This window comes from Callorhinus ursinus, unplaced genomic scaffold (genome assembly GCF_003265705.2).
Source record: "Callorhinus ursinus isolate GAN/ISIS: 27379988/994484 unplaced genomic scaffold, GSC_fseal_2.0 scaffold14, whole genome shotgun sequence".
Lineage (NCBI taxonomy): Eukaryota > Metazoa > Chordata > Mammalia > Carnivora > Otariidae > Callorhinus > Callorhinus ursinus.
In genome coordinates, this window is record NW_027397076.1 from 8,400,357 (window position 1) to 8,472,445 (window position 72,089).

General features: G+C 39.3%; 1 protein-coding gene, 1 non-coding gene and 1 pseudogene across 5 annotated transcripts; 2 read left to right on the forward strand and 1 right to left on the reverse strand.

The window, feature by feature from the left end:
* The first annotated feature begins 23,449 nt into the window (after positions 1-23,449).
* Positions 23,450-23,522, forward strand: TRNAN-AUU (transfer RNA asparagine (anticodon AUU)). The gene has a single exon. It is a non-coding gene; the product is annotated as a tRNA-Asn (tRNA).
* A 17,945-nt stretch (positions 23,523-41,467) lies between these two features.
* SPIC (Spi-C transcription factor) lies at positions 41,468-51,161 on the reverse strand. Of its 4 annotated transcripts, none has more exons than XM_025882468.2 (6): positions 51,066-51,161; positions 49,446-49,481; positions 48,585-48,681; positions 47,752-47,864; positions 46,026-46,134; positions 41,468-42,170 (listed from the first exon to the last, which is right to left on the reverse strand). In XM_025882468.2, the coding sequence occupies exons 2-6, from the start codon at positions 49,446-49,448 to the stop codon at positions 41,743-41,745; spliced, it is 750 nt and encodes a 249-aa protein (XP_025738253.1). In that variant the 5' UTR covers positions 49,449-49,481; positions 51,066-51,161; the 3' UTR covers positions 41,468-41,742. The 4 variants fall into 4 exon arrangements, with proteins under 4 accessions (XP_025738253.1, XP_073756512.1, XP_073756513.1 ...); XM_073900411.1 differs by lacking the exon at positions 49,446-49,481 and adding an exon at positions 49,950-50,060 and having other exon boundaries at positions 51,066-51,126; XM_073900412.1 differs by lacking the exon at positions 49,446-49,481 and adding an exon at positions 49,950-50,046 and having other exon boundaries at positions 51,066-51,081.
* Positions 51,162-66,884: 15,723 nt separating this feature from the next.
* LOC112831879 (cytochrome c oxidase assembly protein COX20, mitochondrial pseudogene) lies at positions 66,885-67,203 on the forward strand (annotated as a pseudogene).
* The last annotated feature ends 4,886 nt before the right edge of the window (positions 67,204-72,089 follow it).

The window sequence follows — 72,089 nt, forward strand, 5'->3', positions numbered from 1 at the left end:
TTATCCCATCATAACACTGTTCAAAATCTATCAGTAAGTATGTACTCACCTTCTACTATGTGTTGAAAACTTGGAGATACAAAACAAGCAAGTGTTGTACCCTGCCTTATCCCAAAGGGGAGATTTGAGGTAACAAGAAATATATACGTGGAATAATTTGTGAACAAGATATCATTGCAATTTCAAGACCGCACAGAAAAGTGTTAAACAAATGAGATGCTGGAGCCAGACAGAATTGGGTCTAGATATTGGCCCTGTACTTAGAATCTTCCAATACTGAGCAAAGTATTTACCCTTGAGCCTCAATTTCCTCCATCTTTTGCTGGCTCCCTTTCAAGAGATCTAGATGGGGACAATAATAACATCTGCCCTATAGAAATGTGAGAGGATTAAATGAGCTAACACATGTGAAGTCCATGGCATCATGTCTGGACCTGCTAAGGGTTTTACAGGTGGAAGGGGTTAGTCCTGGCAGAGAAATGATTCAGAATCACCTATGGCAGATACAAGAACATCTCATCACTTGACAAAATTTGCCAAGTCCTCTTTCTCATCTGGTCCATATTATCAGGTGCTATATTCTACTAAAAATGGCTGCTTAATATTCAGACTTTACTCTTATGAGGGATTGCTGATGCTGTGTGTGTGGGTGTGATGAAAAAGATGGGCTTGTCACCATGAGTCCTTTCACACGATGGACATGTAACGGCCAGCCTTGGGTCTGCAGCTGCAGCTGCTATTTGCAGCCCTGGGGCCTCTGAGATGGGATTCTGGGGCTCAGATTTATTTTCTGCCCCGTGCCTTTGTTTGAAAAGACTCTGGTCCCGCTCAGCTGCCCTGACGGTTGCTGCTGTCCTGCAGTGCCCTCAGTTTGCCTCCCTGGGTGAAGGTGGGTTTCCTCCCTCGGCTGTCTCCCAGAAAATTCAGGGAAGTCAACGTCATTATTTATTACTAAACATTTATAGTGTCCTGGACATCTTGCTAAGCATTTTACATGTATTATCTCATTTAATTCTTAAAAAACTCTGTGAGATGGGAAGCCCTTTTATTGTCATTTTAAGATGAAGAAACTGAGGTACAAGGAGATTAAAAATTTTCCAAAGCTCGCAGTAAGAAGTGGAGCAAGTATCTGAAAGCAGGTATGTTTCCCAGAATCCATGGTCCTTTTTTATTTTTAAGATTTATTTATTTATTTGAGGGGGGGGCTTCCAGGGGGGAGGGGCAGAGGGAGAGAGAGACAAGCAGACTCCCCACTGAGCAGGGAGCTGATGGGGGGATCAATCCCAGGACCTTGAGATCATGACCTGAGCCGAAATCAAGAGTCAGACACTTAACCAACTGAGCCACCCAGGGGCCCCAGAATCCTTAAATTATACCTCCTCAAATAAATTTAGGTGAACATCTTTCCTTTGAAAACACATTTCTTCCAATCCTCAGTTGTTTAATGTTCCTTTAGCATGACAAAGAGGGTGACAAAGAGATTCCCTCTGTAGGCTCACTTCATAGATCTCCATAGTGTCACCTGCAACAGTATTTTAAGGACCCTGAATAGCATTTGGGCTAAGTGAGGAAAAAGGAGTGATCCATTAGCAAAATCTGCAATGGACTTTCAGAATGTCTATCTATTGATTATGAAGTGAAAAGATCCACAAGTAAGGATCTTTGTATCTTAATTTTGAGGGAATGTGTCAATAGAATGATTTCATGAGTTAGGACCACAAATCAGACAAAGTCATAGCATCATCTTAATATTCCTAAAGGGTATATTGTCCTTAATTTCCATAAAACAAAATAGAGAAACATTTTCATATCTTAGGACTTTGTCAAGTTCTAAGTCTTTTTTTTTAAGAGAGAGCACTTGCATGAGCCTGGGGGGTGGTAGGAGGGGCAGAGGGACAGAGGGAGAGAGATAATCCCAAGCAGCCTCCACTGCCAGCTCAGAGCCTGGTGTGGGGCTCATCTCACATCCCTGAGATCAGGACCTGAGCGGAAATCAAGAGTTGGACGCTTAACTAACTAAGCCACCCAGGAGCCCCAACTGCTAAGTCTTTGAAGTTAAGAAGAAAAACGTTTACGTATCTTCAAATTACATCAAGTCCAAAAGTCTTTAGGAATAAATGAGAAACCTATGCACATATCTTAAGAGCTGAAGAAACAAAATGCAAACATCTGATTAGCATGGTTCAGAGTTGGTTGGGAGCTGCAGACTCTTGACAACAGAGAACTGGGTACTGCAAGGTAGAGAACAGCCAGCCTCCCGTCAATTTTCAAAGCCCAAACCATAGTGACTACGAGAAGGAGCTCAGGTTGACAGCGGAGTGCAGAATATCTCTGGAGTTCTAGGTCTCATGTCTGGACAAAATCTCTGGTCCCAAATTATCATTACTACCTAGAATAATTTCTTCATTGTGCAAAGGGCAAGCTCAGTTAGCTAGCATAGTAATCATCTTCATTAAGTGATGATGTGTTTTTTTAAACTCTGGAAATATTTAAAACTAAGTGTAGGAAAGTTTCAGAGAAGCAAAACCATGGTATGAATATTTTTGTATTGATCTTTGACATTTGTACTGTACTATTTAGGAGACAGCCTCATAATTCCAATATAAAACGTGTAATTGAGGGCGCCTGGGTGGCTCAGTTGGTTAAGCGACTGCCTTCGGCTCAGGTCATGATCCTGGAGTCCCGGGATCGAGTCCCACATCGGGCTCCCTGCTCAGCGGGGAGTCTGCTCCCTCTGACCCTCTTCCCTCTCGTGCTCTCTATCTCTCATTCTCTCTCTCTCAAATAAATAAATAAAATCTTTAAAAAAAAAAAAACGTGTAATTGATTTAAACTTGTGGTTTTAAGTTGAAACCTCATTGAGTTTTTGGGCAATATCAGCATATCTTTGAAAATTTTATTTTATACACACACACAAGTTATTTAAATATTTAAGGCATTACTTAATTAATAAAAGTAAAATCTTTTAAAAGAAAACCAAATATATAAATTTATAAAACTTAGCCTATTAGAGTGATGTGCTGTTTTAGAAAGATGATTTAGCTAACTAGATTTGTAAATGGAACAATCTAATGCTATCTCTTTAAAAGTGATGGCTAAATTTTACCACAGGTAAAAATATAATTATTACATTTGTAAGCTCATTTTAAAAGCTTAAAAAACCTAGATTTATAGTGTGCAATTACAATAAATTTTTTATTCCAAAATAAATTTCTGAATAATCTTTTCTGCATACAAATGCCTCCAGCAAACCCTAAGCTTTCCATGTGCAGGAAGCATCTCTAACCTGTCATTTGATTCAATTACAGTCTCTTGAGATATCCAAGATTCCTATGACTAATCCTTGTAAGGGACCTCAATCCAATTCAGTTCAATGTCTATTTATTGAACATCTCCTTTGGGCCTAACGTAGTGTTAGCCCTGGGTATTCAACAATGAAAAGACCCAGCACCTGCCCTCACAGAGCTTATGGTTAGCTGGGGAGACAGACACTAACAATTCACCTCACGGCAGTTCACCACATTATCAGACTCATGGTGGAGGGATGGATTGACACCTCTTCAATACCACCTAGTGGACTAGACCTCACTGTTGCTGATGCCACTGTTGGTTTAGTATGATTGTTGGTGACACCAATAGACTTGAAACTATTCAAGAAGCCAGATATGATTTCTTTCATTGGTTGAAGAAGAGTCTGTCCCCACCTGCATGAAGGACTTCTTACAGTCAAAGTTGCATTAGCCACACAGCATGGCTGTGGTTTCTCCCATATTCCTTACCCGGGTTAATAGCTCTACCACCAACCTAGTCGTCCAAGCCAGAATATTTGATTTCACATTGTCCCCACTACCCTGCAAACTCTGCTGAGTCTATTTCCACCATAACCCCATGGTCATTTACCATCTTACAGACAAAGGGAGTAATATTATCACACTGCACATCTAGACCAAGTCTCCTATTACATCCATGTGTCTCTATTTGTGTGTGATTTGCCTCCTGGGACATATTCCCAAGTAGAAGATCTATAGAGTCATATCCCAAACTTATATTACATAAATGACTTAAACATCTAATAACATTTTTTAAATCCTGTGGTTTGCATGTATGTGATCCTGGGCCTTCCACACAGGACCTTAGTTAGCAATCCCCCATGAAGTTTGGTCTGTTCTATAATCCCAATTAGGTAATTAAACATTTTCTCCAAAGAAAGTTACTAAAGAGGGAGGAGGTTCAGATATGGTATCTAAGAGCCCCTTAGACCTTCCCTTCTAGGCATTAAGAACTTTCCTACACAGGCCCTTCTGCTCCTCAGGACCATGTGGATGGGTTCTGAACCTTCCAGGCTAACACCACAATACAAATATTTAAAAACTGAAACTAGAACAACCAACTTGGAAAAATGCCAGGCAATATTTACAAAAGCTGAACATGACCCTGCAATTCCACTCCTAGTTACATACCCAACAGAAATGCATTTTTTATGCACATGACAAGATAAATAACAGCATTTGTCATAATATAAAGAAAACTGGAAATAATCCAATTGTTCACCACCACTGTAATGGATAAGTTATGACACATTAGCTAGCAATGAGAATAAATGATATGGATGAATGTCACAGACCTAATGCTAAACAAAAGCTGTAGAGAAGCAAAAGACACAGAGAGAACATGCTATATACCCTTCTATCTATGAAGAACAAAACAGGCAAAGCTGACCTATGCTGTTAGAAGTTGTAATGTTCTGTTTCTCAGTCTAGATGCTGGTTACACCAATGCATTGTGTCTGTGAAAATTGAGCTATATACTTATGATATATGCACTTTTCCATATGCATATTATACTGCAATAACATTTTCTAAATGGAAACAATAAAATAAAGTATTTTAGCTATGTAAAAAATCAGCTTTGAGAATATAGGATTTGCTCCAAAATAATACAGAAAGCAAGGGACTTGGTAGAATATAAATCAAAAAGATTGGCTATGAGTTGATAGTTGTTGAAACTGGGTGATGGGTCATTATACCTACAGAACGAAGGTTCATTATCATTCTTCTGTTTGAAGTTTTTGATAATAATACAAAAACCAGAGAAAAAAGCTGACTACCTATCTCAGGCTAATGGTGACTGGAAAGAGACTGCCTGGAGGAAATGAAATCACCTTTCCCCACTTTCTCCTAGTGTGAAATCTTTGGGAAATAACAATTTAGTTAAAACTTCTTTATTCGACACGATAAGATGGTGGGTTAATAAAAAAAATCTGATAATTTTTTAAATGATATGTACCAATATTTTTATGTAAACTTTACAAGTGCACATTCAGTCATCTTTCTTTTGGTATAAGACTACATCTTTTTCTTTTTTAGATATGCTGACTGGAGATCTTTGTTATATTTATCACATAAATGACATTCATAGGATTTCCAACATTTGTTTCTCAAAAACAGAGCCAAAACTTAGTCCTAGAAGTCTTCTAGATTATTACCACTTTCTAAGTCTTACAGTTCATGGTTTGACCACTTACGTTGACATTGATTTTTACAATTTGAATTAATTTATGCATTCCACCTAGTTATTATAGAAACAACTCTCCACATTCATATTTCATCTGCTTAGTTAACATTTAATTAAATTCCAATTACAAGTATAACTGGCATACACAAGTTGGGGAACAAACAATACTCTTGATAAGGTTATCACTCCACTGGTAGGAGAAATAAGCCTGTGTAGTTAAGAGTATTCCAGGGTGGGTTAGCCTGGTGATGGGTATTGAGGAGGGCACGTTTTGCATGGTGCACTGGGTGTTATGAACAAACAATGAATCATGGAACACTGCATCAAAAACTAATGATGTAATATATGGTGATTAACATAACAATAAAAAATTAAAAAAAAAAAGAGTATTCCAGGGTGCTAGGGGCATCAGTTGGCACGTGTTTCTAGAGAAAGTAAAGAGAGGTGGTTAATTTGCCAGTCAGTTAAGTAGAGTTGGATAAAGACAGTTAAGATAGTAATATATAGGGGCACCTGGGTGGCTCAGTTGGTTAAATGTCTGCCTTCAGCTCAGGTCATGATCTTAGGGTCCTGGGGTGGAGCCCTGGGTCAGGCTCACTGCTCAGCAGGGAGTCTGCTTCTCCGTCTCCCTCTGCCCCTCTCCCCATCTTCCTGTCCTCGCGCGCGCACTTTCTCTCTCTCAAATAAATAAATAAAATCTTTTTTGAAAAGGATAGTAATATCTATTATTTCTTGACTACTTAGATATGGTACCTAACTCAAGCACTATGCTGAGCATTTTGCATAGATTATTCCATTTAATCCTTTATTAAGGATTCTGCATTTACTATTTAATTCTTCCAATGTCCCCAAAATTATCATCACCATTTCACAGATGAAAAAAACAAGTTTCAGAGAAACTGAGTCATTTGTCCAAATATATAAATGTTTAGGAAGTACAAGAGTCAGAATTTCAACTTGTGTGGTCTGTCTCCAACACCCACCCTTTAACTGCTGTGGTCTCTGTTTCTCGTGTTCGGTCAGCCATGAAAAGCTGGGAAGAAATGTTAACACATGTCCCCATTACCTAATGTAGGAGAACACCATTTGACCAAAAATGTCCTCCACTTGAAGGTGTCACAGGCTCACATTTTGAGGGCTTACTAAATAGGGGAGAGGGTAAGACACCAGAGGAAGCCAACTGTCTGGTTTCATCCTTTCTTAGGAAACTGGTTCTGAAGGGAGCAAAAGAACTTGGTAACCATAATTAGTAGCCATGAGGCACCCTCAGTAAGACCACTTTCTTTAAATAATTTCCTTGGGTATCTTTACACAAGTCAGATTCTCTTCTCTCCCCCAACTGTCTTGGTTATCACAGTCCACTTTCCCCCTTCTGAGGAAGGGAGGGGAAAAAATGTTAAGTTCTAAGTAGATGCTTGCAACTTGCTCAGGGAATTTGAAATAAAAATTTCTTTCAGATTTAGGTGGTTTGCAACCCTGATACCCATCAGAATCTCCTGGGGAACTTTGAAAAAAATACCCCTACCGGACCTTTCACTGCCTGGTTCAGGTCCACATTCAGATTTAATTGGGGTGGGTGGGACGGAGCTCCAGCATCAGGATTTTTTTTTATTCACATTCTCCAAGGTGATTAAAATGTGCAGTCAAATTTATAACCACAGGTGTCAACAGTCAGACTTTTAAGGACCGAGTGGTGTAGTTGATTGGTCCAAAGGAAGGATTCCTCCAGGTGTAGCTCCCTTTTACAGTGGGGGTATTCCTGAAAGGCCACTGGAATTATAAACACCTCCTTGCTCACTAACTTTATAATTTCAAAAGGCCTATTTTTTTCTTTCATTGTTGCTCACTGACATTTCAGCTTCTTTGTCAAGTAGCAATGATCTAATAATTCTATATCATATAACTTTTTAAAATGTGTGAAAATTCACCACCTATTTTTCCCCCGATATCAATATCATGATAATCCAGGGGAGGGGTCAATGATATGTTCAGCTGACTTAGAACAAAACAAAGATATTTTTGTATTTTACTGGTCCACATCACCCAATTGTTTATGAAATAGTCTGTTAGAAAAGACCCTAACTTTACATTTTCTAATTGATTTGAAAGGGAAATGCGAGAAGGAGAGAAAGATCTGGATATTTTTTAAGAACTACACTTTTGCAGGTTATGCTAATGATGAGCAAACCCTGTGCGTCAGAGTATAAAATCGGCCCCAGAGAGGCCAAAGTGGAATTTTCACAGTGCTACCTGGCGTAATTGGTCAAATGTGTCATAAATTGTTATCTTCCCTTTCCTGCCAAACCCAAATGCCCATCTTTCTTATCTATTCTGAGAAAATCAAATGTGCTTGAAATGTTCTTTAAGAGAGACAAGAACTCTGTCGGGACATTTCCATATTTACAGAAAAGGGAAATCATACATTTCCAGTTCTCTCTTATATTTCTCTTCAAGGTTTATTCAAGGTCGTATTAATGTTCTTTTTTTTTTGTAGGAAAAACTTTACAGTCGCTTTGATCAAAATGGCTTTTTTTAAAGAAAGTAAAATATTAAACTCTTACACTGAGCTTTTCTGATACATTTATGTTAAAAGACACTGCTGCCTACCCAAAACAAAATGATGTGTCATCACATTTTTAAAAAATTAGAATTTGCTGTTCCTTCCTTCCTCCTTGGCCATTTTAAACATGTATATTTATAGGTTTGATGAAATGCATACTTTGTATATATTTATCCCATCAACTCTACAGACTTAAGGAGATTTATAGAGTCCTTTTCCCAAGCATAATGGACTGAAATCGCTCTTCGTGACCTCTCAATGTCCCTGTAGCTCTCTGTTCCCCTCTGTAAACTGAGCGACCCTCACAGGAGTCTGAAATTTTCTGAGAGAAAGGGACAGCTCTGCAGGTTTAAAAAAAGTTCTCCCCTCCAGAATTTCCCAGTTTCTAAAGACAGAGAACTAGAGACACTGGTTGAGAGGCCCTCCTATGGGGGAAGATTCTTCATCCCAAAATAAACTCTTCCTGCTCAAGTTAGAGCCTCGGGCTTAAAGTCTCAGCATCCTGGAACCAGAACAATACAAACATGGGCTAAGTGGAATGAGACAGGAGCATTTGTACATGATGTGATCATCGCTTTGTTAGTGCAGGCTCGGTGACACATCGGGAATGTGTGGAAGTTAGGGGGGATTTTAGTCAATATAAAGGAAGACTAGGTGCCATCTACTGGAGAAGAAACGGAACACTCTCCATTTTTCCAACAAAACTTACTGTCTTTTCAGACAATGCAGTGTGCCGGAGCTGGTTACAGGATATACAAATCATCATCCTGTAGTCATGATAAGCTGGAAAGTCTGTCGAGCACATTCCCCAGGCTGCTTTGGAAACTTACATTTTCAATTCCAAAAATTTACTCTACAAAACTCTGCACAAGATGGTAAGGATTATGTAAAAGAACATTTACTGTGGCACTGTTTGCAATTACTAAGAAAATGAGCCAAGGGACCAGTAATAGGAGTCTGATTAAATATATTATATCTATCTGCTGCACAATGAGAGGGCACATGCAAAGGAACTTATAGCCATCAAAAAGAAAGGAGAGGGGCGCCTGGGTGGCTCAGTCCTTAAGTGTCTGCCTTCGGCTCAGGTCATGATCCCAGGGTCCTGGGATTGAGCCCTGCATTGGGCTCCCCGCTCTGTGGGAAGCCTGCTTCTCCCTCTCCCACTCCACTTGCTTGTATTCCCTCTCTCGCTGTGTGTCTCTCTCTGTCAAATAAATAAATAAAATCTTTTTTTAAAAAAAAGAAAGAAGTAGAGTTAAACAGTTTGTCATGGAGCACTATGTTTGACATATCAGGGGGAAATAAGCAAGCAGAACAGTAATATATATATATATCAATATATATATGATACATATAATGTAATCCTGTTTTGTAAATAATATGGAGGACTATTCAATAAAGTAGTGACAGTTTTTATACCACGTCCCATTTGTAACCAGGATAAAAAAAAATGAATTTTAAAGGAAAATAAGAAATTTGCAAGATTTAGCTATGTAGTTTTTTTTTTTAAGATTTTATTTATTTATTTATTTGAGAGAGAGAGAGAGAGAGAATGGGAGATAGAGAGCACGAGAGGGAAGAGGGTCAGAGGGAGAAGCAGACTCCCTGCCGAGCAGGGAGCCCGATGCGGGACTCGATCCCAGGACTCCAGGATCATGACCTGAGCCGAAGGCAGTTGCTTAACCAACTGAGCCACCCAGGCGCCCCTTAGCTACGTAGTTTTTTATTATTTAAATCTTTTACATTTCTAAAAAATGGTTTATGCCCTTTTTAAAAACTTTGATTTACCTATGCACTTCCTTTTCTAGGAATTTATTGTACAAAAAAACACTTGCACGAAATAGCAAAGATTGTGTAAAATCATGCAGATATAGAAAAGCTAAAGAGGGGTGCCTGGGTGGCTCAGTCAGTTAAGCGTCTGCCTTAGGCTCGGGTCATGGTCCCAGGGTCCTGGGATCGAGTCCCACATCGGGGGGGGGGTCCCTGCTCAGCGGGGAGCCTTCTTCTCCCCCTCCCACTCCCCTGCTTGTGCTCTCGCTCACTCTTTCTTGCACGTGTGCACTCTCTCTAGCAAATAAAAACAAATAAAATATTTTTTAAAAAAAGAAAAGCTATAGAAATAGAAAGGGGAAAAACCCCAATGATATACAAAAGAAAAAGATAAATCACCTGAAATTCCACTCCCCATGTATTCAATGTTGTTGGTATATTTCCTTCCTTTTGGTATTGGTTTCACACTGTTCTTTACACACACATTTTATGTGCTGCTTTTCTGCGCCACATTACAGTAACTCTAGAAACTGCCCAGTTTTATTTTTTTTTAAGATTTTATTTATTTATTTGACAGAGAGAGAGACACAGCGAGAGAGGGAACACAAGCAGGGGGAGTGGGAGAGGGAGAAGCAGGCTTCCCGCCGAGCAGGGAGCCCGATGCGGGGCTCAATCCCAGGACCCGGTATCATGACCTGAGCCGAAGGCAGAGGCTTAACCGACTGAGCCACCCAGGCGCCCTGAAACTGCCCAGTTTTAAAGACTCTCCTTTTCACTTCCTATGCTGCATCTTGAGGTAATTTCAAACAAAGCATTCACAGTTTTACCGTACCGTCTTAGCCCCTTCTCTTTGTTAACCTAGTTGAAATATTGTTTTCATGCCGTCACTAAGGATAAAACTCTAGCATCTTCCAAAATAGAGACCAAGGAAACGATCAGATTTCTTTAATGCTCAACTCAGCATAATAACTTGGCTGATGGAATAAATACATGCTGAAGAGTGGCACAAGGGCCTTGTAAATAAAGGGCTGGTTACAAATATCACAATTCTTGCAAAATCTGACCAATTAAGAAAATAAGATCCTTTGGTGAAATGAAACCAACTGGGAAGATAGACTTAATCTGGTTGAAATCTGAGTGAAGAACAGTGTAAGCCACTAGGAAAACTTATTTAGAGAAGTACTTAATAAGTCTGGCTTATGCACTTTCTCTTTAACTGGCAGGGAGGCTCCTAGTGGACTTGGAAAAGCAAAAAGCGGGGTTTATGCAACCCTGAGTGTTGACGGAAAATTTTATTCAAGTGCTTGGCTCGCCCAAGAAAGGAGAGAACAATTGGGGTGACAATGATAGCGAGCTGGAGGCTTGAAGGTTTTGCTACGTGAGGCCCCACTGTATTACACTGTGAGTTATTTTGGGATGGTCACAAGAGTACTTGAACCCTGAACAAAGAACCTCTCCTTGCCTTATCCTACTGCAGATGGGAGTGAAGTGTTTCAAGTGCCCCAAATCTGAAGCAACTGTGAAACTCCAACCAAAAGGCTAATGGATGGGGGTCTTTTCCATTCCTTTGGTCTGCCTTTCTCCTAAAAACCAGTAACATTTCCAAACGCATGTTAGCCCTGTTTTCTCGTGACATTTATAATCGTCTGCTTAGGGGGCATTTGATAGGACTGTTGAAACAGAGTGGGCATCTGATACAGCTGGTGACAGGTACAGTAAGGAAATGTCACTAACTCTGGTTACACTTGGTTTTAGCCAACTTTGTCCTCAGAGCACTGCCTTGGGTACTGGTGGGAGTTGAATTTAGAAAAGGAAAAACAGCACTACCAAGAACACATGCCCGAAGTCATTTTCCCTTGCCGGTAAGCAATTCAGGAATATTCAAGCCTTCAAGACTTTCCTACAGGAGAATAAGTTTTAAATAATAATACAGAGAAAAACACTTTTTAAGAAAAAAAATTTAGTTAACATACAGTGCAATATTGGCTCCTGGAGTGAGGAAAAAAAACACTTTAAAAAACAAGCCACACTGTGGGTAAGTTGGATAATATTAGCTTCCCTTTAAGTTCAACATTACTCAGTATCCACTGTGGAAAATATCCCCGTAACAAGTGAAAACATAGATCCCAAGCCCTATTATAGATTAGTACCGGCTACCTAGAGTCTTCTCCCCCTTCTTTCATTGGCCTGAACTCAACTTGGATCCCAAATGAACAAGGACCTTTCATCTAAGCAACAGACTTCCAGGGCAGTTATAAATATAGGCTCAAACTGCCTTACTCATGGGGTTAGGTTTAACTTCTGATATACGAAGTGCTAATAGTTTCAGTGAAGACCTGGCAAAGTACCTGTAGTGCTCTCTTTCCTTGTACTATATTATGATTCTATTACCCAAGCTAATTCCAACTCATTCAAATGAAAATTTCTCCTAGCCCCTTTGCTTTCTATGCTCATCCCATTTGGATTTAATTACAATGCTCAAGTTCTATTTCATCAAAACATTTAATATAAGAAGAAAACCATTCTCAACTCTCCATCTCAAGAGGACTAATATAATATTACTCTTTACTATTTATGACTACAACAATCCTATGTGGAAGGTAGTATTATCATCCTCATTTTTCAGATGAAGGAACTCCTTTTGCCCAAGTTACACAGCTAGTAAATGGTGGAGATGAGATCTGACTCTGGACTATCAGGTTCCAAGCCCATAGTCTGAAGCTTGGAGAAAATATAAGCTAACTAATACCCTCAGGCTTTCATTTTATCTCCCCCAACTCAATATCAGCTTGTTCATATATTTTGCGCACAATTCAGTGATATGTTTGTTGCTGATACAATTCTTCAATAATTCACTTTCACACATAATACTTAAAGATTTAGGCAATAACATCTTCTCCAAGGATACCAGATTATCTTACACCTATGGATAGAATTCATTCACTGGCTGTGCAAATTCTACCATACTAGTAACATCCAATAGCCATATCAATAGAGTAAAAAAGATACTTTAAGTTACAGTCAGGTGGTTGGGTCACCCCTTTCTCCTTTCCATCTTGGCAACCCACCTGCTGTTGTTACTCCTTTCACATGCCTTACCTCTGCTAACTTGGTTCTCCTCTTCCATTTGACTCTGACACATTCCTGCCTGCAGGTTGCCAAACACCCTTGTGATGGGGCAAAAAAGAAAAAAGTCATGTAAGAGTGTCTACAACTTTCCTTTCCTCTCTGCCAAAGAGAATTCTCCCTCTTCCCAAAGCCCTAAAAAAAGGATTCTTGCTTAATGGAAGAAAAACTAGGTCAATTCAAAGATGAGGAAACTGAGTCATAGAAGTTGCTTTCCCTAAAGTTCATTCTATGGTTAAATGATAACACAAAATTCTAAATCTAAATGTTGCAGGAATTACATCTTGTTAATGCTTGTACCCCCATAGCAAGGTGCTAAATGTGGTAGCATGGTGCTACGTGTCTGGTCCAAATTTGTTGTGTGAATGAAATAGATAGGAAAGAAAAAAAAAAGGAAAAGAGAGAAGAAAAGTGGGGCATCTGGGTGGTGCAGTCAGTTAAGCGTCTGACTCTTAGTTTTGGCTCAGGCTGTGATCTTAGGGTGGAGGGATCAAGCCCCACATCGGGCTCCACGCTCAGCATAGAGTCTTAAGGAGACTCTCTCTCCCTCTCCCCATCCCCCCATGCTCTCTCTCTCTCTTTCTCTGAAATAAATAAATAAATCTTTAAAAATCTTTAAAAAAAATCTTTAAAAAACTGAGAGAGGAGAAAAGAAAGGAAATTGCTAGCAAGTGCTATTTATTACTGTGCTTGAACTCATGGGAGGCAGTGATAAATTAGGTGAAATTATTATCATGGTTGTTTTTGTGCTTCTTCTAACTAGAACCCCTTGCGTGACATCTGAACATACCTAGGTTTATGCCTAATTCTGCTTTAGAGTTGGTTGTGTAATAGTGAGGTGTTGAATTAAGTTGTCCTTGGATGTCACTGAATACCCAATTTTCTTTCTGGGTTTTCATTCCCCATGGATTTTGCCAACCAACAGATTTGGAGGCCTGTTATTTACTAGTGACTATGCAGGGTGAAAGAGGAACAAAAAATGGGTGGGTATGATAATCTTGTTGGGGGCATCACAATATAGAACCAAATAGTTACAGTACAGGATGGTAGGTGGTCTGGTGGAGAAATGTACCCAGTGCTGGGCACAGTGGACAGTAGTTCCATCTTCTAGGGGAAAGAAGAAAATAATCAGGAAAACATTTCCAGAGGAACCCTGGAGGGTATGAAGGACATTCCTGACAGAGAAAGAAGCCAGAACAACGGCACGGAGGCATACACATCATGCTGTGTTCAGGGACTGGTGAAAAGACTGGAGGGGCTGGTGCAGTGCCTGGTGGGGCCTGCACAGTGCCAGCGGCAGAGGCAAACAAGGAGGCTGAGCCAGATTCTGAGGGGCCTTCTCTGCTCAGCTAAGGAACTCAGGCTTCTTCTTTCTTTCTTTTTTTTCTTTTTTAAAAAATAACCAGGCCTGGAGGCGCCTGGGTGGCTCAGTCGTTAAGCGTCTGCCTTCAGCTCAGGTCATGATCCCAGGGTCCTGGGATCGAGCCCCGCATCAGGCTCCTGCTCAGCAGGAAGCCTGCTTCTCCCTCTCCCACGCCCCCTGCTTGTGTTCCCTCTCTCGCTGTGTCTCTGTCAAATAAATAAATAAAATCTTAAAAAAAACAACAACAACAACAAAAATAACCAGGCTTATCTCATTTTCTTGCATAGATTAATATCTGTGCATTCCTTGTTCTCCAGTCTCCTTCTGAGTGGACCTGCTTCACATGCCTTCACCAGCCTGTACCTTGGTCCTTCTGGCAAGAAGTCCTAGAAAACTCTGTTTTGGTAAGACTACAACTGCCAGCCACAGCTTGATGAGAAGCCTGGAACAATGGGAATATTCTGGAGGGGTGTGTGTGTGTGTGTGTGTGTGTGTGTGTGTGTGAAGGGGTGTGGGGAGAGACATAAGTCTCTTAAGTATGCCACAAAACATTATTTTTGTTGTCCAAGGAAAAACTTCCTAAGAAATTTTGTTTCTTAAATCGGCTTTCAGTATTATATATGTATTTTCACTATTACATAATTAACTAATCTTAAAGTAAAAGGTCAATAAAATTAAAGAGGTAAATAATTCCATTTAAAATACCAACTACTAGCATTTACAAAATTTTTTGTCTTTTTTATTTTAAGCATTGTGTAAATCATTTTTTATGTAACTAGTATAAAGCACACATGTCCTGTTTTCTACTTTTTCACTTAGGGTATCTCAGAGTTCTCCATTTGTCTATTCATTTGCCCATTTATTTTATAAACTATAAAGTAGTAGTAGTAACCATAAGGATATGCATATCTTATCTAACCATCAAAGCAAATCTATTGGTTAGATACTCTTGTTATCCCCATTTCAAGATGAAGAAACTAAAGCCCAAAGAAATTAACTGACATGCTTAAAGTCACACAGCCAGCAAGCGATAGACCCAGGACTCAATCATAGGCACAGTATATATCTAGTTCTGGCCTTTATGATTCTATTACAATGTACTTAGTACATTATGGTTTGCTTAATTACTCCCCGGTTTTTAGCCATGTGAGTTTTCTATTGCATTGCTGAAGAAAAATTTACACATTTTTTAAAAAACTAAAAGGGGTCATAAAGAGGGGAGAGGTAGCTATTTCTTCAGGGTATATTCCCGAAGTGAGTACCATTTATTCTAGGAAATTTGTTTATGTGGCTCAGTTCCTTTCAACAATCATGCTACTGATTCTTGCAGCCCCCAATTACCTGTCAACATATCTGCTGCTCAACAGTCCTGCCAACAATGAGGGCTTTTTTCTCACACTTTATTTGATTTTCTTTTCAAATCTCAAAAGAAATACCTCCTTTTTGCCACAAGCCTGAATAAGCGAACCTTCTCCTCTGTAGGATTTCCTCTACCACAAATATCATCCTCCCTCAGATCTCAAGGTAACTAATAGTAACAGTTGAAATATATCCTTCCATACCTTTCTCTGTCATATACAAATATATTTATACATATGGAAGGCTTTTCCTCTTACCTTTTTTAACTTGAATGGATTGAGCTATACACATTATAGTACAACTTGTTTTCTCACTGTATCATGAATATTACTTAAAATAAATACATACAGCATTACTTTTACTAGTATGGATATACTGCAAATTTTCTTTTTTTATGTTAATGGATATAATATTTTTGCTCAAATAATGCCACACTAAACATCCTTGTATAAATATCCTTATATTCTGGTGCTCCAGAAAGAACCAAAGGGTATGAATGTTTTTAATTTTATTGTATACTGCTACATTTCTCTCCCTAAAAGTTGTAGTAACTCAAAATTTTTTTTAGTAATTCAAATTTTTAAAAGCAATGCATGGCAATGTCTATTCCCTCATAATCTTGTTAACACTGGATATTACTAATATTTTTAATATTTTCCCAAATACTTCCCCCCCAAAATGGTATCTCATTGTTTTAATATACATTTCCATGATTACCAGTGAGGTAGAGTATCTTTTCATGTATTTAACATGTTTATTAGCCCTTGAGGGAAGTTTCTCTTCTATGAATCCATTTTTACTTATAAGCACTTTATAATGTATTGCTCTAATTGAAAATCCATGCATGAGAAACAACAGTTTTTATAAATCTTTATAAATTGATAAATGTAGACGTGCTTATTTCAGGTGAGAGAGGAGTTGTATAGATGGGTTGATTGTGAGGTGTTTCTATTTACTATTTAAAAATTTTTAAAGATACTACTCTATGTGCACACACAGAGTTGTTTCTGTGTTCTCTTCATTTTGCTCTTCACTCTGCTTTTCTTTTTCTCCATAACAGATCCTGTTGGTGCCCTCCCCATGACCCCTGGGCACTAACCATTCCAGTGCATGCTTGTAGGAGTCGTCTCCACTTAAGGGCCTGTTCTTGGCCCCCTGGAAGCAGGCTAAGTGGTTGGGAATTGGAATATAAATACCTTAGCTTCCTCTCCTCTGGGGAAGGCAAATAATTTTGAGATGCCTCTGAGATGGTCTCTCAGAGTTCCCCAGTGTGATTGCTCAGTGACACACCATTATTGCCCTCCTCTTCCATGTCTTTCTTCCCCACCTCTTTATTAATGCTTCCTCCAGGAATATCTACTTCAAGCCAGGCATTTTGTGAACTGCTGGCTACACTCTGTTGAATAAGATGCCCAAGGTTCTTCTCCATGTGAACTTAGTTTTATTATTTTTTTATTCTTTGTTTCTGAACTTGTTGAATAGCATCAGCAAGTGCAAGTTGCAGAACACAGATGCTACAGAGCCCAACATCGTTCATTCAGAAGGAGGTCTAATATTCAGGTGGTGTTGGAGTGAACTCAAAGAGGCAGAAAACTTGGAATCTGCTCCTTTTCCCATTCTTTGCTAGGAATTTGGCATGAACACGTCTAACTTGAGACATGTTTCCATAACCAATCCCAAGTGTTTACATCCCTTACCGCAACTCTACCCCAGCCCCATCTCCCAATTAGGAACCCAACCTGACTGATAAGTAAATCCTCAGTCACAGGAGATCTCAGAGCACAGTGTTGGTCTTGACCCCACATCCTGTTCAATGGATTGTAAGGACTCCCTTCTACACACACACACACACACACACACACACACACACACACACACACATTAACAAAATGAAGAGTCAGAGTACAAGCTTCAGAAAATTTCTCTTTGAATATGTGGGTTGCTATGGGGATGGGAGTGTGGCAGAATTGGAGAGGGGCTTGTGGAAGTGACTATAAATGAAGCTTAAGTAATTTTCAAGAACGTTTTCCTCTCTAAGTCAGGCTTGAGCAAGAGCATCACGTTGGGCTCCCTTGGCTTGTGATGAACACATTTTTATGTTCATTTATTTAGTAATGTGGTAGGTTCAGTGTGGTAGGTAATTGATCAACCATGGTGAACACATACCTGCCTGCCAGGGGTTGATGGTGAAATAAGACACCTTCCTTAACAAGTAGAGGCATAAGTGAGATATATGGTACCAAGCAAAGAACAGGGGCTATAAGAATAATTCTATTTTATATTTGTTATTTATTTACATATTACATTTGTGATAGCATAAAAGGGGAAAACAGAGAGAGGCTTGGGGAAGGGAAGCTTTCTAAGGAAGCATTAGTAAACTGTGGTCTTAAGAATGAGTGACAGTCCTGAGCCATGCCTGAGAATGGAAATGGAGAGCAACAGCACTGCAAGGGTTAAGGGGTGGGAAAAAAGGTGCTACATTCTGGAACTGGAAAGCACAGGGAGCATAGAATCTAGTAAATGAGATGAAGAGTGGGGAGTTGGGGTTGGAGTTGGAGGTGGTGCCTTGTGGCTTCATACCATGTATATTCACATGTCTGTCCCTAGAAGATTGTTATTTCACTCCTAGAAGTCTCTTAAACTTGGATTTTCTGTGCCTCAATTACCTCTCTGAAATATGCACCAAGATTGATAACTGGGCCACCTGTTTGGGAAAAGATGAACCTGCTTTGAATAGAGACAATTACCAGGAAGGAATAAAAAATGATGTGTGCCAATAATCCCACTAAACCTTCGGGAGTATGTCCCTGTGTTGATACATGAGACCACTTGCCAGGATCACCCACATAGGCTTTCTGTGCTTCCTGAAACACTTCCTTCCCTTGGCTCCCATGACTCATGCCTTTTCTAGTTTCCTCCTATGTTAATATTTGCTCCTTTTTCTCCTTTGCAAGCTCTTCACTGGCTCTGGAAAGGTGGGAGTCCTTCACAGGTCAGCTCTCATTTTTGCTGGTTAGTGCCTACTTATCACTCAAATTTCATTCTAAGCATCAGTTCCTTGGTGAAGGGCTTTCCTGGTCTCCTTGACTAATCAAACCCCCTTGTGGACTGACATTTGTGTCCCTCTAAAATTCATATATTGAAGCCTTAATGTCCAATGTGATGGTATTTGGAGATAGGGTATTGGGACATAATTAGGTTTGGATGAGGTCATAAGAGTTGGGACCCCATGATGGGATTTGTGTCTTTTTAAGAAGAGGAAGAGACCAGAGCCATGTGAGGACACAGAGAAGGTGGCCATGTGCAAGCCAGGAAGAGAGCTTTCACCAGAACCTGACCATGCTGACATGCTGATCATGGACTTCCGGCCTCCAGAACTATAACAGATCTCTCCTGTTAAAGCTGCCCAGTCTGTGGTATTTTGTGGTGGCAGCCTGAGCTGACTGATACACCCCCTCTTCCAGGCATGGCACCATTCTCCTGTCCTTCAGATGTCCTTATAGTCATGATTTTCATTTAATTGGTGTGATTAATGGATTTCTTTCCAGGATTTAGCTCCATGAGTACAAATGCTCATTTCCTAAGGCTTATCATAAGAACTAGCTTCATGTAATGTAGTCACACAGTCCCCATGCTCAGAAGGACCCCATGCTTGGTTTAATGCTCTGAGGTCACCATCTTGAAATTCTTAATGCTTTTTGAACAAGGGGACCTGCATTCTCCTTTTTTACTGACCTCACAAATTATGTAGCTAGTCCTGCTTATCTTTTTTTTTTTATCTCAGCATTGAGCATAGTATCTGGCACATAGTAGATCCTCAATAAATATTAGTTGAATGAGTGGGTGAATGCATTAGTAACTGACTGGTTGAATATAAAATGCCAGAGCTAAGAATTATGGCTGGGTCTGTCTGACTCCAAAGCCTATGCATTTTCTGCCTCCCCATATACTGCTATTTGTACTTACATATGGAGCTGGGTTTGACTAAATCTGCCCAAGGACCTTCCTCTCTCACTTATTTTCCAAATTATTTTCTCCCGGGGCATCTCTGGGGTAGTGTTGCAGTGGCAGCATTCTCTGGCATAAACATCCCTCTGAGTCATAGAGCAATGCCATCGCAAGGGGCCGGGACAGCTGCAGCTGTTAGGCATCTGTGAGTTACTTTGAGATGGCATGAAAAATATCCCCCAATTGGTTAAATCTACCTTACGTCCTGCCCCCAGATCTGTAGGATTGACGTTTCCAGAGAATACTTTTATATACATATGAAAATACACCACCTGCCGCTGAAAGGAATGTACCTTCTCAAACTCAATGAAGAGAATCTTTCACTTCAAAATTAATTCAGATTTTTATCTGAAACTCTTTGACACCTCCCTAGTCATAGTTAACTAACAGGAGTAACGTGAAGGGATTACACTTGGAATCAGGAAGTTGGGGCCATCCGGGAGAATTGATTCAGTTTAGGTAAAGGAATTTGCGAATTGGCTTGCCTCCCCAAAACCGAGAGGTCTGTCTCCATGGTTAAGCGTGCGGTGAGATAGATTGGCAAAATCCTACCTTGAAGCAACCATCAAAGCTAAAAAGCTGGGTCCGCCTTTGGTGCAGTGCCCACGGGGCAAATATTTAGCTCTTTCAGCATTCCAGAGATGAGCTCTGTGCCCATAAACCATCTTCCAATGGCAAGCTGGGGAGAGGTTCAGGCTCAAAGAGAATTAGCTGGTGTGCTTTCAGTCATGCATAAATCATACCCTGGGTGAGGGGCAAGGGGCAAGGGTTGCTGGGCAAATGGATCGGCTCCAGGAATAGCAAGGCCTAACATTCTTTAAATAAAAATCGGACCGGGGCTTTTTTTGTGAGATTGTGCTTTGCGGCATCAACAATGTCACTTACCCTATCACGGTCGTGCCACCTTTGCTTCAGTTTGTCCTCTTGGTATTATGATGCAGGGATGGATAAAAAATCCCATCTACTTTGGGCTCCTTGAAAAGGTGGAGGGTATTATCTTTTGGATTGATAGGTTTAAATGGTTGGTGGTTAGAATCTCAAGGAATCTTCAGTCTGCCCAGTAACTCTGTGTACCCTAAAAAAGTCTCAAGAGCTGTGTTTGAGGTCCACATGAGTCTCTGGGAGGTACAGAAAGGACACTGTAGCACATTTGTCCATCCCAGACAGATCAGGAACTCTCAAAGACCAATTCATTCTCTCTGATACCATCCCAAGAGAACACGAGACCAGCAATATCTCCTACCAGCCACTCAGCTCTCATATAATAGTATTGATAATAATGGTAAAGGCATCACTAACACTTTTTTAGTGATCAAAATATACAGAAACTATTCTACATGTATAGACATTTTACATGTATTGATTGATTTACTTTATGCAACAGCTCTCTGAGATAGGTACTATTGTTCCTCTCCTTTGACAGATGAGGAAACTGAGGCACACAGAGTTATGTAGGGTCCCTCTGCCTAGGGAAGGGACTACAGTGGTTTTCCTCACCATATTTTCAGGACTCTGTTGTAGGAGTTTGCAAAGGTGACTTGAAAAATAGGTTTCAACATAAGGCATTTGGTGGTGATGCAATCATTCAGTCTACAGCAGTGTTAACCACTAGGCAGTTTTGTGTGGTAATTTTTAGGTATCTCCTTGTGAGGCTCAGCCTACACTTACTCCTTTTCCTCTGACACTCAATAGAAATGTTGGATGCCAAGTTTGAAGAAATCTTCCAGACAATATGTCAAAAAGAAAAAAAGAAGAAAAATAGAGCAAATGTAACACCTGAATAATAACAGTTATAATAAGAAAGAACAGAGAAAATGAAGGCAAGGAAAGCCTCAAAGAAATAATTCGAGAACATTTCACAGACTGAAGTATTTGAGCTTCTAGACTGAAAATATCCACCAAGCATCTTGGAAAATGTGTGTGTCTAGTCCCAGACCTTAACATCCACTGCTTACACTACCTCTTCTCTTGGATATCTTTGAGGCATCACCAACTCCACAAGTCAAAAATTGCACTCAGGGTGTTTCTCCCCTCAAATCTTGTTCTCTCTGTGCTCCATATCTTGAGGAAGGGTATATAGCCATCCATCCAGTTATACTGCTTAAAATTCCAGGAGTTATCCTGACATCTCCCTCTCTCCTACTTTCTATATCCATTGCATCTCTAAGCCCAGTTGGTTTTACCTTCTGTCTTTCAGATCCATCTACTTGTCTTCACATTTGACTTCACCTCTTGCGTGGCTGATAGCAAGTGTTCTTATCTCCCTGCATCCTCTCTTAGCCTTCTCTAACCCACCTACCCCCACCCTTTGCTCACCTTGTTATCTAATTATCTTCTCTTTTCTTTTTTTTTAATTTAAGTAATCTCTACACCCAACATGGGACTCAAACTCACAACCCTGAGACCAAGAGTCACATGCTCTTCCAACTGACCCAGCCAGGCACCCCTCTAGCTCTTTTTTTTTTTTTCAAAAGACAAATCTGATCATGTCTTTCCTCTGCTCTTACCCAGAATGGAGATTCTTTGGTGAGACTTAAAATATGTAAGAGCTGCACTTCTTTTTCTGGAACAGTTGGTTTCTTCAGGGGTTCACATATAAGCTGTGATCAAAATGCCTCTATCATATGCTCTGCTAAACACTGAGAGAAACATGAGACTAAGGCTCAGAATTGGTTGGATAACTGAAGAAGAGCAGCTAAAGGGAGGACCAGACGTAGGAGTTGGATTGGCTGTTATTTTAGGTTGCACTTGATAAGAAATAAAGACCATGCGTAGCCCTTTGCCTCGTCTCTATGTCTTGGTGTCCTGACATTTTATTTCATCATAATTACAAAGAATCAAAGTGAGGCTTGACCCAGCAAAGAAAAGCATCCCTAAGGTTTGGAGACCCAGTGACAGCTTCCCAATGTTCTTTATGTAAATATAAAGATGTTTGGCCCTACCTACTTCGAGCTAAAGCTCAGCCAGCCTGCCCTCACTGTTTCAGTCTCTGTCCCTCACTGTGCCCCTGCCACCCCAGGACTTCTACTAATGCTGTTCCCTCTGTCTAGGATGCAGTTCCCTGCTCTGTCTACTTGGTTCACTCCTACTTGTCCAACTCTCAGCCCTATCAGCAACTTCCCTGACCAAATCAAATGCCTTCCTCATAGGCTCTCAAAGCAATCCTTTCTCTTCTCAATAGCAATTATGTCAGTTGGCAATTTTATTTGTGTGACTATTTGGTTAACATTTCTATCCCCCCTGGACTGTAAGCTCATGGGGACAGGGACTGTATGTTCTGCTTCCTTTTGACTCCTCAGTACCTAGCAAAATTTCTGACCCATAGTAAGCCCTCAATACGTATTTGCTGAATAAATGGAGAGTTGAATGACTGTATAGGTAAATGAATGAAAGAATTAAGATTTAGTCATCAAAAATATATTTTTAAGTGGCCCAAAACAACTGTTGTAGAATTACTCCATTGTTTGTTCAAAACCTGTCATAAAAGAGCTCCAGGTAATAATTAATATATCATGGTACTTAGGCCCTCAAATATATCCTGTGATATTAATATGGATTTGTAGCTATAAGCTGTAGTTTCAAGAAGGCAAGTGCTGTCTTCTGCTATAGTGAATCATGGTTTTAGTCTCTTAAGAGATCACCAGAAAGCAAGCTGGGATAATTCTATAGCTGTGAGCTTAATTTTATATCCCAATAAAAATATGATATTGCTTATTTGGAAAATTCAATAAGAATCTATTTGTAGTGGTGTCTGGCTGGCTCAGTTGGTAGAGCGTATGACTATTGATCTTGGGGTCATTGGTTCAAGCCCCATGTTGGGCATAGAGCCTACTTGAAAAAAAATTTATTTATTTTATTTTATTTTATTTTATTATGTATGTTAGATACAATACATCATTAGTTTTTCATGTAGTGATCCACGATTCATTGTTTTCGTATAACACCCAGTGCTCCATGCAGTACCTGCCCTCCTTAATACCCATCACTGGGCTAACCCATCCCCCCACCCCCCTCCCCTCTAAAACCCTCAGTTTGTTTCTCAGAGTCCATAGCCTCTCCATGGTTCATCTCTCCCTCCGATTTCCCCCCCTTCACTTTTCCCTTCCTTCTCCTAATGTCCTCCATGCTATTCCTTATGGGCTATTCCACAAATGGGAAAAGAAAATTTATTTGCAGACTTAATAGTATAAGGAACTTAAAAAATCATAATATAAGGAACTTTGTTGAGTTACAGGTTACCCATCTTTGTGAAAGTATAGCTCAAGACCAAACTCCCCCTGATAGTCTTTGTTTGACGTGAGATAGGAATTCTGGAGTGGCATATGATTATCTTCGCAAAATGTCAGACATATAGTCCCTATTTGGAAAGCTCAGAGCTGGACCTTATTGAAAGTTTGCTTTGATCATTATAAGGATGTGATTAAATGAATATCTGATGATAAGAAAAGGTAACATTTACTGAGCACCAACTCTGTGTCAGGCAATGTTCTAAGCGCTCATTTAATCCACATAACAATTCTGAGTTAAGTAGGGACTATCATTTTTCCCAGCTTATAGATGAGCAAACTGAAACACAGAGGTTATGTAACTTTCCTAAGATTACATCCCCAGGTACTCTGGCTGCAGAGTACCCACACTGCCCAATATGGCGCCCACTAGTTCATGGGGCTGTTGAGCACATGAAATGTGGTCAGTAAGAACTGAGATGTGCTATACGCTAGATTTTGAAGACTTAGTATGAAGCACATATATTTCATTAAGTGTTTCTACTGATTACATGTTGAAATGATATTTTAGACAGGGTTCATCAAGACATGATTAAAATTAGTTTCATTTCTTTCTTTTCATGTAGCTGCCACAAGGAGGCTCTGCCCCGGGCTGGGGGAGGAGCTGTAACTGTAAATTTGTGCTTTTCTAGCTACATGTGTCTATTTAAATTTAAATTAATCAAAATTAATTAAACATTAAACAGTCAGTGCTTCAGTTGTGTTAGCCACATTTCAAATGCTCAACAGCCACATGCGGTTAGTAGCTACTGAAAGGGACACGCCAGAATAGAATATTCCCATCATCTCAGAAAGTTCTGTTAGGTAGCACTGTTATAAATTCATTATAATTGATTTTCGTTAACAAATGACAAACAGCAATTGAACAATAATCAAACAGTCCATACAAGAAGTATGGATTAGGGCACCTGGGTGGCTCAGTTGGTTAAGCGACTGCCTTCAGCTCAGGTCACGATCCTGGAGTCCCAGGATCGAGTCCCACATCGGGCTCCCTGCTCGGCAGGGAGTCTGCTTCTCCCTCTGACCCTCTTCCCTCTCGTGCTCTCTATCTCTCATTCTCTCTCTCTCTCAAATAAATAAATAAAATCTTTAAAAAAAAAAGAAGTATGGATTATATGTATATTGAATACTTCTATATGATATGTAAGGCCTCATTTAAACCTCATAGCAACTTCTAGAGGAAGCCTCTATTATTATCTCCACTTGCAGATAAGAAAACGGAGGCCAGAGGTATGAAGCAGTCGAGATCACATAGCTAAGCGAAATGAGATAGTTGGGACTTGAATACAGCCCGCCTGGCACCGGAGCTGGTGAATCTAACTAGTCAGTCATTCTCAAAGTATCGTCCCTGGACCAGCAGCAGCAGCAGCATCACCTGGAGACTTGGTAGAAATGCAAATTCTCAGGCCCCACCAGACCTCCTGAATCAGCAACTGGTGGAGGGGCACAGCCTGCTCCGTTTTCGCCAGCGCCCTAACCAAGCTGGGTGCATACTCCAGTCTGGGAACCACTGCACTCTGCTGTGCTGCACCCTCGCTTTTAGGCATCTCTGACCTACCCAGCCCTGTGCTCAGCGTTTGCTGCTGGTATATCTTATTTTATTTTTTAAGATTTATTTATTTATTTGGGAGAGAGAGAGTGCGCACACCAGAGTGGGGGGAGGGGCAGAGGAAGAGAACCTTCAAGCAGACCTCCTGCTGAGTGTGGAGCCCAACACGGGGCATGATGCCATGACCCATGAGATCACAACCTAAGCCAAAACCAAAAGAGTCAGACACTTAACCAACTGAGCCATCCAGGCACCCCATGACTGGTGTATCTTAAACTTGGAATCATATGCCTAAAAGAATCTTTTTAGCAGATAAAAGGATAATTAACTAACATGTACTGAGCATTTACTCTGTAGTAGACTCAGGGGGCCATTTCTCACTCAAATGGACTTGGAGTCATCATCTGACTTATCCACAGTCATACAGTTAATAAGTGGTGGGGCAGGGATGTGAATCCAGGCTCCTGGCCCCAAAGCCCATCCTCTTCACCATGAACCCTTACTTAAAGAATGGTGGAGAAGCAACTTTTCATGTCCCTGAATAAAAATGAGTTTTCCAAATTCTCTGCTGCTGGAATGTCCTCCTCCTTGCTTGTCTCCTAAAGGACACAGACTGTCCCTTCTCCTCCCGAGGTCACATTCCATCCATTTCTTAAAGTGTATCCCAAGGGGATGGGTGAAACAGGTGAAGGAGATTAAGAGTACATTTATCTTGATGAGCACCGAATAATGTATGGAATTGTTGAATCACTATATTGCACACCTGAAACTAATACGACACTGTACATTAATTATACTGGAATTTTTTTTTACAAAGTGTATCCCAACATAAAAATAATTTTTCACATCAAAATATATCTGCTCTAGAATGTGCCAACCTGAGGTTCAGGATTTCTATTCCTGAAGGTTTTCAAACAATAAATATTCATTCGTTCATTCTTCATTATAACAAATTATCAAGTGCCTTTTATGTGACAGGTGCAGTCCTAGGCAGTGAAGAGCAAACATGGTTAAAAGAGGAGGTTCCTGCCTTCATGGGGCTTGTGTTCCAGTGGGAGAGACAGACCATAAACAGGTAAGCATATAAACAGAAATAATAAACACATTGTAAAAAGTAGTAGGAAGGAAATAAATAAGATGCTGGGCTAGGGGATAAATGTTGGTCATTAGGCATAGGGATAACTTCGCTGAGAAGGTGACCTTCAGGCTGATACATGAAGGATGAGGCGAAGCCTGTCATCCAAAGAGCCTAGGAGATGGCATTCCAAATGGAGAGAACAGAACATGCAAAGGCCTGAGGTAGAAAAGAGCTTAGCTGGTCCTAGGAACTGACAATCTGTGGAGCATAAGGGGGTAAGGGGAGAGCTAAGCTGAGGTTGGAGATGCAAGAAGGAGCCAGGTCATGCAGGGTCATGTGGGCCAAGATAAGAAATTTGCATTTTATTCTAAATGGGATTTTATGCTTTAGCAAAGGAACAGCATGATCACTGTACCTATTTAATAACTATTTGTTGAACAAGTAAATTGATCAAGGGCATTTAAAACTGATTCTAGTAAGAAGAACTCTTATTTTTTCTTCTGAGAATAATAAAGTGGCAGCTCTAATTTATGAAACACCTTCTATACGCCACTTGTGCATTCATCAAATGTCCTCGCAACAACCTGGTGAAGTGGTACTATCATCATCCCCTTTTTACAGCTGGGGAAACTGAAATTCACAGACATACCTTCAACACATTTACTCAAGTGTTCTTTGAGTTCCTTATCTCATGGATAATAAGTGGCAGATCTAGTCTTAAACTTAAGACTGATTCTGAAGCCCATGCTCTTTTACTAAGTTATACTATGTCTGCTGAAAATTAGAGAATTGAGAAATCTATAATCTCCCTATATTTGCTCTATAATCTGTAGGTAGCAGCAAGTACAAAATGGGAGCTGGCTAGGTCGGGTTCAGAGCACACCATAAGCCTGTACCTCTGACCTTTTATCCCCAACTCGGAACACTACTATGCATGACACCAGGATCTCTTGTCAGGGGTGGAGACAGGGAGCTGGCCGGCTCCATGTGTCTACATTCCCACTTGCTGTCCCAAAGGTCCAACTGCCTGCAGCTCCCCGACGTTAGGCCCTGACTGCTAAGTCTGGTCTGGCACAGGGACAGAGGGACTCCGAGGCCCACTAGTTGAGAATTCTTGCTGGCCGCTTGGGAGGGCCAGATAACGCAAGTGAGAGGCTGGCATGCTAAAAAGAGGGAGTGCTATTTCGAGCCTCTGTTCAAGGAACGTTTCACAGTGGAAAAATGGTGGCACGGTGCACAGGATGTGACCTGACAGGAGTTATGTCTCAGGCATCAGTGCCCTGGGTTTCTATTTTTATTGCTAAAACTTGCAATTTGAACCAAAAAAGGCTGGCCCCTAAGAAATAAGTAAAGATTGGTATGAAATCTGGAAAATTTCTGGAAATGTCATGGATCAAGATCGGAGGGTCAATCTATTACATACATTATGTCATATCTACACCAGGAATACCATGAAGCTATTAAGATGATAATATGAAGCTCTACTTGCCCACAAAGAAATACGTTCATACTACATTTTTCTGTGTAAAGAGATGATTACACAGTGCGCACCGATGGCACCATTTTGTAAAATGCATGCATATGTATATGTGTACAGAAAAGGCTTGGAAGGAGATATTTTTAAAAGGTAACTATTGTGCCTTTATATCTATATTTTATGAACTTTTTACAAGAAGTATGGACTATATGTATGCAACCAGGAAAAAAAAATGAAGCTATTGTCATTCTGAAGAAAAAAGATGGTGATGAAGGGGGTCCCTGACCAAGTGATTAAGGGGAATCCTGTAAGGTAAAGATTAGGTAAGAAAGGGCCAAAGTCCTTAACCTGTGCTTTGTTTCCATTATCCTGAAAGAAAGGGTTTTATTCCCAAAATTATACCAAAATTGCTTATACTGTGATGATTACATGTGAGATCAAGATTAGATGTATAGTTCTGGGTTCAAAGAATATCTAAAAAGTCAATGAAGGTAAAAAGAAGAAATAAAAATTAATCGGCCATCATATCCACAAATTTATACTCAGTTCATGGGAACTAATTAACATGGAAAGCTTTGGCTGGGACCAGGACCACTATTTACATAGGGGTAACAGAAGTCTACCAAAGGCAGGGAGCCCTGTGAGAAGAGAAACTGCATGCTGCAAGAGCTTCAGGCACCTTGACCATGAAAGTTAATATGATGGACACATTGCAGAGAGAAAATAAAACTTACCTCACCGTGTGCTAGTGTCACATTCATCTACCACGTTAATTTTCTTAGTTCTTCAATTTAGAGGGAGGGTTTTTGTCCTCTCAAGCTCCCCATGACTGGATATTCTGCCTACAAGTTGGTGTATTTAAACTGCATAACATTTTGAGTAAATATTTAATTGGAAAGAGGGTCTTTTTCATTAATACTTTGGAAAATATGTTAAATATTATGCAATTATCATATGTAGCACAAAGTTCTCTGTGGCTGGGTTATGGATTGAATTGTGTCGCCCCAAAATTCATATGTTGAAGTCCCAACTCCCAGTGTCTCAGAATGTGACCTTATTTTGAAATAGAATTGATACATAGTTAAGTTGAGGTCATACGATTGTAGGCTGGGCTTTTAATCCAGTATGACCAGTGTCCTTATAAAAGGGGAAAATTTGGACACAGATAGTTGCATAAAGGGAAGATGAGGTAAAGAGACACAGGGAAAGAGACCAAGAACAGACTCTTCCCTCACGACCCTTAGAAGGAGCCAATCCTGACATCTTGATTTCCAAACTTCTAGTCTCCAGAACTTTAAGACAATAAACTTCTGTTGTTTCAGCCACCCAATTTGGTGTACTTTGTTACAGAAACTTTAGCAAATGAATACAAGGAGCAATATATCCTAAGGATATGTGTGCATTAAATTCTAATAATAGGCATTTGAGTTGGGTCACCCTATTTTCCTCCTTTATGGGGGATATCACCAAAGCTCTAAGCGCAGAGCATGCCCAAGGTCAAAGCTGGAAGTTATCTCTGTGTTCTCTTTCTACCTCTGGGTTCCTCCAGAAACCGTTCTCAATCCAATCCTTAGAAGGATATTACAAATGGTAAAGCTATTTATCCCAACAAAACCAACCCCTTGAGGAGATGGTTGCAGACCTTTCTACCCATCAATAGCAGAAAGAGTCCTGGATCAATTATTAAAGGTACCATGATAAGTTTAAGGAAGACTTTGTGCTCGCTGAGTTTTCTCCAAGGGAAGAAAACCATTATCTAAAATGAAGAGTCTTAAGGGTCTATGAGCAGTGACAAAGCCCCTCTCCACCATTTCGCTTTTACATCCCCAGTTTTAGTTCTCCGCAAGATGTTTACAACATTTTTGTTTGTTTGTTTATGATCTGCCTCTCCCTTCTAGAAAGTGAGCTCCATGAGAGCTGAGACCTTGTCTATTCTGTATCCTTGATGGTGCCTGGAACATAGCAGGCTTCAATAAATGTTTTCTGAATAAGCAAATAGATCATTTTAATATAAGTTAATAAAGAAGTCAGGCAGTTTTATAAGATGTTGCAGTCAAATTCTGTTGATGCCAATTCTTAATGCTAGTGTAAGGATGGGAAGATTTTTAACAAATTCAAGCTCACCACACACTCTCTGAGAGGCTGAATGGTTTCTTCCTTAATGCTGTATGGAAAGATATAACTGAATGATTGCTCTGTGTAGTAGAAGAATCTTAATATATGATGATGCATTTTGGGCTGGAAATCTGGCACAATCAACAGAAAAAAAGTTTCTACATAAGGCTAGTAAATTAAATTTCCGAGTTTATTCCTAGGTCTAATGACTTATTAAATTTTCTCAGTACCAGCACAGTAGTTAAAATCAGAGTCTCAATAGTCAGACAGTAGAGACTTAAATTCCAGCTCTGCCCCTTCTTGGCTGTGTGACTGTGGATCCAAAGTCAAATGAGCCGAATAAGTTCTTCGGTATGGAGGTAATAAGATAGCAAAAATATTTTTATGAGTTTGAGTGACATAAACCTTCTCTCACTCAGGGGACATGATAGGATATTCTTGCTTTACAAAAATGTTTTTACATCATCTTGATATCATGTAGTCCCTCCATATAAATGCTTCTAAAAATATCCATAAGAAACGTTGGGTTGTTTTTGCCTCCGGAAAAATTTACATAAGGATGGGCGCCTGAGTGGCTCAGATGGTTAGGCGGCTGCCTTCAGCTGGGGTCGTCGTCCCAGGGTCCTGGGATCGAGTTCCGCATCGGGCTCCCTGCTCCCTGGGAGCCTGCTTCTCCCTCTGCCTCTCTCTCTCTTTCTGTTTCCCTCTCTCTCTCTCTCTGTCTCTCATGAATAAATAAATAAAATCTTTAAAAAAAAGTTTACATAAGGAAAACTAAAAGAAATACCAATTTCCTATGGCCAAATGCATACAACTCATGGTTTTCCCTGTATTTTAAGATGCTTTACATATTTTAAAGTACAGCAATATAATAATTCCATTTGAAGAGCCTAAGAAACAGTAATGTCTCTTATATTCATTATCTAACCTCTTTATATAAGATCAGTGATTTAAATAAAAGTGCCACACAAAATTGACAAATCATGTCACTGTCTTTAAAGAAAAACTCAAAGTTAGCTTACAAAAAAAAAGGCAATGAATAAAATAATGCAATAAGTAGATAGATGATAGATAGATAGATAGATACACAGATATAGTTTATGCCCCAGTCTACCCAAAAAGTCTATAAAGAAGCAGGCAATAAATGCACATAAAAGTGTGTTTGATAGGGGTGCCTGGCTGGCTCAGCTGGTTAAGCGTCCGACTCTTGGTTTCAGCTCAGGTCATGATCTCAGGGTTTCAAGATAGAGCCCTGCATGGGTTTCTGTGCTGGGCATGGAGCCTGCTTAAGATTCTCTCTCCCTCTCCCCCTGCCCTTCTCACCCTGCTGGAGTGCGCTCTCTCTCTCAAAAAAAAGGTGTGTTCGATAAATGAAGATAAGAAAAAACAAAATAAACATATACAAAAGATGAATAATTGAATCAGAAGTTATGAATAAGAGTGTTTAAATGGATAAATAAATGAAGGGGACTGATTGTTATTGAATGTCTACGATGTTATGTTCTGAATTTCCTGGCCATTGTGGCAACAAGGAAGGAAGAAGAAGCAAATTAGATGCAATCACTGCTTCTCAAACTTCCCCATTTAAGTTTGAGGAGAATGATCCTGGGGTGCATAAGCTGAAAGAGTTCACTAGAAGTGAAAAATTATTTTATGATCTAGTATAAGAATCAATGGAAATACTGTGTTCTATCATTAATGCATTGAAATTTGTTTTAATAAAAAAATAATCATTTTTCTTGTCCCTGTCTGCATAGAATTTGTTCTCTAAAATGAAGTAGCATGTTGATCCTTAGCTAAACACCATATTCCCACAACATCATACATTTCCTCTTACTCCTGGGAAGTAAATATGCAGTTTGAAAAACATATGTTTACAAAACTCTCATTATCTGATTTATTTGTTAAAATCATTCAACACACTTTTTAAAGTAAAAAATTTAAATTTAAGTATAACACATGTGCAGGGTTACACCCTAAGAAATAGTATTAAAAAGAAATAGGTTATACCTTATAAAGACTGAAACTCAGTCTTGAAATTCAGCCCCTAACTGGCTTAAGGTGATCTACTCCTAATCTATATTCTAACCAAATCTACGAAAAAATTCTTTCTGGAGGAAATAAGATCATTCAGAGTCTATAATTTTTCATATTAAATATCTGGCATTCATTTAAAAATTACCAAACATACCAAAAAATGGGACCAAGAGGAAAAATAGACAATAGAAATAGACTCACAAATGATCCAATGGAGAGGTAGTAACTGCCTTGGCCAAGAAAAGGTAAGAACCAAGCTGATTTGCCTCTGCCTGAGAAGTTTAGCATTAGGAGGCAACAGGTATCATAGAAAGCAGAGGGCAACATAGGGTTGAAAACAATGATTAGTTGGAAGTCTTTAAATGGAGCAGCTTCATCTCCAATTCCTCCATCAGAAAGGTAACTCTTCTATCTAATAGGAAATTATAAATTGATCATGTGAGGAAATTGAATCAGAATGGCTCCAACTTATGGTTGGAGGGTAGAGTGAAATGTGAAGCTAAAAACACTAGTATTAAGTGAACATCTGCTTATTGAATACTTCGATCTTTTTCAACCTGCTCTGAGAACTCCAGGAAACTTGTCAGTCTCCCTCCAAGGAGTATTATTCTTGGGAAGATTTCTTTGCAGGTGAGGGTATTTGGGTTTCCTAAAGAAACAGCCTACTCTCAACCACACCATTTTAAAGTGAAGCCCATAGTTAGCAAATTCCACCAAAAAAATACTTTTTAGCGCATGTTAGTGGAAGAGTCAAGAATCACCAGACATTTGAAGAAAATCACGAACATAAGACAGAAGGAAAAGTAAATAGGAAAAAAAAATAGAAAGGAGTACTTGGAAAGAAAGGAAACTATGCTGGAAATGGAAGAAAACTTATATATTTAATAACCTTAGAGAGATAGTAGAGGATAAGGCATAGTGGGGAGGAAATTATCAAAGAAGTAACAAGAAAAATATCCTATAACTGAAAAGCTCACGTCTCCAGGTTTAAAAGATCCCATAAGTGCTCAGCATATTTTTAAAGATACACATGTCAGGGCACAAATCAAGAAATTTTAGAATACCTAGGATAAAAAGGAGATCCAAAAGCTTTCAGAAAGGAAAAGAAAAGGAGCTACTGTCTCAAGGGCATGTAGTGTCACAAAAAACAGTGAATATGAGAAGGCAAGGGAGAAACGCCTTCGAAATTCAGAAGGAAACTGGTTTTTAACCTTGAATTCTCTACCCAGTCAAACTATAACTCAAATATAAGGATAAAATGAAGATCTTTTACATATACATGGACTAAAAATATTAACCTACTATGAAGTTACATATTATGAAGTTATAACAAAAGTTATTTGAAGGGTGCCTGGGTGGTTCAATCAGTTAAGCGACCCACTCTTGGTTTTGGCTCGGTTCATGATCTCAGGTTGTGAGATCTAGCCCAGTGGCAGGCAGAGTCTGCCCAAGATTCCCTCTCCTTGTTCCTCTCCCTCCCCACCCCACCCCCAATTCATGTGCTCTCTCTTTAAGATAAATGAATGAATGAATGAATGAATGAATGAATAAGTAAATAAATAAAATAAGAAGTTATTTGAAGATGTTCCTTAGCAAAATGAGAGGAAGCCTGATATCCTATAAGTGTGGACCCAGCATAGAAGAGTGCAGGCTGATAATGTTAGTTGATAATATCTAAAGTTGGGAAACCAAGAAATAGTAGCACTAGCATTTATTTAGACATGTGTCATAAATATAAAAGAAATAGCTAAAAAATTTGAAGTGGTTGCCTCTGGACAGCAGGTCTGGAAGAAGGGAGGATTAGAACAAGGTTGCTACTGTTTTTCTTTTTTGTTTGTTTGTTTTTGTTGTTGTTGTTTTTTAAAGATCCCATCTATTTTACAGAGAGAGACACAGCGAGAGAAGGAACAAAAACACGGGGAGTGGGAGAGGGAGAAGCAGGCTCCCCGCCGAGCAGGGAGCCCGACGCAGGGCTCAATCCCAGAACCCTGGGACCATGACCCGAGCCGAAGGCAGACGCCTAACAACTGAGCCACCCAGGTGCCCCTACTGTTTTTCATTATAAACTTTTTAGAACTATTTGAAGCTTAAATTCTGTACATGAGTACTTTGACAAAAATTTAAAAATATACTGATTTCTAATTATATGTATTTAAGACTGATTAATATCACACTGTTTTCGAAAGGTATACTAATATAAACTCCCATCAATAGTGATGGAGAGTAGGTGGTTACTTTATATATGGTTTTTGCTAAAAGCATTGAATAATCTTGGCAAAGGCTTTTCTGCAAAATGATAATACTGTGAAAAAATAGCAGTGACACAGGAGAGAACCTATATTAATGCATGCCTAAGATAGTCTTTACATCAGCAGACATTATGGTGTAGTAGAAAGAATTAGATGAACCTGAGTTCAAATTGACAATGGGACCCTCATTAGCAGGATGACTTTAGAAAAGATAGTTAAATTCTTCTGGTGTCAGTTTCTCCATCTATAAAATGGGGTGCTAACACCCACCTCAATCCATGGTATAGTCTGCCTGAAAGAGAAGGGGAAAGAGGGAGAGAGGAGATGGCAAACAAACTAGTATTCTAGTAAATTCAATCTTCTGCTTTCATCCAGAATTGATACAACTGAGTGTCATAAGTAACTTGATTCAGTTAATGGCTCATATTGGGTCTTTCTCCTCCTCCAGAAACTGACACTAAGACAAGAATGTGAAAGTCAGTAGTCCGAGAGGTGGTTCCAGGAACTAGCAATAGGGAAATAGGGAAGTGCAAGAACATTTCTCAGCATTATTCCAACTATGGGATGAAGAAGCAGAGGTAAGTATCTACCAACTCCCATATGTCATTGATTGAGAACTGCTCTAAGGAGCCATTAAAAGCTTGAGTACTTCTAATGTACCCCCTCTCATCCTCAGAGCAAGCTCTGGCAACCAGAAAATGCTCTTGGGGAAAAATCAGTATTGGTTATCTTATTTAATTGTAACTGGTTGATTATATTATTTTGAGTTCTTCAAATTTAATCCCAATGAAATTAAATCATGAAACTGGAACATTGTAAGAGACCTTTGAACAAAGGAAAACAGATATGAATAAAGCCTCCATATTGTGAAAGTTAGAAATTATAGACTTCAATTTCTTAGGTTAGCTTCAGTTATAAAATATAAGTTAAAATTTTATTTAATGTTTGGAGAATTTAAATACTGTGCTGAAAGTGTCTTCTCAGAAAGATAAGGAAAAGTTGTTTAGAGACTATTTAAATTCCTACGAGCACAAAAGTACCAAGAACAAAGAGCATTTTTGGAGATTAGCCGGGTAGGGCAAAGGTCTTTAAAATTAAACTATACATGATATGATCCTTGTTACTGTAGTTAAAAATTCTAATGAACTTTTGTCATTCTTTTGGCTGCCCAGCATCTGAACCCCATTCTATGTTTGGGGAATTTTTGACCTTGTAAGTCTTGATAGGATGCAGAAACAGTCTCCCATTTTAAGAATTGAAAGTTCCAGATAATCACTTTTCTAGCTTTCTTTGCAGTCAAGTATGGGCATATGACCAAGCATGAGCCAACTAGAAGTACCCTTCCCAAAATTTGAACGGGTTCTAGTGATTTATAGAAGCAGGGATGGTAGACAACCACCTGTGAAAGCAATGGCAGTTGCAGCAAGATAGTTTCTGGGGACAATGGTGATGCTATGGTAGCTCTTTTCAGTGATACGTGAGATGACGTTAAGTCGAGGCATCTGGTAATTGGTAACACTGGCAGTGTTATGTGATGTCCTAACTTGGCCAGAACTTTGATGTGGTTTAGGGCTTTACGTCTGGCTGCTTATTCTCCAGCTTCCTCAGAAATTCTGTAAGCAATATTTTTAAAAACATCCCAGTGAATACTTCAGTGAGGTAAACCTTCAAAGCTGATTTCAGTTAGCTACAACCAAAAGAGTTCAAAATTCATTACCAGCAAGTAGGGTGTTGTCAGTAGCAAATGCTAAAATGTGGAATTAGCAATCTCAGACTTCTGAACTTGAATTAACATACTGCTACTCAGTACTGAGGAAATACATCTTTCAAATGCCTATTTCAGATATGACCATAGAAAAAATAAACTGGGAGATTATTCCAAGAGGCAGAACCAGGGATCATGAAAGACATGATGAAGGGCATTCCCTGAAGAGAATGTAAATAGGGTCAGCCTCATTGACTGAGAGGAATTTACCTCTGTCCCAGGCGGGAATCTCACCATCCCTGTGTAGTTTGGATAAGATATGAGTTATGGGGAAGTGACCAGGAGTGGTTTTCTGCTCTTGCCCTTTCCCAATGTAGTCTATTGCTGAACCATGAAGAGCAAACACAGTTATGGATCAGAGGAGACAAATGAACATTTGTATGAATCATGTTTCTAGCTTCTGTAAACTTGATGCTTTAACGTCTGCCCTGCATGCATAGGCCAGACACACCTGTTTCTGGACAACCCAGTAATATGCCTGAGTTACCTTGCCTTAGCCAACTGCCTCCCTTGTCACCTTCTCCATTCCCCCCCAGGAGGAATCCTCCCTAAGGTGTAATTTTTAAATACAAGTCAATAAATCCAGAGTCTACACCCCAACCACTTCCCTTGTGGGGTTCTCATGCTCTGGGCCACTATGTACCCATCCTAAACACCCTAAGGCCAGGTACCAGGCAAGTAGGGGAAGCCTCTTTGCCCCACTAAATTATTTAAACTAGCCAATCCTAAACCTGTTCACCTGCCTCACCCATTTCTTCTTGCAGAAACCACAATAAAACCTCTTGCCCACAGTTTCCCTTTCCATCTGCCTCATGACTAACCCAAGTGCTTCTCCATGTAGCCATCATGGCATGATGTACTCTCTTTCTTGGAATTGTGAGTGCAATAAATGATTTCTTTGATGGCACTCTTACCATGTCTAAATAATAATAGTATTAAAACTACATTTTCCAGCAATCCTGGACTTGGATGTAGTAACCTGATGAGGTTACTTCCTGTTAGGGAATACGTGAATAATTTCAATAAAGGCATGAACACCTTTTAAGTATGGAGAGATATTGGGCACTCAAAGTGGTGGACTATAGCAAACATTGTTGGTTTTCCACTCAACATCCATTACTCTCTCCTTTCAGGCAAAATACTAGTTTCATTCAGGTATTCATCTCTCTCTTCACTAACCCAAGGGATCATGACCCTTTTCCTCCTCCAGGATTGAATTCCCTTTGGTCTGAGCCAGTAACAGTGGCTCTTTTCCTTTGCCAGTGAATGATTTAGGCCTGAGCAGGGATCCCAAGTATGGACAATAGGACATGAGATGTTCTGGGGGGTTCTGGAAAATTTCCCCGACTGAAAAGAGGACACTGGTAGAAGTGGCTCTTTCTGTTGGACACTGCTGTGCTGATAAGAGTTGGAACTGCAGTAGTCATTTTACTCTTAGCAAACCTGAGGAAAAGGCCAATGGCAAGAAAGTGTAACAAAAGACTCACCAGAAAACGAAGCCAGAACAATAATGTGTCATGGTTGTAGCATACTCTTCCTTTGGACTTCTTTATCTGTGAAATATTAAATTTTCTTATCATTTAAACCAGTTTGAGTCAGGGTCTTTTGTTACTTGCAGCCCAGTGCATCCCAGTGAATTTCCCTCCTTTTACTAAGAGTTAATAAGAAATGAAGTGTTCCAAGAGGTATCAGTCTGACTTATCTGAAACTTGTAAATGTGATCTTTCATCACGTAACTTGCTATAATTTCATTGCATATGTAACGCATGATTATTAAATAAATTTTTATTTGTTCACCTATATCATACATTTTTGATTATAGGAAATTCTGTTTGTTCACTTAAGCTGCATATGAATTCACTGGCCTTTTGTTGATTAATCCTCCACTACAAATCCTGGGTGAGTGTGCTTATCAAGGAGAATCTTCCCTAGCTTCCACAGCTGTCAGGAATTAAACTATCTCTGATAGCAGATCCAAACATTGTACAAAGCTTTGTTCTTGCACAATTTGCAAATTTCTCATATTTGAACCACATCTACTTCTTTGACACTGAATTTTGACTCATCAGATCACCACTGAAACATTCATGTGCTCTCTTCATTTGGATTTCTGATTCTGGGGCCCACTACCAAAAAACAAAACAAAACAAAAACCTAGATGCTCTAGATTCTTCTTCCACATTTAGTCAAACTAGTTCATGGCCAAGCTAAGTCAGGGCTGCTCCTGACAGACAATCTTTGAGGTAGTCTGTTTCACACATTTATGGGATGCCTCACTGTGCTTGCCTGACAAAGCCACAAATCCCGGGGCGCCTGGGTGGCTCAGTTGGTTAAGCGACTGCCTTCAGCTCAGGTCATGATCTCGGGGTCCTGGGATTGAGCCCCGCATCGGGCTCCCTGCTCGCCGGGAAGTCTGCTTCTCCCTCTGACCCTCCCCCTGCTTGTGTTCCCTCTCTCGCTGTCTCTCTCTCTGTCAATTAAATAAATAAATAAAATCTTTAAAAAAAAAAAAGCCACAAATCCCTACCTGCAGACCCTTTTCTTTCTAGTAACTATCCACTGCTCTTAAAATCCATCCAGGCTTAAGGAGGCAGCCATCTATTAAATTCAAGCTAATTTTTCACCATATTGCAAAGGCAAACATAGAGTATCTTCAGCTTTGAAATGGGGGGCAGGAAACTTGAAGAAATATGGTTCATTTTAGTTTAAAAGTATTTTCATTAACTTTCAACAATCCATGAGAAAGGAGTAAATTGCTTTAAGCCTATTTTACATTAATATCATCAGGATTTGTATGATCAAAACACAAACTCAAATTCCATCCAGATTACATGAGTTGGTAAAAATATATTAACCAAAATATCTAAATATAAATTGTGGTTTTATGAGTGTACATCATTCCAACTCTGTGGAGGACAGGCATCAATGTTTGACAATAAAGGAACACTATCCATGTGAATATAAGAATATTCTGGGTCCATTTTATATTTATAAAGTCTGGGGATTGAAGAAGAGATTTCAGGCACTGTCTTTTTAAAAAATCAGGAGCTGAAAAGCAGTAAGAATAAATTCCTCTTATATCCAGCAACACTGATGAACTTCATATTGTATTGAGGGAAACAAAAGCAGATGCAAAAGAATACAAACTGTGATTCCATTTATATGATGTTTAAGAAGGTGGGCATTGGGAAAGAGAACCTTATGAGATGCTGAAGTGTTCTGTATCTTCATCTAGATGATGGTTAAGTGGGTGTATAGATCAGTCTGTACAGGTTAGATATAATTAATGTTGCCACACTGATGCACTTTACATACACAATATATGTGCCCAATCAACCAATAAATTGCTCTTTGGTAAGGCATTAGGTAAACTTTGGTTAAATACTAATAAAACTTACCAATCTGTATTGACAGAATTGAAATTTCCTAACAGAAGAAACCATGTGTTTCACTTAGCACTGGACACCTCCTCACTGGAGAAGAGTTTGGGTCATTCAGCCAGGTGACAGTGACAAGATAGAGGTTGGGATACCATATACTAGGAAATGAAGGGCCATGATAAGAGTTTAACAAGTCTCTCTTCCCTGTCCTTTGGTGGTGGTAGGGAGTAACACCCTGTTTGAAGTAGGGCACATGGCACACAATATACGGAAGTTTTGGTCTTTAAGGACTGACATGCTTGTGAAAATGGCCTTTGATCAGCCCATTTTGGGTAAAAGGCAGAGCCCAGATTTCTGCCCAAGAGAAAGCTACTCTGTAGAACAGTACGAAACAGTATGAAACAGATTAGGGGCTGACTGGGGGCTTTTGGGAGAATTGTCAAGATGAACCCCTCAGGCTGGCATTGAGTTTAAGAGGGACTATGGAGAGAAGTAAAATGTTAATGAATTTTATTGTTGGCTGAATGATCTGTGTAGTAAAACCTCTTCATTTATTTCCTCTTCGCAAAGTCTGGTAAAATTTATGTGGTTCATTAATTTACAGAGCATATTTCTTTGTAGGAAAGTGAACACAAAAGTACGCTGGGTCCTACTTTTAAGGTGAGCACTGATTGGAACTGTCTTGCTCCTTTTCGGCTGCTGTAACAGAATACTGTAAACTGGGTGTCTCATAAACAGAAATTTCTCACAGTTCAGGAAGCTGGGAAGTCCAAGATCAAGGCGCCAGCACATTCAATGTCTGGTAAGAGCCTGCTTCCTGGTTCATAGGAGGCCGTCTTGTGTCCTCAAGCAGAAGGGGTGAGGAAGCTCTCTGGGTCTCTTTCACAAGGCACGAAGCCCATTTGAGAGAGCTCTTCCTTCCAAAGAGCCTGCCTCCAAATACCATCACACTGGGGGGTTATGATTCAACATGTGATTTTGGGGAGGATGCAAACATTGTTTATACCAGAAGGCCAGACTACCTGTGCAGATGGCCAGTATCATTACCTTCACTTAGTCTGCCATGTTTTTAAGAATCCCTGAGGGACAAAGGGCACCAGGAGGACACAAAGAAAAAGGACAATGGTACAAATCAAATAGGGTAGGCTCCAAGCAGCTCTTGGCCTGGACTGAAGATAGCCCATGTAGTCTAGGAAGCTCTCCCGTGTCATAGTAATACAGATGGAGTATGTATGAACCTGCCAGGTTTCGTAAGAAAGTTAACAGGGTTTCCTTCTTCATTCCTGATGGAATGTTGAGAACAAACCATAGCTTTCAAGTCCTGGTTCCTTTCTGGATTTATTTGCTAGTCTCTATCCTTTATCAAAATCTTTCTTTTCTTTTCTTTTTCTCCAATTGTTCCAGCCTGGTCTTAGCTGGGCTAATTCAAGGGAAGAGGAAGTCTTGTTTCAAAGTTGGGCCAGAGAGCCGTTAACAAGGCAAGAGCACCTTCTTGTGGCTGAGCGGCAGGATAGCAAGAAACGTTAGCTCCTGGATCTACCCCAGGGGAGAAATGCCAGGAAATGACTTGTGGGTAGTATAAGCTTTGGAGTTCTCTTATCAGTAAGGTAGATCACATTTTCCTTAGATCATTTCTTTAGCGCCACAGGGTTACAGACCATGAGGTCTGAAGTGCAAAGAAACTATTTTTTTTAAATCATGAATGTATTTTCGCATGACTATCATATGCAATTTTGTTGTCACTAAAGCCATCAGATATGTTAGAGTGGTATTTTTTTTTTTTGCCTTAGTGTATGACAGGAAAACAATATTTAAATCAATATAGGTAAAATAATCTCTACTAGCATTGTTTATCTGAAAGTGTTGCATAAACAATAGTAAGAGGAAGGACATTTAGTCTGTACTTTCAAATGGGGCTTGATCGTTTACAAGTCGTTCACTGGCAGATTTTTTTCACCAAGTCTGTATAGATTATAATCTGTTAATGAAAGATTAAAAACAATGAAGTTAATTGTTTTTCCCTCTCCAGCATTTGCTTTAAGAGAAAAATCTTGAAATTGGTAGGGATTTCTGATGCCAGGAAATAATGAAATGTTAAGAGAGTATTTAGCAATCAGGGTGGCTTAGCTCATGATAATCAGCATATGGACAATTACAATTTGCATTCCAATTACTGAAGCTGAGAAAGCCTTGCTCAGGTTGAACATACGGTGAGTAGAAGATCTCTTTTTCTAAGAAATAAGATGGAGAGAGTCTTTGGAGAATGGCTTCACTGAATTGGTAAGTTAGCTTTCTCCGGATTTTGGTGATTTCCCCAGTTCTTCCATAATTCCTCAGTGCTCTGGCCATTTTCTGGTAAGTCATGGTCTTCCGGTTGCCTTTTCTTTTCCCCCAAAGTTGGGCAAGTTTTTCTTTGTTTTTTGACACAAACTGAAAGATGCCTTTGGTTTTATCTACCCACTGAATACAAGATGCCATCTCAGGATTACACAGGGATTCATGAAGGTATTCGAACAGTCGGAGCTTCTTCCTGCCTAAAATTGAGAAAAACAATGTCATACTCCACCATGGCTACACACAAGGAAACATCCTCAGGAAGGGTTTGCTGAGTCACTACTAAATTCAAAGCTGCATTGGGACTTGAAAGTCAGAGGTCTGTTTGGCCTACTGAAGTTTCAGTTGGACCTTTCTTTGTTGGGGATGTTGTAAAAATTTTTGTACTGTCCTTAACTGGAAAAGGAAAGCCTGGTGCCTTTTTATCCGAGTCTGCCATCTGTCAGGTGGTCTTTCTTCACCATTAAATCTTTAACTACTAGTTCTATGTCATATGTTAGAACAACAAAACTGGGGCGCCTGGGTGGCTCAGTCGGTTAAGCGACTGCTTTCGGCTCAGGTCATGATCCTGGAGTCCCGGGATGGAGTCCCACATCAAGCTCCCTGCTCAGAAGGGAGTCTGCTTCTCCCTCTGACCCTCCCCCCTTTCATGTGCTCTCTCTCCATCTCTCATTCTTGCTTTCTCAAATAAGTAAATAAATAAATCTAAAAAAAAAAAAGAACAACAAAACTGAGCAACATGAACTGCAAAGTTTAGTGGTTTTAAATAAAGAGAAGCCTCAAAAGCCATTTTCAGAAAGCAAATCATTTGAAAGGGCTTTATTCAAATAGTCAAGTCAAATGAGGTAAGGAATGTGAAAGTATTTTATAAAATGCAAAATAGTAATCAAATATAAAGTAATATTAGTAAAATCAATAACAAAGACTTAAGTAAAAAAAACTGTGGGTCTACATAGTTATGGGAAAAATAAAGAATAGAAAAAACTGGAGTGGAAATGCCACCTTCATTGCCATATTCGTGACATTTTGACATCATTTATGAGCAATGACAATGGGCATTGTGGTATTTTTCATTGCTGTGAAATAAAATGGTACTACCAGAGTTTTTATCTCTTTAGGAATACAGCCCTATATTTCAGAATGTCTAGACAGAAAACTTCAGGAGGATTTGTTGTGATTTTTGCTAAGTTGATTGGATGTCTTTGGCCTAACAGAGAAGAAAGGGGACAACCCATTTTGTGACTTCTGAATTGGCCTGTAAATATGATGCCTCACCAGATCTATCAGTAGCTAACACATTCATGGCCAAATTCCCTTTTCCCCTAGAGAGAGTGGAATAGTGGATTCCCAAACTGCTTTGAACAGTCTCTGGGAAGTAATACTCTTGCATCAGTCATCATTCATCCTAAAACCTCAAAGGTTTTTATCTTTTTGTGGTTATATTATCTCAAAATTAAAAATTGAGAAATGAAAGGGACTTACCAAAAAACACATCATGAATTAAAAGTCACAGCCTTAAACTTTGTCTCTTATCTGGTGGTCAAATCAATGGTAATGAATCCTCACCTTTTAAAATTTGTTTTCAGTTTTGAAAAAAAATATTTAAATTTTTATTTAAGTATGATGTGGGGCGCCTAGGTGGCTCAGTTGTTAAGCATCTGCCTTCGGCTCAGGTCATGATCCCAGGGTCCTGGAATGGAGCCACACATTGGGCTCCCTGCTCCGCGGGAAGCCTGCTTCTCCCTCTCCCACTCCCCCTGCTTGTGTTCCCTCTCTCGCTGTCTCTCTGTCAAATAAATAAATAAAATCTTAAAAAAAAAAGAAAGTATGATGTGCTCAGAGTAAAAGATTCAAACAAAAGCACAAAGTGAAAGTAAAATTCCAGTCTATTCTACATATTTTTAAAATTTAAAAAATTTGCATACAAACATACACATCCTTAAATAGTAGGGGTGGGATGCCTGGGTGGCTCAGTTGGTTAAGTGTCTGCCTTCGGCTCAGGTAATGATCCCAGGGTCCTGGGATCGAGTCCCACATCAGGCTCCTTGCTCAGCAGGGAGCCTGCTTCTCCCTCTCTCTCCCTCTGCTTGGGCTCTGTCAAATAAATAAAATCTTTAAAAAAATAAAAATAAATACCCGTGGTATCATATTATTTTGCAGTTTTTTTCAGTAAGTAATATGTCTTAAATCAGAGAATAATACAGAAATTAGCTATAGATGGGTAAAATACCCAGCTGTTGAAGTAACAACTGTTACTTCCGGGACATAACATGGGAAGAAAAAGGAACACTTCGACTTATTCTTTGTGAATTTCTGAATCCTTTGAACTTTTAATAAATAATGTGCATTATTACTTTTAAATCATGGAATTAAAAAGGATTAGAGTTTTTTGGGGTTTTTTTTAGATTTTATTTATTTGACAGAGAGAGAGCACAAGCAGGGGGAGCAGCAGGCAGAGGGAGAGGGGGAAGCAGGTTCCTCGCCAAGCACGAGCCTGATGCGGGACTCAATTCCAGGACCCCGGGATCATGACCCGAGCTGAAGGCAGCCGCTTAACTGACTGAGCCACACAGGCGCCCTAAAGTTTTCTTTATCAACACATTAAGATACGCCTTCTTGCCTTTTAACAGCTATGTGTTCTGTTTTATGCATGTACTATTTTTCTCTGGATAATGAATCCCCAAATAATTTTGAAATTTCATTCTGTTTCAAATGTATCCCTGTTTCAGGTGGAAGATGAAACTTTAAAAACAGAAAATGGTGGATGATATGTTCCATACTGGCAAAGCAAATAATAATAGTGACAAGCTAAACCCCTGGACTGAGATAGAAGTGTTATTCTCCTTATATTAAATTACTACTAGTAATAGTTCAATATTCAATACCAATATTCAGTGATACAGATTTATTTTACGTGTGTGGTTTTATGCAGTATTCTTTGCTGGATTAAATTATTGCTGAATATTTAGAATTTTGTTCTAGGATACAGTATTCTAAGATGCAGATATAGGAACAAAACTAGTTTTCAAAAAAATATTCATTGAAAATAATTTAGAAACTATGATATGAAAAAAATTTCATTGTAAAATTATGATGCATCTTACACATCTCTGTACCTTATACACAGACAGATGCAGTAGGTAAGTTCCATTCTTTTCCTTCAACAAACAACATTGCAAGGAACATCCTAATGTGTATAGTGTACACACAGACACCCCCTATGGTCTCTTGAGAAATTATCCAGTGCCAGTGTCAGGTTATGAGTGTAATGCTTTACAATGACTTTCTCATTTAATTTTTACAGCAATCTTACAATATTAGTACAATTATCGTTATTTGTTCTTTGAATGAGGACACTGTGGTACAAAAGGTTAAGTGATTTTCCCAGCCTCACACAATTAATCCAGAGTTCACACTCAGTCACTCAGTTATATAGTCCCTAAGAATCAAAAGATACAAACATTTAAGTCTTTGTTAGTTATTGCCAAATTGCCTTACAAAACTTTGTACCAATTTATACACTCCCTCCAATAGCACATGTGCACGTGTGTGGCCCACAACATAGCCATCAGAGGCTACTATCCTACTTTATCACTTTGTCCATCTGTTAGGTGAGATCACCATCACCTTCAATTTATGAAATCAAGATTTCAAATTTATGAAATATTGAAATTATTATGAAACTTCATTTGCAGGAAACTTAAATGGAGAGACAACTTCTATACTAAGGCCTTCATGATTAGGGTAGGACTGCTAAAACAACTTATGGAAAAGTTCCCCTTTCTATACCCCAAATATAGACACATTATTCTTGAATACAGATTTATTTGAGTGAAGTGATACTTTGCAGCTTCACATTTCTATGAAGCAATAGGAAGGCTCACTCAAGCTGAATGGCTTGGAGTGGTTCAGTCTGTCAGAGGTCAATTATTCTTAATCACAATACTATAATATTTTGCAAATGCAGTTCTAAACTCAGATATGAAATCCCTTTAAAGTTGATTTGAAGAAGATTTGGTTCTTTTACCTATAAAAAGAGTGCTGGATCCACATACCTTTTCCTCCCTTTTGATGGAGAACAGCAGGTTGTACCAGTTGGTTTTCAGGGATATTTGGCAGAGATGGATGAGTATTTCCTTCAAAATAGAGGTCCGCAGCACTGTTCTATATAAATAATGCAGCAGGATGTTAAAAGGGACTTTCCATGTGGCCCCCAGTTGATGGCTAAAGTCAAAAGCTGAGGACAAAAAGAGTGCTAAGCATCTCCCAAATTCTAAAAAGCATAATCCTCAACTGCAGCCAGATTATCTCCCAGGGCAGAACTGGCCTCAAATCCACATAAAGAGAGGACCAAGGGATGGAAGGTACTCTTTGGCTTTGTGAAGACTTTCATATCATCCCTTCCCTATAAGAAAGAAGAGGGGGTTGCTTCCTTCCTTCTCCCTAAAAATACCAGGAAGAAAAATTTTAAAGAATTATCAGTACAAAATTGAAGTGCCAGCAAAAAGGGGAAGATGAATTTCCATTCCTCTGTTGGATGCCCATCTGGGCAAGAGGAGACAAGAGGAGAAAGATGACAGCCAAAGGAAGGGCAGAGCCAAGAGAGGGGACAGGAGGAAGCAGCTGTTACCATTACATATGGCAAGGATATGTAGGTCTCCATGGGTTAATTCGACAAAGATTGACTTGAGCCACCTTACCATACCCCATAAGAGACTTCCCAGCAGGCAAGGAGTGCCCCCAGCCACAAGAGGCTGTGATATATACTGGGGAGTGGGAGTTGAAGGGGAAGCAGGGTTGCCAGATTTAGCAAATAAAAATATTCACATGCTGTATTTTACCTGGCAACCCTAAGTGAGGTAGAAGAGGTTAAGCTGGAACCCAAACTCCCTGTTCAAAGAAATGTCTTGTGGAGAGGCCCTAACAGAACAATTTAAAGGGTCAGGGAAAGGACATTTGACATAGCACAATGACTGGGGAAAAAAAGAAAAAAGAAAAAACATTTCATATTTACACCGCACCACATTAAGACAGCCGGCATTAAGAAAACAATACAGGGGCGCCTGGGTGGTGCAGTCCATTAAGCATCTTACTCTTGGGTTTTGGCTCAGGTCATGATCTCAGGTTCATGGAATCGAGCCCTGCATCAGACTCTGCGCTGAGCGCAGAGGCTGCTTAAGTTTCTCTCTCCCTCTCCCTCTGCCCCTTGCCCCACTCACTCACTCTCTCTCAAATAAAGAAATAAATCTTTTTAAAAAAGGCAAAAGAAAATAATACAAAAGAACACATGGAGAGATAGATGGTGGGGACACTTTGTTTGCAGGGAGCTATAACAATATCCATGAGTTGGTCCAAGACATGTAGCTAGCTCTGAGCTCGGGAAGGGAAACAGAGCAGGTTAATACAAGACTGTAGGTAAAGCCAGTGCAGGGGAAGTTTGGGCTTTGCCCTATGGCTTATAGGGGAACCATACTTTTTTGCAATTTTCCAGGTGGACGAGAAGCAGTAATGTGAGAACCCTAAAAACACATCTTTCTAGAAGTCATTCAAACCGTCTGATGCTGGATGGAGAGCAATGATGGAGGGCAGTTTCCTTCTTGACAGCCTTGCTGAGATCACCCATGTTGACTGTAAAATTCACAGCATTGATGTCTGTGAGTGTTCTCACAGTCACCACTGCCTCTAAGCTGGGTTTCAGCAAGCCTACACCAAGTGGAAGGCAAGTGTGAATAGGGAATTTGCCTGTTACTGGGAGATTGGTCTACTGGTACATGTACTCACTATTACTGTTCTCCAATTATAGACAGGTTCCTCTGTAGGCAGCACACCATAGCAGTTGGAATTTCCTCTAACATGAGAGCAGTGGTTGATGAAAGCCAGGTAATTTTTGTAATCTAATTTAAAAACAAAAAAAGAAAACTCCAAAAGTCAAAGTTTATAATTGCATGTGTATGTATGTTTATATATGCATATAAGCTTATATGTGTGGTTGCTTCATCATGTGTTCTCTGTCACTTTGCATTTCCCTACATTTATTGCATTATACTGGTATCTTTTACATATCCCATTTCCCTTACTGGAGCACATGTTCCTTGCAAGCAGAGATCCCATGATTTCTTTTATCTTGGAACTTCCCGAAATACCCTGTATAAAATCAATAGGCAAGATACCTGTGTTTCACCTACACTATCTTTCCACAGTCTATAGGGCAATGGGTGAGGAAGAAGATATTTACTCTCAAAAGAAAAGAATTCTGCTTCTGAGTAGAATATCTCTTGTATGGAACGTCTATAAGATAAATTAGAATAACCGAAAAGCCCACTCTGAACAGTTAAAATTTTCTATTAGATAAATATCAACCAGATATGCTTAATAGCTAATAATTTTATGTGCTAGTATTCCTATGTGGAATGTCATTCTCTATACTCTTGCATTTTCCTATGTGACACTTTAAATTTACGTAGGCTAGGTAACCCTGGAAGCTTTTTGCCTTTGTTAGAATAAATCCTAGATGCACTAGATTAAAATGGTCTTCTCTGTTCTGATAATTATTATGTCTGTGTGACCAAGAAGCCATTTGATTACCACTGAAAGAAAGGGACTGACATCTTTACCTGGAGAGTACTGAAGATCTCCGGCTGAATGTTGCCTCAGCACCTCAAAAGCATCTTCAAAGGCTTGTCCCAGCTTGTCTTGTTCAACACAGGACTGCTACAATGGCAGAACCCTCAAGTTATGAAATTATCAATTGAACTTAATCTTTCTGATATAAAGGAGGGTTTTTCACCCATGACACTATTGACACGTAGGGTTGGCTAAGTCTTTGATGTGGAAGGCTGTCCTGTGCATTGTAGAAAATCTAGCAGCATCCCTGGTCTCTACCCACTCACTGGATGCCAGCAGCACTCTCAGCCCTGGTTGAGATCCACTGCTCTATAATATACAGCATTTAGAGAACAGTATTCATGCTATGGTATAATATTTAACATTCTCATAAATTTTAGTAAGGAGTTGTATAGCAGGAAACTGATTTGGAAAGAAGGATCAAGGAAATATCTTTAATGAAACAGAATCTGAATCACTACTTAAAATGGAATGCTCTTAATTTCAAAAGTATGTCTCCAAGATGTAAAATTAAACTGTTTTTTTTAAAGATTTTATTTATGTATTTGAGACCCAGGGAAAGAGTGTGAGCGGGGAGGGACAAAGGGGGAGGGAGGAAGAATCTGAAGCAGACTCCATACTGAGCATGGAGCCTGATGCAGGGCTGGATCCCACCACCGTGAGACCATGACCCAAGCTAAAACCAGGAGTCGGACCCTTAACAGACTGAGCCACCCAGGTGCCCCCAAATTAAACTATTTTGCAAACCATTTCATGCCCTTATAATCTAATCCATATATTTTCCAAAATGGAGGATATTCATCCTTCAAAGAGGATGCTCATCCTCCAAAGATTTTAAAATGCCAACTTACCATGCTTCATTAATATATTGACAATTCTGAAAAAGACTAATAAATAAACAAAATTAATAGTGTATTTAATTTGCCTCTGAATTAAAAGATCTTACTCAAAGTATTTTCTGAAAATACCTTGTATGAATCCAAAGTACCATCTGAAGTCTCTTTAATGAGTACACATTTTTCTTCTTATAAAATTGCCTACAAACTCTTTTTTGCTTTTCTGTTATTACAAAACTTTTTAAATGTTAAAATAGCTAAATAGAGTTAATTACCTAAACTGCTTAACTTATAAGAGAATATAAAAATAACTCAGGAGAACACGTAAGTATTTCAAAATTCTTTTAAAGAATTAAAGTATTTAAGGGGCGCCTGGCTGGCTGAGTCAGTAGAGCATGTGACTCTTGATCTCGGGGTTGTGAGTTTGAACCCCACATTGGGTGTAAAAATTACTTAAAAATAAAATCTTAAAAACAAAAGAGAGTATTTAAAAATTCTGAAAATCAGAATCCTTTTTACCTTAGCATAGCTCTCCATTTACATCGGTGATTTCTTTTCCCCCAATCTTTCTGGTGTCAGCCTACTGAGAATCTGGTGAAAGATAGGCTTTTTCTCCCTTGAAATGGAAATCTACATTACAAATAAAATTTACCCTGTAAAGCCCATCCATTGACTTCTTAATGTCCTAGGATAAGAGCCCCGGTCTACTTTCTTATCCATGTAAGTTAGATTTTGTTTTAAATAAACAGTGATTAAAAAAACATTAAATGGTTTTTAAAAGATTTAAGTTCTATAGAACTAAAAAACAAATTTACATAACAAGAAAGAGCATGTGGGGGGTCCAACACTGCTTATCATTTTATTTAGCACAAGCAACTCTGTTTACAAGTTATCATTTACCCTGCAAACAGTGAGTTTACTCGTTAACACTGTAGAATACAAAGAGATGATATAATCTAACACACTATTACAATATAATAATTACATCAGTATAGTATGTCAGACACTGAAATTCTATTCTGCTCTTCAAAATCACTATGCCATGTCAGTTGGAAGAAAATATGAGGAAAAAAAATCCCTAAAAAATGTAAAAGTAATTATGTAAGGTGATGGAAGTGTTAACTAATCTTATTGTGGTTATCATTTCATAATATATTCGTATGTCAAATCATCACATTTTCCACCTTAAACTTATATCTCAAAAAAGCTGGAAGACAGCTTTCCACTGTGAGAGATATTGAACATTTTAGCAAAAACTTAAAAAAAAAAGAAAACCCATAAACCATGCCTGGGCTATGATCCCTAATGATTATCATCAGTATATGTATTTTTAAAAAGCCATGTCAATGACTTTCAATTAACTATGCCTCAACTCATAAGCACCAAAGCAAATACATGAGTGTTGTACTTTGAATCAAATACTTAAATGACTTTAAAATACTCCACAAAATTATCACAACAATCAACTCTTAAAAGTAGCAAACCCAAAGGGAAGAAAAAAGCTCAAAAACGCTATTGATCACTTCAATTGCATAATATTTCTTGTATCTGAACAATCAATATGAGAAACATTCTTTAGGGCAAAGGAGAAAATTATCACAAGGTATTTTGGAAAAACAGAAGCTAAACACTTACCAGGAAGACACTTCAACCCTTTACAGAGATGTTTCATTAATATCAGAATCGTTAAGACAGAACTGTCAAGAACTCACTGGCAGAGTTGCATTAAATAGCTGTTTTTAAGGAAGTGCTACAAAAGGGGATTTTTTTTAAAAGATACAGTGTACTCATGATTTCTATTTCACGATACAGCCAATAGACAACAGGGGCTATTATTTTGAAGAGACACATTGAAGTTTATATCCCGTGGGCCAAAAACATCCAAACAAACCCCATGAATCCCCCGCCCAGCCTAAATTGCAGTGCCTCTGGCCCCCCCACAGACACACTGGAAACCTCTGACCTGCACAACTCTCGTTCATCCCTTTTTTGTTCCCGTTTTTCCCCCCGATTCTAGACCCTATATTGCCTTTCTTGCCTGAACTGTAAACAGCCTTCACTCTGGCCTTCCAAAACTGGCCTCTTTCCTCTCAAACCACTTCGCTCCTACTTATCGCCTTACTTAGAGATCTTAAAGGCACAGGCTTTTGTCCTGGCATTCGAGGCTCCTCATCCCAACTTTAGCCTTATTTACCACCATTCATTTAGGAGCAGGAAATGGAATCCATTGCTATGGTCTTCCCTCCATACCTAAATCCAGCAGAGGTTCCCAGTCAAGAATGGCTCATGCGTGGTGATCCAGGATACACTTGAAGCTGCTGATCTGCAGAGAGGTCCAGTTCTCTTATTTAACTATAAGTTCTACTGGAGATGGATTTTGGTGACTCTGATGGAAATCATGGGGTGCACCCTCCACCTATAATTCTTCCTTCCCAGTCCATTTATCTGCCCAGTTACCCATTCCATTTTACCTGTCTATCAGAGTCTGATCTAGTATCCACATGTAGCAACCAGAATTAACTTTCCCTTCTGAAACACGTGTCTGAACCAACCTTACCTAACTGCAAACTTCTACCATTTTAATAGATACCACATTTTGCCAGGGGGAAAACCACCTGAGAATTTTTTGTAAACCTTTTGGGTGGGGAGAGAGATTTTCTGTTTTGCATTGTTGGAATCTGAGCTCACCTTTGATACGGGACTATTGTTCTAGACCATTTACTTTTTGGACCCAATTTGTTATGCAAATGTAAACACACATCCCCTCTTCTGAAATGTAGATGTTATAGTAACGACCATATAAAACTGTAATCACTAATGTTGATGAGGTTTTAATCTGTACCATTTCCATGTCTACGCCCTCCGCTTTGTTCCGTTCGATTCATTTATTTAACAAGTATGTATTTCTGAGCTTTTTTTCTCTACTGGACACTGTCCAGTGTCCTGGGACTATAACCCTGAACAAGTTCTAATGAGGAGAAATGATTTTTTTTAAAGCAAACTACTCAAGTGTTAGATAATGAATACTAAGAAAATGATAAGAGAAAGGTGACAGGGAGAGAGTATGGAGTCATGATGAATGGTCACGAAAATTCTCTGAGGAGGGAATGTGTGTGTGAGCTGAAATCTAACAATAAGAAAGAGTGAGCAAAAGAAATGCAGGGATGCAAAGAACCAGGGAAGTAGCTCCTGGCAGAGGAAGCAACAGGTGTAAAGAACCTTAAATAGAAATGAGTGTGGTTTAGTCAAGGCAGAGGAAGAAAACCATGGGGGGCTCAAGCAAAATGAGCCTAGGGGCTGAGAGGCAAAGTTAGAAAGTAGGAGGGAGGATCCAGAACAACCCATACATCAAGCCAGAAGAACCAAAAATATATTTCAGAAGAATCTAAAAATTGCATGCTTAGCCCCATTTTACAGATGAGAAATATAAACCTAGGCTCAAAAAGGCTTCATGAGCACACTGATGCAAGTGAGAGATAGGCTGGGCTGGATCTAGATTTGGGTCTAGATGTGGGAGATAGGCTGAGCTGGGTCTAGATTTGGGTAATTTCATGAACATCCTCTCAACCAACATGCTGGAGCCCTGTGTCTGCAGGTTAGGTTCCATTTGACCAGGGTTCTCAGTCCGCATGGCAGCCTCTGTAGCACTCAACAGATACTTAGAGGAGTGCAGGCTTGGTACGTATTTGAAATGAATGGAAAAATAAGTGAACTTTTTTTTTTAAAGATTTTATTTATTTATTTGACAGAGAGAGACACAGCGAGAGAGGGAATACAAGCAGTGGGAGTGGGAGAGGGAGAAGCAGGCTTCCCGCTGAGCAGGGAGCCCGATGTGGGGCTCGATCCCAGGACCTGGAATCATGACCTAAGCCGAAGGCAGACGCTCAACAACTAAGCCACCCAGGCGCCCCATAAGTGAACTTTCTAAGCCAGTATTTTCCCAGCTGGTGTCTCCAGAGTTTTATTCTGCAAGATATTAATAAATGGACCCTTGAGTGGCAGCCAGGCTTGCTATGCGGAACTTCTTCAGCCAAGCTCAGTTTGTAGAGTAGGTGACTCTTGATCTTGGGGTTGAGTTCAAGCCCCACACTGGGGGGTAGATTGTACTTAAAAAAAAAAAAAATCTGGGCACCTGGGTAGTTCAGTCCGTTAAGCTCTTAGTTTCGGCTCAGGTCATGATCTCAGGATCATGAGATTGAGCCCCGTGCATTCAGTGTGGAATCTGCTTGACATTCTCCCTCTCCCTCTGCCTAAAATAAATAAATAAAATAAATCTTAAAAAAAAATCTTTAAGAACTTCTTCAGCCAAAGCAATGAGCACGCTGATGTTTTTTTTTTTTTTGACACAACCCAATATTACAGATGAAAAAACAGAAACATAGTTTTGTGTCCTTTGTAGGGCTAAGATGTAAAAATGCTTTCAGCAACTTGAAAAGATGATGCAAGTCTTTTTAGCATTTTAGAGGTCAAAGCTTCTATTCCTTGAGAATCTACTGAAAGTTGTGAGTTCTGTCCCCAGGAAAATGCTATCACCACACATTATCTGACAATCCTCCAAGTAGGGCCAACAGACTCCAGTTTAGGAACTCCTGCCATAGTGTATTCTCAAAGCCTTCCTATTTAAGGTCTAAGTACTTTTTTTTTTTTTAAGATTTTATTTATCCATCTGTGGAGGAGAGAGAGAGAGAACACAATTAGGGAGAGTGGCAGGCAGAGGGAAAAGCAGGCAAAGGGAGAAGCAGGCTCCCCACTGAGCAAGAAGCCCGATGTGGGACTCAATCCCAGGACCCTGGGATCATGACTTGAGCGGAAGGCAGACGCTCAACCGACTGAGCCACCTAGGCATCCCTAAGTACTGCTTCTTAAGACATTTATACCCAATAGACAAACACATACACAGAACATCTTTATCGAGGTAGACATCAACGATTCCCTCAACACCAGAAATGAGCTGAGTAACAGGGGCTCTAAAGAGACGATTCCTGATGAAGTCTCTTTTGCAGAAGTTCATTGTCTGCAGTGGTAACTGAGATTATTTTAGAGAATCTTAAGCAACAGATGTTCTGGATTCTATATCATATGGTGCCAAGCTTCAGGTGGAAGATTGCATTTTCTGAGAATAGAGAGAATAGAGAGCTTCATATATATGCTTTTTTTTTTTTTGAGAAAGAGAGTGAAATCCTCTGTTGGGCTCCATGCTGGACATGAGCCTGCTTAAGATTATCTCTCTCCCTCTCCCTCAACCCAACCACCAGCCCCCTAGCTCACGTGTATACTCTCTCTTTCTAAAAAAAAAAAAAAAAAGAATGTAGTGCATATATACAATGGAATATTACTCAGCCATAAAAAGAAAGAAATCTTGCCATTTGCACCAACATGAATGGATATAAAAGGTACAACTAAGTGAAATAATCAGAGAAAGATAAATACCATATGATTTCACTGATATGTGGAATTTAAGAAACAAAACAAATGAACAAAGGAAAAAAGAGACAAACCAAAAAACAGACTCTTAACTCTAGAGAACAAACTGATGGTTACAAGAGGAGAGGTGAGGAGGGGGCAGGGGTGAAATAGGTGAAGGGGATTAAAAGTACACTTATCATGATGAGCACTGAGTAGTATATATAATTGTTGAATCACTATATTGTACGCCTGAAACCAATATAACACTACATGTTAACTATACCAAAAGTTTAAAATAATAATAATAATAAAATAATAAAAATAATAAAGAAATAATTCCATTGTTTAGGGGATTAAAGAACTGAGTCTTAAACTTAGTAAGATCTTGGGGTGCTTGGGGTGCTCAGTCAGTTAAGCGTCTGCCTTCAGCTCAGGTCATGATCCCAGGGTCTTCAGCGGGAAGCCTGCTTCTCCCTCTTCCTTGGCCTGCAGCTCCCCCTGCTTGTGCTTTCTCTCTCTCTCCCTATCAAATAAATAAATAAAATCTTCAAAAAAGAAAGAAAGAAAAACTTAGTAAGTTTCTGAAAACCTAGCAAGCAAATAATATGGCTAGATTTGGAAAAAGGTGCTAGAAAATTTCTTTTATCAGAGTAGGAGAATTCACAGAATCATAGATTATAAGACAAATAACTAGCCTTCTCATTTCAATAATTACTTACACTAGATTCTTTGAAATTTATTGAGACTTGTTTTATGACCCAACATAGGGCCTATGTTAATGAAGTTTCCATTTGTATTTGGAAGAATGTATATTTTACAATTATTGTACATAGTGCCTGATAAATGTCAGTTAGATCTACGTCACTGATAATACTGTACAAATTTTCCATATTCTTACTGACTCTTTTTGGCCTGCATATTTTATCAGTTATAAAGATTACAGAAGGTTACAGAGATTACAAGGAGTAATGTCCAACTATAATTGTGGATTTGTCTATTTCTGTCTTTAGTTCTGTTCATTTTTGCTTCATGTATTTTGAAGCTCTATTATTAGATGCATCCTCATTTGGAATTGTTATGTGTTCTTGATAAATTGAGTCTTCTGTCATCATAAAATGTCTGTATTTCTTTTTGGTAATCCTTTCTTGTAATCCTTGAAGTCTACTTTTATATTAACCATACTAGCGCTCTTAACCTTTTTACTTTTGACATGTCCAATCTGCTGTGTCCTTGTATTTAAAGTATGTCTTTTGGGTTCAGTGGGTTAAAACATCCAACTCTTGATTTCAGCTATTTGTGATCTCAGGGTCGAGATCTCAGGGTTATGAGATGAAGCCAGGTGTCAGGCTCCTTGCTCAGCGGGGCGTCTGCTCTCTCTCCCCCCCCCCCCCCCCCGTATGTGTGCCCCTCCCCCCGCTTGCTCTCTCTTTCTCTAAAATAAATAAATAAATCTTAAAGAAAAAAAAGAAATTTAGGTCTGTTATCTTCCTATTTGTTTTCCATTTGTCCTATTTATTTTTGTTCCTTTGTTCTTTTCTCTCTTGCTTTCTTTTGGATAAAACAAGCATTTTTATTATTTCATTTTGTTTCCTCCATTAGCTTTTTATATTTTGATTATATGTTATGATATGATATACTTCTGTAATTTTTTTTAAAGATTTTATTTATTTGAGAGAAAGAGAAGGAGAGATAGAGAGCACGAGAGGGAAGAGGGTCAGAGGGAGAAGCAGACTCCCCGCCGAGCAGGGAGCCGGATGCGGGACTCGATTCCGGGACTCCAGGACCATGACCTGAGCTGAAGGCAGTCACCCAACCAACTGAGCCACCCAGGCGCCCTACTTCTGTAATTTTTGAGTTACCATTATACCATTTCATGTATCATGTAAGAACCTTATTTCACTGAGATGTGGAATTTAAGAAACAAAACAAATGAACAAAGGAAAAAAGAGACAAACCAAAAAACTGACTCTTAAGTCTAGAGAACAAACTGATGGTTACAAGAGGAGAGGTGAGGAGGGGGCAGGGGTGAAATAGGTGAAGGGGATTAAAAGTACACTTATCATGATGAGCACTGAGTAGTATATATAATTGTTGAATCACTACATTGTACATAGTACACAGTTGACCCTTGAACAACACAGGTTTGAACTGTGCAGGTTCACCTATATACAGATTTTTTTCTTTTATAAATATAGTACAGTGCTGTAAGTGTTTTTCTCTTCCTGATGATTTTCTTTTCTTTTTTTAAAGATTTTTATTTGACAGAGAGAGACACAGCCAGAGAGCGAGCACAAGCAGGGGGAATGGCAGGCAGAGGGAGAAGCAGGCTCCCTGCTGAGCAAGGACCCCGATGCGGGGCTCCATCCCAGGACCCCAGAATCATGACCTGAGCCGAAGGCAGATGCTTAAATGACTGAGCCACCCAGGTGTCCTCTCCGTGAGTTCTGATTCTGGTTCCATATCTCCTATCTGTGTAAACTGGGGCAACTTACTTAAACTTTCTGTTTCCTCTCTGTAGAATGTGGATAATGATTTTACTTACACATAGAGTTTTGGAAAATCTGAGGGAATCCATGTAATGTACTTTCGACTGTCCTGACATTTAATAAATGCTCAACAAGTGTTAGGTACTGCTTTATAATTATCCCCCTTCACTGATGAAGCAACAGAGGTTCCAGGAAGCTAAGTGCCTTTCTCAAGGTCACACGGCTAGTAAGTGGTAGAGGTGAAGGTTTTTCAAACCAGTTCTATCTGACTCCAATCGAAGACTTTTAACCATTCAACCAGACTTTGCTTCCTTATCTTTGGAGTGAAACTGAGACAAAATGAGAATGAGAATAAGAATTTGATAATGGCTCTAGAGAGGTTTTATTGAGATAGTGCGGAATAGTAGTAAACATATGGTGTGGTAGCCGTGCCATCACCAAAACTGTGCACCTTCTACCACATTTGGGACCTGCAGCCTAGCTGGCAAGCAACAGAGTCAGGACTCAATCCCAGATCTTCCCTTGCTGTATCTGGTGCCTCTTTCCAATAACCGGGTTGCATGTATATTCTCCACAGTCTCTATGTATTTACTGTAATTAATAGCTCCTATCAGTATTCATACCAATGGAGGAAACTCCTTTGACATAAGACTAGTGAAAAACCAGGTGCGTTGGTGGCTCAGTCAGTTAAGTGTCTGCCTTCTGCTTGGGTCATGATCCCAGAGTCCTGGGTTAGAGCCCTACCTCGGGCTCCCTGCTCAGCGGGAGTTTACTTCTTCTTCTGCCTCTCCACCACTCCTCCTTGCTCTCTCTCTCAAGTAAATAAATAAACTTAAAAAAAAAAAAGACTAGTGAAGGCTCCATAGAGAAGGGGAGACAACAGATCTATTTTCATGGTCTCTGTGGGGTGCTGCAAGGGTGGCAATTTGTTATCCTGTGTTCTTTTTTTCTTTTTAATTAAATTAGCCAACATATAATACATCAATAGTTTTTGATGTAATGTTCAGTGATTCATTAGTTGCTTATAACACCCAGTGCTCATCACATCACGTGCCCTCGTTAATACCCATCACCCAGTTACCCCAACCCCCCACCCACCACTTTCTGCAGCCCTCAGTTTGAGAGTCTCTCATGGTTTGTCTCCCTCTCTGATTTCTTCCCATTCAATTTTTCCCTCCCTTCCCCTGTGGTCCTCTGTACCATTCCTTATGTTCCACATAAGTGAAACCATATGATAGTTGTCTTTCTCTGATAAACTTATTTCTCTTAGCATAGTGCCCTACAGTTCCATCCATGTCAATGTAAATAGTATTTTTTAAAAAGATTTTATTTATTTATTTGAGAGAGAGAGAGAGCATGAGCAGGAGGAGGGGCAGAGAGAGGGAGAAACAGGCTCCCCGCTGAGCAGAGAGCCAGATGCAGGGCTCCATTCCAGGACCCTGGGATCATGACCTGAGCCGAAGGCAGATGCTTAACTGACTGATCCACCCAGGCACCCCCTATGTAAATGGTAGTTATCCTGTGTTCTAAACCATGACTGATCCTGTGCAGGGACACTCTCTGACAACCTACTGGTGTACCTGACTGCATTTTTAGGCAGGGAGAGGTGAGCTAAACCATAGCTGAATTCTTAATACATCCTTATCTTTAATCTAGAGAGCAAGTATCCCTCTTCCCTTCAGCCTTTCTGGCCTCAGAAGCTTCTAAACTCAAACTATTATTCACTGGCCTAGGAAAGGGAAGAGGAATGACCTCCCTCCCTCCTCTTACTGGGGTCATCATGCCTATTTCACTTTCTAGTTCACCAGGAAGACAGGCTTACAATGGGTTCTGCTTCATCTCTAGGTCCTTTTGGTTAGGATTTTTTTTTTTTCCTAGCAGTTTATAAGTGGTAACCCTATGTTTTAACAAAATCCATTAACAAGGCTACAGTGTCCTTAGTTATGGAGAAGCAGCAACCCATTGCTACAGAAGTTAACTGGTTAACTGGTAGGAAACTGGTACGGAAAGTGGGGTGGAGGTGGGGGGTGGGATACTCTGAGCTCAAAGCAGTTTGGGAAACTGACACTTAATGAGACCCCAAGTTACAGCTAAGGTATGTGTTTATAACTGGCTCTAAGTTTCTAGAACCAGTTGGCATTCATTATGAAATATATAGTATCTTTATATTGAACTTTTATGAGATAACTGAAATTAACAATGAAAATACTCATTTTTAAAAATCTATCAAGTGCCTTTGGTATGGTTAGAAAAAAGAGGAATTGCAGGGTGCCTGGGTAGCTCAGTTGGTTAAGCATCTGCCTTCAGCTCAGGTCATGACCCCAGGGCCCTGGGATTAAGCCCTGCATCAGGCTCCTTGCTCAGCAGGGGTCTGCTTCCCCCTCTCCCTCTATGTTTCTCTCTCTCTCTCTCTTTCCCTCAAGTAAATAAATAAAATCTTTAAAAGAAAAAGAGAGAGAGAAAGAGAGATATATCCCTCAAAGATCTTCTTCAGGGGATTCTCAGTACTTTATGCTCCAGTTTTTCACTTTTATAATTTTTATAACTTTTACATATTCTTCATGATAACCACTACCACCACCATGATCATATAACCTTCTACTTCCATAGGATTCTGTCGTTTTCAGGGGGACGTCTGGGTGGCTCAGTTGCTTAAGCATCTGCCTTCGGCTCAGGTCGTGGTCCCAAGGTCCTGGGGTTGAGTCCTGCTTCGGGCTCCTTGCTCAGCGGGGAGCCTGCTTCTCCCTCTGCCTGCCTCTCTCCCTGATTGTGCGTGCTCGCTCTCTCTCTCTGACAAATAAATAAATAAAATCTTTTAAAAAAAAAAAGGATTCTGTCATTTTCAGCATTATCTCTGCTGTAGTACTTTGACAACTCCAAAGAGGAAAAGAAGAGTTCTCATATATCTTTTGCCTTCCTGAAGTAGGTGGCAAAACACTATAACCCAACGTGGGACGTCAGTGAAGGTCAGATGAATAAATGAGGGCCGTGCATCATCTACACTCACAAAAGCCCATGAGGCTGGCAAGGCAAGTGTTATCACCATATTGCTGGTGAGGAAACTGATGCTCAGATAGGTCAGAAATCACTCAGTGAGTTAGTGTTACTTAGAATTCAGATCTCCTCATTTGCAATTCAGCTTTTCAGTTATCGTCTCTGGAAAATGTTGGCAGATACCAACATTGTCTTTTATTTTTTTATTTTTACTTTATTTTAATGTTTTTCATCAATGTCTTTTTATTTGCATATTGGGCTGACTGCCCTCTTTAAGCAAGTATGTAAGGTACAATGCTCAGGTATCCTGGTTTATGGTTTGCATTTGATTCAGGGTGTCAGTCTGCTTCTGTTTTAATTATATCCATCTCGATATGTTATTACAGTCTCAGGAAAACTTCTTTTCATTCTATAAATGGCTATAAGTATATACACTGGTACATGAGTGCCAGGTTGTCTGTACAAAGATGGTGTTAGTAGCCATGTCTATAACAGAAAAGATCTGCAAACAACTCATATCTCTATGGAGAGGGGAAGAAAGAGGTATTTATATACACAAACACACACAAAGATAGATACATCTATATACACATTGGCAAGAGAATGAGTAAATTGTGGTATGTTTGCATAATGGAATCATACAGAAGAGTGAAAATGAATAAACTCCAGCTAAATGCAATGACAAGGAAGAATCTTGACTACAATATTCAGTGAAAAAAGTAAAACCTAGGGGTGCCTGGATGGCTCAGTTGGTTAAGCATCTGCCTTCAGCTCGAGTCATGATCCTGGGGTCCTGGGATAGAGCCCTGCATTGGGTTCCCTGCTCAGCAGGGAGTCAGCCTCTCCCTCTGCGCCTCCCCCTACTTGTGTTCTCACTTTCTCTCTCTCAAATAAATAAATAAAATATTTGTTTAAGAGAAGGAAAACCTAGAAAACCACTTAAAATATGGCAAGATTTTTAGAGTTCAAAAACAATTAAACAATATATTTTAATCAGCTTTTCTTTCTTTTTTCTTTCTTTCCTATTTTTTTTCTTTTATCTCTCATCTATCTAACTACCTATCATCTATCTAGCCTATCATCTTTCCATGGTGTGTGTGTTTGTAAACCAAGGGAGTAATAAGCACAAAGTTTAGAGCAGTGGATACTCCTGAGAACGGAAAAATGGAGATTCAAGGAAGTAGCACATAATTTATTAAAAATGTTTTAGTTTTGGGGTGGGGGCACTTGGGTGGTGCAGTAGGTTGAGCGTCCAACTCTTGGTTTTGGCTCAGGTCATGATCCCATCGGGCTCTGTGCTCAGTGTGAAGTCTGATAGAGATTCTCTGCCACTCCCTCTGCCCCTCCTGCTCGTACTCTCTCTGTCTCTAAAATAAATAAATACATCTTTATATATCTCTTTAAGATTTTGTTTATTTGAGAGAGAGAGAGAGAAATCACGAGCAGGGGACAGATAGAAGGAGAAGTAGACTCCCCGCTGAGCAGGGAGCCCAACCCAGGACGATCCCAGGACCCTGGGAGACGCTTAACCAACTGAGCCACCCAGGTGCCCAATAAACAAATCTTTAAAAATGTTTTAGTTTCAGGACCAGGAGATGGCTTCATATATGTTCATCTTATCAGTGAAAGCATATATACAAAGGGAACAAGCAATATAAGAAAGTCATCTAACAAAGTTCCAAAAAAGAAATTCTAAGGAAACAATTTTGCTTTGAATATGAAAATACTCATTAGTCAGTGTTGCAAAATTAATTTTTTTTTTATTTTTTTTAAAGATTTTATTTATTTATTTTGAGAGAGAGAGTGAGAGACAGAGAGCATGAGAGGGAAGAGGGTCAGAGGGAGAAGCAGACTCCCTGCTGAGAGGGAGTCCGATGTGGGACTCGATCCCGGGACTCCAGGATCATGACCTGAGCCGAAGGCAGTCGCTTAACCAACTGAGCCACCCAGGCGCCCGCAAAATTAATTTTTTATTCTATTAAAAGTCCTTCATGGTGTAAATATAATCTGTGTACATTTATGACAGAAATTTGGAAATATGACAGTAATGAAAAAGTCTGACTGTTTAGAAAGCCGATTTTGTCCCGCTCACCTCAGCCTCCAATCAATTCTAAGTGCAATTTCTTGTTTGAAGACCTACACTAAGTGGGAATAACTTTTCCATCAGATAACACTGCACTTTACATATGGACTCTAGATTCGTGTTTCTTGGCATGCTACTTTGGAAAAATATAAAAGCAGACCCACCTGATTTTAAATATATTTGGTAATATATTTATTACTATGTTCTCTTATTTTGTTTAATGAGAAACCAAAAAGCCCAGTTATTTTTCTTTTGCATTCATGGTGCCAATTCCCACGGTTTCTGTGGAAAAGAAGAAGTTAGAGATTAAATTGTCAGATTTGTGGTACTGATTTGTGCTAATGTGCCTAAATGTTCAGGCGTTTGCAAGGATCGCCATCAGATAGGTTCAAAGTGAAAGTCTCTCAAGAAACTGGACAGAGGAAACATAATATTGTTCTCATTAGATGAAACAGCAAGAAGAATAAAAACAAGCTCAAAACCTCCTGAAAGAAATGGGTGAGCCGGAATATCCAAAAAGAGGAGGAGAGGATGAGTCATTCAGGAGGGAATGCTACTAATCCTCAGAGAAAGAAGCCTATTCTAGAACTATCCAAGAAGTATCCAGAAGGAGAGGTAAACCGCTTCTGGGGAAAACCATCTCTATTGTGGAAATGGGTGCTGGGTGTGGTAGAATACTCGGGAATCTCTTAGGAGACCATCCTCACGGTGGGATGCAGAGACAGATAAGGGTGGGCTGGGCTGGTAGGTTCCAGGAATAACAATCTACAATATCTAGCCCTAATCTATCACTACAAATGTATAGCGGTAAAGGAAATATATTTACCCAAATTCCTCTTGAGGCCAGTACTATAATAAGTCATTGGAAAAAAAATGTTTGATCAACTGTGGGGCAGTTTGGGGAAGTGAAACACATGGACATCGGTGGGAAGACAGTCCAGGCAGAAGAAGCCACCAGGGAGATAGCAGGTCAAGGGCTGAAAGAAGCAGTGGGGCTGTGGGCTGCTGAGGAGAGAGTCCTGTTTAATTACAGGATTATATTGCTTGCTTGGAGGCACTGAAGAAAGTGATCTTTATCTGACCTTTCCTGCACTCAGAAATCACTTCTAAGTACTTCAAATGTCAGATATTTTAGGGATATGGATTTGAGCATGCACCAAATTAGGAGCCTACCTACGATGCCTGTTTTGTTTCCGTCTTTTCTGATGCTGTTAAACATTCACTGTGGCTTGCTCTGGGGAGGAGAGGCATTTAAATTCCCCCTCTAGCAATTTGAGTTGAGAGCCTTCAAGCCTTCACACTAGAAGTACATCAAAACAAAAGGTAGACTTGCCCTACTAGGAATTTTAGCCTGATTTTGTACCTGTCATTTCAATCCCTGAAATTGGATTAAGGCAATCCCTGTTGTTAATGTCCTTAGGCACTTTTCTGTAGGAGATTACATCATAGCCTCAAATTACTTCTACGTTGTTTCAAACACAATGTTCAGCAGACATTAAAGAATCATCAGGCACATAGATTAGGCAAATTGAAGGAGAACCAGTTCATGACAAAAAATAGAGATAACCACACAAGAGCTTCTGACACTAGGCTTATCAGCCCAGGCTTAAAAATAATTGTATTTAAAAATAATTGTATTTATAGTGTTTAAGGAGATAAAACAGAAGATTGAAAGTCTCAGCAGGTAACTGGCAATTATTATTTTTTGTTAAAAGCAGAGTTGGGGGGCATGGCAAATATGAAGGACCAAATAGAAATTTTAGAACAGAAAAATGCAAAAACCACAAAAAAGAACTCAATAGATCCATTCATGCTTTCTCTATTTTACAAAACAAAACAAAATAATTTTGTTGACCTTTTCAAAAAATGTCAACTGTTGCTTTTATTGTTTGCTTCTTTGATTCATTCTCATATTTACTATATCCTTCCTTTATTCTCTTTGGATTTGTTCTGTATTTCCTTTCTAACCTCTTATTTGGGATACTTGTCTTTAATATTTGTTTGTGCTTGTTTTGTTTTTTAACCACTATGAGCCTATGTAAGACTAAAAACATCACTTTTGCCCTATCTCACAAATTCTGATAGAGAATATTTTTACCACCATGCTGTTCTAATTGTTAACTTTCATTATGATTTCTTCCTTGACCCTTGAGTTATTTGTAAGTACATTTTTAATTTCTAAATACAGTATCTCAAGGTCTTTTAGTATTAACTTCTTTGTTATTAACGACTAACTCAATAGTGAGTGATTAGATCATGCTCTCCAATCACTCACTGTTGAGAAAAATTAGTAGCAAAAACAGAACCTAGCAAATTTTTTTCTGTGAAGAATCAAGTAGTAAATATTTTAGGCTTTGTGAACAATTTATGGTTTCTGTTGCACATTGTTCAATGAAATGTTATGTAGCTATGGCAATGAGGTACTTTTTTATATCAAAGTGGAATTCTAAGATATATTATAAAATTAAAAGATGCACGATACTAGTGTATATGGAAGAATTTGATTGTATTTATAAGGCTATATTAAATATTATGTGTGCTTACATACACATAGAATAGCCTGGAAGGATACATAAGAAACGGTTAAAAAAATGAGTGTCTTAGGGAACACTAGGGGTTGGGTACCAGAGATGGAAGACTTGCTTTTCATTATATAGTGTTTGATACTCTTTGAATTTCTTTTTTATCATATGTATTACCTAGTTTAAAAAATATAAAACCTTTTCAAAAATGAGAGGCTGGCATTTTATCATATAACACATGTTTAATATATACCTTCCTCCTTCGTTCAGAAGAAAATTTTTCACAATTAGGGATAAAAGAGGGGATGAGTAAGAGTATACTTACCGTGATGAGGCCTGAGTGGGAGTGCTATTGTTCTTAGCGCACAGTTCAAGGAAGCCAACTTTATTTTTGCTTCTACATGCTGTAGACTAACAATATATTAACAGGAAAAAAAAAAAAATCATGTGCCGATGTGGTTTAGAAACCAAAAGTCGGGGCGCCTGGGTGGCTCAGTTGTTAAGCATCTGCCTTCAGCTCAGGTCATGATCCCGGGGTCCTAGGATCAAGCCCCGCATCCGGCTCCCTGCTCGGCGGGAAGCCTGCTTCTCCCTCTCCCACTCCCCCTACTTGTGTTCCCTCTCTCACTGTGTCTCTCTGTGAAATAAATAAATAAAATCTTTTAAAAAAAGAGATTAAACTGAGGCACATTAAAGTTTACAAGAGTTTATATGAGCAAATATTGATTTGAATTTAGATTTCTAAAATAGGATACAAAATATTGATTTGAATTGGGCAGCACCAAACCAAAAGTGGTTAAAAGCACCCCCTGGACAGAAGCTAGGGGAAATGTTCTTAGATGCCTATAGAGCAGATATAGAAGCAAAGCAAGGAAATTGTTTGACAGGCTACAGCTTAAGCAGTTATTTTATGTGAGAAAGCCTAGTTTACTGTTTGTGATTGGTTGTTCTTAAATTTCTCTTTCTTTCTTTCTTTCTTTCTTTCTTTTTTTTTAAGATTTTATTTATTTGGCAGAGAGAGCACACAAGCAGGGGGAGCAGCAGGGCAGAGAGAGAAGCAGGCTCCCCACTGAGCAAGGAGCCGTATGTGGGACTCAATCCCAGGACCCTGGGATTGTGACCTGAGCTGAAGGCAGAGGCTTAACCGACTGAGCCACCCAGGCGTCCCGGTTGTTCTTAAATTTCATCCTCTTGGATATGAGTGCATTTACAATTGACTGTGTCCTAGGTTTTGGTTTGCTTATGTAGGCTATCAAGCATGAGAGTCACCTCAGTCTAATAGTTTCTTTGTTTAATTGCTTTAATTGCTTTAACTGATACAATTTACATTCAATAAAATGTACCCACTTCAACTGTATACATTTCAAATGTCTTCAATTTGCTCTATTTAATATTGTACTGGAGGTCCTAACCAGTGTAATAAGGCAAGAGAAAGGAATAAAAAGCATACAGACCGGAAAAGAAGCTACAAAATTGTCTATACATAAAGATGATATGATTAGCTATGTATACAATACTAAGAAATCCACAAAAATGCTACTGCTACTAATAAATGAATTTAACAAGGTGGCAGAATATAAGGTTAATATAAAAAAATCGATTGTATTTCTATATATTGGCAACAAACAAGTGGACATTGAAATTTGAAAACAGTATCATTTTTTTAAATTTTTTTTTAGATTTTATTTATTTATTTGAGAGAGAGAGACAGAATAGTGAGAGAGAGCACAGATGGAGTCCTGGGACTCCATCCCAGGACCCTGGGATCATGACCTGAGCCAAAGGCAGACGTTTAACCGACTGAGCCACCCAGGCGCCTGAAAACAGTATCATTTATAATAGCATTTTAAAAACACAAAATACTTAAGGATAAATATGTGTAAGGCATGAATACTGAAAGCATTGTTGAGAGATATTAAAGAGATCTGAGTGGGGGCGGGGCCGCAGGCACCCACCAGATCCCATGGCCTCCACGCCGGAGCCCGGCGAGCCCGCCAAGTGGAAGCCCTTTAAGTTCCTAGGAATTTTAAATGTTGAAAACATTCCCTGTGCACGGGATTCAATATTGTATGATTCATTAGGATCTGTTGTGGCTGGCCTTGGACATTTTTTGTTAACTAGTAGGATTAGAAGATCATGTGATGTTGGAGTAGGAGGATTTATACTGGTGACTTTAGGATGCTGGTTCCATTGTAGGTATAATTATGCGAAGCTAAGAATCCAGGAAAGAATTGCCAGAGATGGAATTAAAAATAAGATTTTGTATGAAAGTACCCACCTTGACCCTGAAAGAAAACAAAGCCCCAGGGTGCCTGGGTGGCTCAGTTGGTTAAGCGACTGCCTTCAGCTCAGGTCATGATCCTGGAGTCCTGGGATCGAGTCCCGCATTGGGCTCCCTGCTCGGCGGGGAGTCTGCTTCTCCCTCTGACCCTCCCCCCTCTCATATGCTCTCTCTCTCTCTCTCATTCTGTCTCAAATAAATAAATAAAATCTTTAAAAAAGAAAAAGAAAAAAAGAAAACAAAGCCCCAGTAAGAGCAGCAGTTGAGCGGAATCATGCTTGAGAATACAACTCCATGGAGTCAGTGTGAATAAAATGGAGAGCAACTCGATTAAACCTCATATGTACCATTAGACTTTCAATCAAGTAAATAAAAGATGTGTTGGTTGTAAAAAAATAAAATAAAATAAAGAGATCTGAGTAAGTGGAGAGTTATACAATGTTCATGGATTAGAAAGCTCAATATTGTTATGAAGTCAAATCCTCTTAAATTTAATTATAGATTTAGATGATGCCAATCAAAATACAGCACATGACTTGTAGAAATTGACAAGCTGATTATAAAATTTATATAGAAGTTCAAAGAATGTGAAATAGCCAAACAATTATATAAAAGAAGAACAGTGTTGGAGACTTACCATAAAGTCACGGTAATCAATATCATAGTTTGATATTGGCATAAGGATAGATATGTAGATCAGTGGAAAAGAATAAAGAGTCCAGAAATAGACTTACACATGTGTGATTGATTAATTTTTTAAAGTGAATCTGGAATAATTTGATATACAGATGGAAAAAAAATAAACCCCAACTTTTACCTTATAACATATATAAAAATTAACTCAAAATAACTCGAAGATTTAAAGTAAAGAGGTAAAACTCAAAAACTTCAATATGAAAACATAAGAAAAAGATTTTATGCTCTTATATTTGGAAAGATTTCTAAAATAAGATACAAAATACACAGAACCTAAAACGGGAAGAATTGATAAGTTGAAGTTCATATAAATTTATACCTTGGCTCTTCAAGAGATCCTGAGAAGATAATTAAAAGCCAAGCCACAAACTGGGAGAATATATACGTAAAACTTATTTCTGATAAAGGACTTGTATCCAGAACATTAAAAAAAAACCTTTAAAACTCAATAATAAGACTAAAACTCAAGTTTAAAAAGAGGACAAAAGATTTGAACAGACACTTCACTAAAGAGAAATATATGAAGGATAAACACATGAAAAGATGCTCAGCATCATTCATCATTGGGGAAATTCAAATAGAAATCACAATGAGCTACATCTACACACATGCTAGAATGGGTGTAATTAAAAAGATTGATAATTACTAAGTGTTAGCAAGGATATGAAGCAATTGGAACTCTCATACATTGTTGGTGGGAATATGAAATGATATAGCCATTTGTGAAATAGTCTGCTTTTTTTTAAAGATTTTATTTATTTATTCATGAGAGACAAAGAGAGAGAGAGAGAGAGAGAGGCAGAGGGAGAAGCAGGCTCCCAAGGAACAGGGAGCCCGATGCGGGACTCGATCCCAGGATCCTGGGATCATGACCTGAGCTGAAGGCAGACGTTTAACCATCCGAGACACCCAGGCGCCCTAGTCTGTTTGTTTCTTATAAAGTTGAACATGCACTTACTTTTTGACCCAGTCATTCCACTCCTAGGTATTTGCTCAAGAGGAATGAAAACATGTCTACACAAAGACTTGTATAAAAATGATCATAGCAGCTTTATTCATAATATGCCCAAACTGGAAATAATCCAAATTTCCATCAACTCTCGAATGAATAAACAAATTGCGGTATAGCCATACAATGGAATTTTACTGAGGAGAAAAAGGAACAAACTGTTTTGCACACCCACTCAACATGGATGAATTTCAAAAGCATTTTGCTTAGTAAAAGAATTCAGATATAAAAGACACCATACTGTAAGATTCAATTTATATGAAATTCTAGAACAAGTAAAATTATAGTGTCACAGACCAGATCAATACTTATCTAGGATCTTTTTCTCAATTTAAGAAATCAAGAGAAATGGTTAAGAGCTCAGACTCTTAAGGTTGGAGACAGACTCCTTGGTTTGAAATCCCAGCTCTGCCTTTTCCAAATTCAATTTTTCCTGTGCCTAATATCAATAACACTAACAATGACATCACTGACATTACTTATGATATGGCACAGAGGGGTTAAATAACTTGCCCAAGGTCACATAGCACTATCTACCTAAGGAAAAGACTAATCTTGGTATGAGTATCACCTATGGTGATACTATGCAGAGGGAAATTAATCCTGACCCTCCTATTTGAAGCCTGGAATCCAGCAAAATTCAGTTTAACCCATTGATTGAGCCTGTGCAAAAACAGGACAAGACTTCTGTCCTTTGGGCCCTGAAAATCTTTAGGGAGTTATATGAGGAAACAGCTGGAGTAGTTGTGCAAGAGAAATAGACACGGGAAAAGAATTTTGAAAGCTGGGCGCCTGGGTGGCTCAGATGGTTGAGCGTCTGCCTTCGGCTCAGGTCATGATCCCAGGGTCCTGGGATCGAGTCCCGCATTGGGCTCCCTGCTCCTTGGGAGCCTGCTTCTCCCTCTGCCTCTCTCTCTCTCTCTCTGTCTCTCGTGAATAAATAAATAAAAAAAAATAAAAAATAAAAAAGAAGCATTACTAGAAACAAAAGGGACATTTCAATCAGGAAGATATCAATCATCCCAAATGTGTATGCACCAAATGGCAGAGCTTCAAAATACAAGCAAAACTTAACAGAACTGGGGAGCCCGGCTGGCTCAGTTGGTGGAGCATGTGACTCTTGATCTCAGGGTTGTGAGTTCAAGCCCCACGCTGGGTGTAGAGATTACTAAAAAATAAATAAATAAACTTAAGAAGTAAAATTATTAAAAAAAAAAAAAGAATTTTGAAAGCTTAGTTATGCATGGATATGAGAGGATATGAGATGAAGGTCTGCATGAATCAGGAAAAGCCACAGAGAGAAGGGACCTTGGAAAGGCACTTTAAAGCATGCTATTCTGAATTGTCTTCAGAAGAAGTTCTAGGTCCCCAGGACATTGCAGTGGGGCCTGACTTATTCCCATATAACTATGGTTTAAGTGGGAGTCAATCTCAACTCTGTTCAGCTAATAGTTTTTATCTCTTTCAAAATATAAGTTATTAGGAATGTAGCATGTGCCTAGCATTGTTCTGAGCACTTTGCCCATGTTAAATCATTTATTCTGTACCTCTTGTATTAATCAGAAGCATGTATGCAGAAAAAAAGACATTCAAGAGCTTTTTATCCTCTTTCAGAAATGATGATGGCTGGTTAGATAGGACAAATCTATGGGAAATGGGAAACAATTCTCCAGTAAGTATTTCTCACAGCTTATCTCTGCTTTGCAATATTCTGATTTATAACCTATTTGTATCCCTTTTAAATACAATTTTACTCTCCCAGTTTAAGGTCCTCTATAGAACTATTCTTGATTCAGAAACTCTTCTGACCTGGCGGAAAGGAGATTGGGAAACTTTGCCATTTGTTTGCTTGTTTTTCTTGGGTAGTTTATCTGCCCCCATGCTTTAGGGGAGGATGGGAAGCCACCAGTATCTGTGGTTTTTGTTGAGTGATTGATTTAGTCCATCAGTGCTTTGAGCAAGAATGAATTTGAATGGAAGGGGTGGTTTTACTATATCTCAACCACTCCACCAGAGCCTTGGATTTCTGTTGCCAGAATGCCTTTGCTTTCAAAGGGGATTTCCATTTCTCCTCAGTTTTTATATTGCCATGGAACCTTTGGTTACAAAAATTCATGTCCCCTTCCAAACACCCCACTCAGAAACTTCATTTTTTTCCTACTTCAAAACCTCCAAGGAGGGGGAAACCATAACTTTGCTTTGAAGAGCAAGCCTAATGAATCAAAAGCCTTTATGATAAAGAAAGGCAATTATAGTTTGGATTCTACCAGTCTTATCTACAGTAAATTATCTACAGTGAATTATGTAGCATGCTGTACATATCCTTGCCAAAAACTTACTTTTCTGTGGCCAGAGTAGTGCCTGGTGCCAACCAGTCCACGAATAAATGCTTCTTCTTTTTTTTTTAACTTTCTATTTTGAAATAAGACAAGATTTAAACAATTTTAAGAATAGTACAGATTTGGCAATTGTTAATGACTTGCTATATTTTCTTATCTTTTTTATTTATACATATATTTACAAATCCTTTGAAAGCAAGCTTTCATGCCCCTTTATGTCTAGATAGCTCAATGTACATGTCCTAAAAACAAGGACATTCTCTTTTTTTTAAAGATTTTATTTATTTATTTGACAGAGAGAGAGACAGCGAGAGAGGGAACACAAGCAGGGGGAGTGGGAGAGGGAGAAGCAGGCTCTCCACCGAGCAGGGAGCCCGATGCGGGGCTCGATCCTAGGACCCCGGGATCATGACCCGAGCCAAAGGCAAACACTTAATGACTGAGCCACCCAGGCGCCCCTAACAAGGACATTCTCTTATATAACTGTGAGATAATAGAAAATATATATTGGTCTCTGCCCCTGGTTTCTGACACAGAGCTCCTGAAACTCTTATAAATTCCTAAGTGATAAGAGCAGTAGAAGCATCTTTTGTTCTATTGAAATGACTCTGGTTAGGCTCCTGGATGGCTCCTAGATAGGGGTAGTCACCAGAAAGACCTAACCTTGATTAGAAGCTTGGGATCTTTGGCCCCAACCCCCAATTCTCCAGAGAGGGGAGAGGGGCAAGAAATGGAGTTAATATTTGATCATGTCCATGTGAGGAAGCCTCCATAAAAATCCCAATAGTATGGGGTTTGGTGAGCTTCCAGACTGAACATATCCACACCAGGAGGGTGACACAC

Bases quoted from the DNA above. Each gene is read 5' to 3' on its own strand.
- SPIC (XM_073900411.1), bottom strand. The intron at 47,865-48,584 runs GTAAAGATGTCA...TTTTTAAATTAG, and splicing joins AGATCTTCAGTACTCTCCAG to ATTACAAAAATTACCTGGCT. The intron at 42,171-46,025 runs GTATGTGGATCC...TCTCAATTTTAG, and splicing joins CCATCAAAAGGGAGGAAAAG to GCAGGAAGAAGCTCCGACTG.